Here is a 72,089-nt window from a genome sequence, read left to right on the forward strand (position 1 = left end):
ATTAGGCATAGTTTGTTCTGTATCTATGTTTTGCAAACCTTGTGACAATGGTGTGTCGAGGTGATTATAAAACCTTAGATAAAAGAATCTATGTCTAATTACAATTCAAGAATAAGCTATGGGCATGTATCTAAAATTCTATAAAAATCTTTGGATACAGGACAGCACCCATGAGTGGACGACAGGAGCCGAGGTCCAAGCACAGGCATGATCCAGCACTTGAGAAGTACAAGAAGGCGAGACAGGATATGCATCCTGGATTCAAGCCAACCAGCAGGAGGTCTACCAGGGCTGCCTCTAGTGCAGCAGCTCAGTATGCAGAGGAATCAGGGAGCTCTTTTTCTGACACTAACACTGATGAGTTTAGAGTGGAGTCTAGAGAAGAAAGAAAGAGGAAGAGCACTGATAGAGGATCAGATGGTGATAGCTCAGATGAGGAGCAGGAGATTGAGGAGGAGCCAGTTCCTCCAATTCAGCACCAGCCTGGTCAGGGGATGCATTATGGTCTCCTTGAGACACGTCTGCCCAATGTGTCCTCTGATGTTCCCAGAGTTGACTACAGGGAAAGGGTATGACCAAGAGAGCTAGAGATGAGCGAAGGGTTGATCCGAGGGGCTTACCTAAGATTTAGTACGATCACCGCTTCCAGATAGCTTTTCACCTGGATTTCTACTCCAGTGTGATTCTCACCAGGAACCCAGTGATTGCCAGGTCTCAGTGGATTGACTGGCAATATATTAGAGAGTTGCAGAAGGCCTCAGTTGATCATGCCATTGCCATCTGCCAGAGCACAGGAGTTTATGAGATCATGGAGTTCTAGCATGATTGGAACACAGAGGTAGTAGCTCAGTTCTATGCTACTCTGTTTGTTGAGGAGGATGAGAGGCGGATGCACTAGATGCTTGAGGGCCAGTGGTACAGTGCTGACTATGATGTTTTTGTCACCCACCTTGGCTTCTCAGAGGATGATCTCCAGAGGGACAGGATCCACACCGAACAGGTGTTACCTCCTGAGCAGCTCTCATATATGTATCCTCCTGGTGGTGAGAGAGGAGTAGTGGGGAAGGTTCTAGGTCTTCACCCTACCTACAGATACCTAGACAAGATGTTTAGGAAGACTATTGACCGCAAGGGTGGAGACAAGGGCAACATTGCTGATTACTCTAGGAACCTACTCCACAGGATGGCACCTGATGCTCGACCCTTCAGCGTGTTTGATTTTATTTGGTCCGAGATCAGGAGTGTTGGAGAGAGGCCTCTCAAGGGCTATGGTTTTGCTCCTTATATCATGCATATGATTAAGCAGGTGACAGGGCACACATTCGAGTATGATAAGATTCACAAGGCCCTAAAGATTATTGCAGATCTGCTTGAGACAGGGTTACCTCCAGTAGGACCAAGAGGAGCAGCAGCAGCACCAGAGGCAGATGCACCTAGGAGTGGTGCACCAGTAGGAGCTTCACCTTCACCATGTGCTCCTTCATGTTCTACTTCATGCCGTGGCAGTCCTCCCTCACCTATCCGTAGGCTTTTTAGCTCCATATTTGGGATGTGCCAAGACATCCAGACCAGGCAGCAGAAGGACAGGGAGGCTAGGAGGAAGGATACTCGAACCTTGAAGCAAATTGCTTCTAGGCTTGAGCTTGATCCTCCTAGGTCTCCACTGTCAGATGAGGCAGCTAGTGAGCAGGAGACTGAGGAGCAGCAGCAGGCCAGATATGACAGAGAGTATGCTGAGTTCCTTCAGAGGCAGCAGCAGCAGACACCTAAGCACCCTGACACTCTACCACTTTAGGCTCATGTGCCTACTCACTCTCAGCCATGTCCCAGCACTACAGACGACTATGCTACAGATTGGTGAAGTGACCTGATAGGTGGTGGCGGCTACTATGGCTCTGGTGGCTATGACCCGTCTGGTGTGGGTGGTTCTCGTCCAGCTGGTGTTGTATGCTCAGATGACGAGGATGCTGGTGATGATGATGATGAGTGATCTCAGCCTTCAGTGACAGCTTGTAGCCCCTTTGTCCTTAGTATGTCTTTGTTGGACCTTTGTGGTGATAGATGATAAAGGGGGAGAGAGACTAATTAAAGCTTCAGTATAGATTCATTTGCTTACCTTTGTACCTGAAGATATGTACTGCAGGCTGTAGTTTGTTTTTGAGCTTCATTGATGTATCTTGGATATGAGATAGATTGTATCCTGTGAGAGATGAGACTTATGCTTTATCTATGTATCTCTTGAGACATTATCTTTATCTATATATCGTGGTTTCTAGACTTGAGAAACTTTGTAATAAGTGCTATGTGTGAATTACATATGTCATATTTATTTTCATAAGGACTATGCATGTTAGAATGAAAATATTTGATGTGATGCCTTTCTATTTATTCTTGCGTGATATATCTTGTCATATGCATCATGGTTTCTCTTTGTCACACACACATGCACCCCACGGATGCAATGATTTAGGGGGAGTCTCCTATATGTTTTAGTATATGCAATTGACATTTGAGGTCATTTTGTGAATTCTAATCATAAGCACATATTAAGGGGGAGCCTCTCATAAATCATTGAACCCAAAAGTTTAAATGTTTATATTATTTTGTAAACTTTAATCAAGTTGTCATCAATCACCAAAAATGAGGAGATTGAATGTGCATCTAGCCCTTTAGTGGGTTTTGGATGATTGAATGACAACGTGATTAAAGGACTAACCCATTTGCTAAGTGTGGACAGGTAAAAGGTTATCTCATAGGTACTTAATGAAAGCCAAAATGATGTGTTGTTATATAAACAATCTAGTTCAAGCATAAGACAACAATGCAAATGGAATTCATGCTAAGGCTTAATTATTGTGGGATTTTCATGTACTATGTGAAAGCAAGCTCGTGATTATTAGTTAATGAGACATGAGGGATTGCATATGGATTGGTCTCATATTTGAAGCTTGCTAGATTGAAATTAAAATGATAACAATACATGAATAGATGATTCAACACAAGATGTGACTTGATGGCTTGAGATGGTGAAGATAGCAAGGAAAGGCTTCGAGGTACTAAGCAAGGGTGAAGGGCAAGCGATGGCTTGGTGGCCGAAGAACCTAGCTAGGGTGAAGAAGAAAGTACTTGCATTTAGTTGAGGTACTAATCAAGCTAAGATGGTCATATTGATGTGAAGGATCAAATCTATAATGAAGTATTTGATGGAAGTGACTTGATACATTTGGGGTTATTCAAATTTGATGAATGGAATCAAGTCCCATGCTCAAGATGGCTATGCTCAAGTGAAAAGATCAACATCAACATGTTAGCACCCTTACTTGATAAAGATTGGAAGGGACGGTATCAATTCCAAAGAAATCAACTCAAGTGGTATAAATTCATTTTTTTCCTTTGATCTTGAGTTTAATAGGTATGTCGTACTATTAAGAGGGATGCATCATATTGATAGATAATGTTTCATAAGTGCTCAAGCCAACCCATGTGAGTTTTGAGTATTTGAGCGACAAAAGAGCTAACTGATTTCTTGCTGGTCTGGCACTACCGGACGTGTCCGATATTCATACCGGATGTGTCCGATATTTATCTAGCAGCTGTAAAATTGTTGTTCTCGGATTGGTTCGTCGGGAGTTCCGACGATCGGGAGTCCCGACATGGGTCGGGAGTTCCGACGTCTCGCACTTCAACTGACTTGGAGGGTTCACTGTCCTGGTCATACCAGACATGTCCGGTATTCATACTGGACGTGTCCGGTATGGATGACCAGAAGCCAATGGCTAGTTTTCAAAAGCCTTGAGGGTCGGGAGTTCCGACGGTCGGGAGTTCCGACATGCGTCGGGAGTTCCGACACCTCACTAACTTTAACTCAGTTACATGTTTTTCAAATTTGCTGAGGGTCGGGAGTTCCAACATAAGTCGGGAGTTCCGACTGTCGGAAGTCCCGGCATTCTTCGGGAGTTCCGACGCCTCACAACATCACTATAACTTAGTTACCGTTGGCGCAGTGTGAGTCATACTGGACATGTCCGGTATTGCAACGGCTATAAAACGGCTAGTTTTCCAAGGGGGCTATAAATACCCCCAAGCTCCACCTTTGGAGGCTGCTGATTCTGCTGAGATAGACACACATTTTTAGCCATGCTAACTCTCTGAAACCCTCTCTTAGTGAGTGTGTGATCCAAATTGCAAAATCAATTTGTGGGTTAAGAGAGAATTTGAAAAAGAGAGCAAGCCACCACTTGAGCACTTGTGCATATTGTCAATCTCATGATTCGCATTTGTTACTCTTGGACTCTTCGGTCCTAGACGGCTAGGCGTCGCCGGAGAGCAACCGAGAGATTGTGGTTGCTTCGGAAACTTTGTAATGGTTGATTCCGCCGCCTCAGAATCATTTAGTGGAAGGAGGAAAAGGAGTTGGAAAAGACTCCGGTTAGAGTGACCTTCGTGGTACCATCTAGGGCTGACCTTTGCTAGGTCGCCCGCAGCCCCCTCAACGGAGAGTAGGACTCGAACGAGTCCGAACTTCGGTAAAACAAATATCATGTCTCAATTTACATTTCATTCGATATTTGTGTTGCTCTTGCTCTTGTGCAGGTTCTCTGTGCATATTGATATCTCTAGTAGGTACCTGTAGTCAGGTTTGAAGATAGAAATCGAAAGGAGCAAGTTCGGGGCCGTTCTGCAGAAACCGTGCATATCGGACACGTCCGGTATTCATACCGGACACGTCCGGTATTAGAGCTCTGTGCTGAAAATATTTATTTTCAGTTCTAACTTTGTGTTGCAGGGTTATAGCTTCTAGATACATTATTTATACCTTGTATACTCTGTGGCTAACTTGTGAGGGGGTGGTATTACTCTTCTTTGGAGTTTTCAATTTGTAAACTCCCTTTACTAATTATTTCCGCATTTAAAGGTGTTAATTTTTAGAAACGCCTATTCACCCCCCCTCTAGGCGGCATCCTAGGTCCTTTCAGTCGACGGGATAGGCAACATCTGGCTACGGCTCTTAGGACCGCGACTCCGAACTCGCGTCGGCTAGATAGGCGACATCCGGCTATGGCTCTTAGGACCGCGAGTCCGAACTCGCGTCGACTGGATCGGCGACATCTGGCTACGGCTCTTGGGACCATGACTCCGAACTCGCATAACAGCTTCACTAACTAAAACTAACTCTCTCAGTCCACGGCGAGCACCGACGCCTAGGACTACTCATGACTCCATCTTACCTGATCCCACGGCGCGCACCGACGCCAAAGATCAAACTCTGTTGCATCCAAAACTAAGCTATTTCTGTTCACAGCGCGCACCGACGCTAGGGCTTGTTTCAAAACTAAAAAACTTCCTCGCCCGATCCCTGGCGCGCACCGACGTCGGGATCAATAAGTTCTGTCTCAATCCAATCCCCGCGCTTAAAAACACCTCGGCTGCACAACGACGCCATGGTTAAACAAAATTACGTCTTAAAACTCAAAGCACGCGCACCCACGGACACCACACAAAGAACCCCCCAGTCGGTTCCGCCTGAACCACCCGGGGGCTCGGGGGCTACACCCGCAGGTGCGCTCGCGCGCACCCGCCATCAAAACGAAAAAATCCCCCGGACGATTCGGCTCGAATCGCCTTGAGGCTCGGGGGCTCCTGTCGGGTTCATAAACCCAGGGTCCCTCGAGGACCGGCTTCCACGCGTGGGCTCGGCCTAGGAAAACGACATATAGTTCATGGGCTGGCCCAAAAATCTAAATCACAACGGACCAAAAGGGTAGTCCGATCACCGACCGGAAGGTCTACCCTTAAGAACAAATGCCTGTTCGTCAACTTCTTCAATCCACCTCTCCAACCGGAGCACTCGCTTCAGGCACTAGCCGCCTCCAAGCAGTCTCTCCAATCGGAAGGCCTAGCCCAAAATGCTGCTTCCGACTCCGACCCCGTGACCGGGGCTCGTGGGAACCCTGCTCACCACTCTTCTCCAACCGGCGCACTGAGAGCCGACTGGGGCCATCCGACCAGAGACACCCCACTCGGAAGGAACCAAAAGACGTGCGGAGAAAGGCAAGGCATGGCTCACAAGTCAAAACCACTGTACCAGGGACCATACCCTGCACAAAACAGTGCTCTGCAGCCACCCTGACACAAAGTATTGTAGGGGCCGCTAGAAACTCCCATATGGTAAGCCCCCCGCGTGTCTCTAGACATTGATCGCAGTATGGGCTCTAGGATTTACCATACCGGGTGAACATAGCGCGGCTCCTCACATGCCACTAGGCATCAAGAAGTATTTTGCAGGTACTGGCGTCATCCTTCCTGAAGAAGATAGCTCGACCTTCCATGCACATCTGACATCCTACAGCGACATCAACAGTGTTGGGGGCGTCAACCATTATCCAGTTTCCATTACCGTAGGCAGCAAGGCTTAGAAACATCCGTACTCTCTCCCTCTCACCTATAAAGCCATCCCCTTCATCTATAAAGGGGATGCACTCCCTCCAACGAGAGGGGATCGACTTCTTCAAGCTCAGACTCACTAGATCGACATCAACACTCCTAACTGCAGGACCACCCAGTTCCGACTGCAACCCTTCCGGTCGGAGCCAACCGAACCTCTTGTACACCCCTTCCTTTCTCCTTCTCGTTTGTAACCCCACTACAGACTTCGAGCACCTGGGTTCGGGAATAAAGTCACCGACCGACCCACACTGGACGTAGGGCACGTTGTCTGAACCAGTATAAATCCCGTATCATTGAGTGCTAGGCCACCTCCGATCACAACGTACAGTAAAACTACAAATATTTACTAGTTGGTCACTTTCTGCACCGACACTATGACAGTTTTGTGCGTCACGTGTGAAAATTCCATTTCAACCGGCAACGATTGATAAACTCCATTTCAATCGGCTATGGCCGATAGAGTTTTGATTTGTTGCTTTGTTGTTGTTGTTTTTATTGGTTGTTTTAGTCTATAATAGTTTTTGTTGTGCTACTTCTTGTTAATATATTTGGCAGAATATAATTGACAGCTATTCAATATGATTCGTTTAAAACAATAATAAAAACTCTGGTACGTCACCGTGGTTTGCAAGTGCATCTCGGGCCGCAGGACGCACTGCCCCGCGAGAACGGCGACTTCGGAAGCATGACCTTTGTCGCGCGCACCGCGTCGTCGCCTCCACGCCGATGACTACTCAATGCGCAAGAAGAGTACACGAGAGAAAGAGGGAGCGCCACGTCCGTGTCCGCCAGCAAGGGATTAGGCTAACTCGGTCAACGGCAAAATTAAGGCTGGGGCCGATTTTGTATGCAGAGAAAATGATCATATATACATAGTTAAAAAAAAACCAAAGACATACTAGCTAGCGAGCTAGCGTCGGGATCATGATTGATAAAAGGCACAGTGGTGAGAATCATCATGATTGATAAAAGGCAAAGTGGCGAGAATCCCAGTTGCACATTCATTCTAGTGGAGCCTAACTTTGAATCTTTGATAAGCGGCGTCCGTCGACCGACCACTGTGGAAGTGGAAGATAGGGTAGGGGATGCGCACTCCTGCTGCATGAAGCGTGAGGCCTCAACGACAAAGGTGAGTGAGGTTGTAGACTGTAGCTTCGGCCGCGCATGCAAGAGCGGACCGACCATCCTGTTACTGCGTGGAGTTGATGCTGTCGGCTGTCGCATCATCGGCCGCGATTCCACTGAATGAGTGTGTGGTTCCACACGGACAGCACATGCAAAGCTCGCGGTTCTATGCGGTATTGCGGATCGTCTGTCGCACGTACACTGGGGGCATGTTTAGTTCCCCTCCAAAATGTTAAATTTTTCAAGATTCCTCGTCATATCGAATCTTTAGACGCATGCATGAGGTATTAAATATAAATAAAAAATAAAACTAATTACACAGTTTAGACGAAATCCACGAGACGAATCTTTTAAGCCTAATTAGATTATGATTGGACACTAATTACCAAATAACAACGAAAACGCTACAGTAGCGTTTTGCCAAAAAATTTGGCAACTAAACTGGGCCTGGGTATAGGCAGCCGCTGACCAGCCGACCTACATTTTGCATTTGTATGTACTCGACCTACAGCCGCAGGCATATTTCTTATTGCTGATCGTTATAAAACTCATTGCATTACAGCATGTTTTTCCTATTCCACTGAATCAACGGTTTGGAGAACCAACATACAGGGGGCTAGCACCTAGCAGGAACGTGCTACGGCGCTGATCTATTGCGATGTTCATGTTCGAGAACGACAACATTCTCATAAACGTGTGCCCTGGACTGAAACGGACGACGATGATCGAGGATCATCAGATGGCGTCGTCGTCGGTGGGCATCCAGTACCTGTTAGTCAACCAGACGCCATCGGCGACGACCTTAGCGCCGTCATGGTTCCGGTGCCACGAGTAGTACGCATGCGTCCGGTTCCTGATCTCCAACGTCGCATGCCCGAAACTCGCCTCCCGGAACGCCGAGTACCCCGGCTGCGGGCGCGTGAAGTTATCCGCAACCCCCTCAATATTGCCGCCGTCCCCAATGGTCACGTACACCGGCGCGTCGGCGTTCCTCACCGGCGTGGCCTTGTCGTTGATGATGTCGTAGGCGACGTTGGACACGCGGTGGCTGCGCTCGTACGAGTGGACGTGGCCGGCCAGCACGACGTCGACCCTGGCGTCGACGAGCCACCGCTCGAACTGCACCCGCATCGTCTCCCCCTCCATGTAGTGGTAGTTGTTGCTGTTGTACCACGGCGAGTGCATCAGCACCACCAGCCACGGCGTGGTGGTCCGGTCCACGCGCTGCTGCAGCTCCGCCTGCAGCCACGTCCACTGCGGCGTGTACTTGCCGTAGGCCGAGTAGGAGGCGAGCACGACGACGTGCGCGGAGGCGATCTTCACCGAGTACCAGAACGGCTCCGTGCTGCCCGCGGCGCGGTACGGCGTCGGGTACCGGTGCGTGAACGGCTTGAAGGGGGTCGTCTCGCCCAGCTCCGGCGCGAAGTCCAGCTCGTGGTTCCCCGCCGTCCAGATCCAGGGTTGGTACGCCGCGCTGCGCTCCACGAAGCGTGCCCATGTGTCCCACCGGTTGTTGTCGTGGAGCGGGTGGTTGTCGGCGTAGGAGAGGTCGCCGACGTACAGCACGGCGTCGCCGCCGTTGGCCTCGTAGTGTGAGAGCGTGGTGTTGGAGTCGAACGTCTGCCCGAGGTCGCCTGCGTTGCATTGCATTCTTCATTAGTCAGTCAGTCAGTCAGTCATGGGCCGGGTCAGCAGAGTCAGAGTCGTCGGCGGCAGCATCGTCAGTTGTCAGGCACGAGATCAATGATATGATGGACGTAGAGCATTCAATGAATTTGGTGCTAGTACGGCCATGTTTAGTTTCCCAGATTTCCTAAATTTGGTACTATAAAAAAAGAAGATTCTCCGTCACATTAAACTTGCGGTACATGCATGGAGTACTAAATGTTGACGAAATCAAAAACTAATTGCACAGTTTGGTTGTACTTCGCAAGACGAACGTTTTGAACCTAATTAGTTAATGATTAGACAATTGTTACCAAATAAAAACAAAACGCTACAATATAGCTACAGTACCTGGATATCCGGCGGCGCCGAAGCCGGCTTCAACTAAACATGCGTTTACTAATCCTACATTGGTAGGATTAGAAAAGTGCCCCCCGGTCAACACGGCACTCAGGCTTGATTGCGTGCATTATTGCCGTTGACGTCCAGATGGCAACGGGCGGCAATAATGACACTATGAGTACAGTGGTAGCAAAGATTCCCTTTTTTTTAAAGATATAAAATCATGGCGGGCACTAAGACATTCCGTCTGTTCGCTTTATGGTTTCAGCCAAGCCAACAGTATTTTTCTTTCACAATAAACTAGCACCAGCCGGACTTATCGACCCAGAAACCAACTAGCGAACAGGCTGATTAGTTTAATCTACAGGATTTCAATTCAATGAATTGGTATAGTACTACAGTAGTACATACACGTACTACTAGTTTGGTAGAATTAAAAAAAAAAGAGCCAAATCTGAACACACATTTTTTTTACAAGGTTTGTGAATCCCTGCTCGAGTGCTCTACACGGCATGGAAGCTTGATTCCACATTGCGATTAACGTCCAGATGGCAACAGCCGGCAATGGCACTACCATGCATTACAGTGGTAGCAAGATTCTTGTTTTTTTTTCCCAGATAAAATCATGGTTGGGATTGGGACACTGGTATATATAATATACTAATCTGGAGTGGTAAATAAATTAGTGGTATTTTATGGGACACTGACCATTGGATGCTTGGGGAACTCGTTTATGGGAGGGATCTCATCGAATGCAGATTCCAGCTAGTACGTAGGACTATTCAAACAACCTCGTTTATGTCGACCTAAGCTGTAATTTCTACTACTCCCTAGGTTGAAAAAAAATGTCATTCTCATCCTTTTAGAAATCAACCAATCTCAAATTTTATTAGATATATATAAGAAGTAAACAAATAATATTTATTATAATTGATAAGTATAGTTGTATAAATAATGAAGGAAATGTATTTTCACAGCAAACGTATTTAGAGATACTAGGTATTGATGCTATTTTCATATAAGCCTAGAAAAAATTTAACGTAGTCTAAGATGATATTTTTTTTGTGGGGGAAGAAAAGAGTTGGAACGAAACAATGATGGGAGTTTGTTACCGATGAGGCCGAACTTGAAGGGCGCATCAGGGCCCGGCTTGGGCGGCGTGGTGAAGGAGAAGGTCCTCACCGTGTGGCCAAACCCCATGGCGTAGTGGTACTTGGTGCTGTGCTGCAAGCATGGTCATCCATGGCGGGGCGGCCATTAGTAATTACTAGCTAATTAGCAGTTAGCTAATATAGCAATTCATTCATGGCCTAGCTACCTAGTGAGGTCATCAGGTTGCATATTTCTTTATTGATTCTGGAAAAAGCTACTAAATGCATAACATATGGAGAGGCCTCCTGGGCTGTGGAGGATCGTCGCATGGATCCGAGTATCGATCTTAGCAACTAACTGACCAACCAACCAACCAACTAACCTTGAGGTTTTTGAGGGTGCAGTGGTGGATGAAGCCGGAGGTGTAGTTGAAGTAGTCGTAGCGCGTGTGTGTGCCCTCGGCGCGGTGCTCCATCTTCTCCGGGTCCGGGTGCTCGCCGAACGCGACGGTGGTGTTGCCCAGCTCGCTGGGCGTCACCCACGACACGATCATGGCCGTGCCCTCCTGGTCGCCCAGCGTGATGTGCACCTGCGTTCATGCCCACCCATCGATTGTTGAGTTAGTGCTCACTGGTGGCTGATGGGATGGGATGGGATGGAAAAAGAAAAAGAAGGTATGCGAGCGGCCAGGACGGGAGGGAATCTGATCCGGCACCGCCGCACCACACCGGCACGCTACGGCGGACCTACCGTACCTGCTGCGGGGCATTGTACCCCGGCGGGACGCGGAAGACGTCGGCGTCCAGCGGCATCTCCACCGTGGCCTCCAGCTTCCGCCGGTACGAGCTCGTCACGCCGGCGTCCGCGCCGCCGTCGCCCAGGAGCACGAGGACCGCCAACAGGAGGCCCACGCGCACGCGGCGGCGGATATCCCCCATCATTGATGCGCTCTGCTCGCCTTCGCTTGCGCTGCTACTCTGCTCTTCCTGCCCTGCTTTTTTCTTTGGCCTTCTCTCCCACAACACAACTGATTGGAGTTGGAGATACGATATATAGAGAGAGATGCAACAACTAGACGAGTCCATGGGCTGGGCTGGGCTTCGAGATTACCTAGCAACTGTTTCGAGTGGAGTAGGGCCTTGATTAGTTAGCGAAATTTTTTAGGAAATGGTACTGTAGCATTTTCGTTGTTATTTGGCAATTAGTGTCCAATCATAGTCTAATTAGGTTTAAAAGATTCGTCTCGTGAATTTCGTCTAAACTGTGTAATTAGTTTTATTTTTTATTTATATTTAATGCTTCATGCATACGTCCAAAGATTCGATGTGACGAAGAATCTTGAAAAATTTTGCAAAATGAAGTGGAACTAAACGGTACCTAGGTATTGCGTAGAATGCAAAATTTGCGGGGAATATCCCACGAATTGTGCTTTCGCATAGGGCAAGTCTATATATATAGAGAGAGAATAATTTATTCTATAGCTACCTTGATTTACGATAATGTTTGTACCGATAACATGAATATGCATTTACGATACTCGTGTTACGACAACTCATCGTGATATTTACCATAATGTTATAGTAAATCACTTAGTAAGGAGTTACTGTAGTCTCATAAATTAGCATAGTAATTATCGTAACTCAAAATGACCACAGAATAAGTTATTCTATGACCAGCCGCTGAACAGTAGTTCTCTCTATATATATATATATTCTCGTACGTCATAGTTGACATGGATGGATTATATAAAGAAGAAGGGGGCATATTATATGATAATGATTAGCAGTTTAGCACGCCTCACGCGTTTGAATGTGGACGGGGGAGTAGCAAACAGTTGACTTTGAAGCGCAGTTTTGGACCATTAATGATCGCAAAATGAAGGCGAGTCGAATGTTGCGTCTCTCCTTGTTCTCACAACAAGGACCGGACAAATGTATGTATATATCCCCGTGGGCCAGCCGTGTGAAAGCCCGCGCAGACATATACCCTCTATCTTCCCTCCGCGGTCCGGGTCGGATGGCGATGGCGATGGCGATGGCGATGCTGATGCTGATGCCCATTGCACGCCCATGCATGACTTAAAAGAGCATTTTTTTAGATAATGACTTAAGGAGCATATATATCGTTATCAGTACACTGCGCTTTATTTGGGACGACAATCTTGAGGCCAAGACTCCAATTATTTCGGCTCCGTTCGCTTCGCTTCAAAAACAAGCCGAAACATTGTTCCGGCTGATTCATTGTGAGAGAAAAACACTGTTACAACTGAAAAAACAAGCTGAAAAAGACAGATTATAAGAGAAGCGAACATGTTCTTCTTTTGTTAGAGCCCCAAAATTTGTTCCCCATCCATTTTTTTTGCCCACTCCCAAAGTAGCATGTGGAGGAAAAGAAGAGACCATCTCTAAAAATACCTCAGATTTAACTTCTAAAATATCAAAATTATAGACCCACAATGATTTTTTTTGGCGGTTTCCTTTTTCGAGCGATCTCTTTCGTGGCACCGTGAAACCCTTCGCGCCGCCGCCGATTTGCACGTCGTGTCCTAGGCGGCAGCCAGGGACCCGACCCCTTCAGCCTGCAGGTCCCTCTCCTAACCGGTAGTGCCAGCCTTTGGCAGCCAGGCACCCGCCCCATCCAGCCTTCAACTCCCCCTCATAGCCTTTGGCAGCCAGGTATATATGTGAACGTATACTACTAGTATTCGCACGCAGGGACTGATTGATACGCATGTACTCGTCCTACCTGATCCCTGCCCATCCATCCATCTGCGTTGGCAGCCAGGGGTCCTAGCCACGGCCAACGTAGCTAGGGGCGCCTAGCCACGGCCTCTGCTAGGCCAAACGCGGCTGCGGACGGGCCTTCCCCTGCAGGAGGCGGCTGCGGGCGGCTGTGCCAGCTACTGCCGTTGCCAGCGACAGCCATGGACTCTAGGCGGCGGCTACGGAAGGCCGGAAACCCTAGCAACCGGTAAAACAAAAGTAGAGGTGGAGAGGACAAGTAGATCCATGGCATACCTGAACCTTAGGTCGGCGGCGTCGAAGAACCTTTGCCCTGGAAGGCTCCTGAGCGATGGCGCGAAGGAAAGGAGGTGCGGGAAAGAGTCGCGGTGTCGCGTGGGAACGAGGAGACAACGCGGGGAAGAGCGATGCGTGAGAGAAAGGCTGCGCGCATTTTTACGCACCATGCCGGCCTATTTGCCAATTGCCAAAAGATGGGGAAGGGATATGGGGTACTCTTAGAGATGGGTTTTCTCTTTTTTCCAAAAAAAAATATGGATGTGGAAGGGATATGGGGTACTCTTGGAGATGCTCTTATTGCTATCAAACATGTGTTACAAACATGAACTATATACAGTTTGTAATATAGGGCCCATGCAAATGATAACAAGACCAACTCCATCAGATCTCTTTCTCTTTTACCTTAAAACTTAATATAGGCGACTGAATAAAAAAACCTTCAATTTCAGACTATGGGGGAGAGCTTTGCAAAAAATTGAGAAACCTCATTCCTTTTTTCTTACGTGGGACCCATAGCTCAGTAGCATCTCTCTCCTTTCTTCTCCCTATCCTCTCTCCTCTCCCTCCATCGTGGCAAGAAGGCGACCGCGTGGCCATCTCGGTGTGGCGGCAGCGACGACGACGTGGCTAGAGCACCACGATGGGACCTCCATCCTGTGGATCCACATGTTGAGGAGGGAGAAAGGAGTTGAGAAAAATCCACATGTTGAGGAGGGAGAAAGGAGTTGAGAAAAAAAATATGTGCCACTTCCCCTTGCTTTGAGGGATTGTGGGGAGTTTTCGAGGGATTTGAGAAAAAAAAAAGAAAAGAGAAAGGGGATTGAGAAAGGAGAGCTGGTGGAGTTGCTCTTACACCTCCCATCTAGTTTATAAGACATTTCGCGTACGTCAAGAGTCAAACATTATAATCTTTGGCCAACAATTTTTAACTATTGCGATACAAATTTGATACTATTAAATTTATAATAAAATGCACTATCGAATATCATAAGATTATGATCATAAATAACATAATATAAAATAATTAATGCTCAAAGTGTAAATTAGGAGCATGCCATGTTAGACCATGTCTTATAAATTGAATGAACCTGAGGGTGATGGAGTAGCTATCTTTAGTTGAATTTAATTAGCTTTGTCCTAACCCTAAATTAAATAAATTTTAAGATCCATAATAAAGACTAGTGCAATAAAGGATTAACACTGGATGATTTTTTTTTAGGAAATTGACTAAACTTAATTGAATATGTGGTCATTGTAGCGAGGTACACACCCGCACGTGTCACAACACCCGATGTATTTTGTTACTTATGGTTTTAACTATATTTCCAAAATACATAAAACAATTTTTATATGTTTTCTATTTTTAATTTATGAAGCTTTATTGAAGTAGTTATTTGCAACATTGTGAAAATGATGTATATTATGAAGCTACATAAAAGGTATGTCAGAAGAAGTGTAGTTGAAACCATAAGTAACAAATTATATAGGTTCACAAAAAAGTGACAAAATATAAATTTTTTTTTGTATGCTTTCTATTTTTTTAACTCACAGTCTAGAGTTAATTAAAAAGAAAAGTTGTGTAAAACATCAAATTATTTACTTTTAGTTGTATCACATCGATAGGGTAAATTGATCAATATTCTCATTAGATCATTTAGGAAATCAATTATAATCATGTTGTCCCCAAACTATATTTTTAGATATATATCACATGTTTATGTGTTGTTTCACCTTTGCAGCAGGTTAAATAAAAATTGGTGGTGTTTACAAGTTGTGCAACTGAAATATAAACTGATTACAATGGACAACTAACATTCATAAATTTTCAATGAATGCTTGTAACCCAAAGATACATAGCCTTTTTTTATTCAAGATGTAATGGCTATGGCTGTCGTAATGTACTAATGTTAAATCGATTCATGGGACAACATCACCATGGTTGCATGCAGCGGCATTCCGTCGGAGATATATAGGCTATAACATAGTATTTCAGTTCACAGTTCATTGCGGCATTTCGAGTTACTGTGGTGCCATAGAAGGGAAACAAATCTTTGTTAGAGATTAATCAGAAACGCATAATTGCGCCTGTATGGATTGGCGTCATTAGCATATGCGGCAACAGAGCCATATATATTAGTCTAGGGTACTTAAATTGTGGAGGAAATAATAATATAATAATCTACTAGTTTAGCTCACTTTCACTTTCATGCTTCAAGTTGGTCGCGATGACGGCGAAGGGCGAACAATGGCCTGACAATGGGCTTGGACTGAGATATCATCGTCGATGCACAAAAATGGCAACGTTTTCTTCGTGAGCGATGAGGAAGACAGCTCACAGCTGGATCGTTGATAGAGTTCCGCTTCAGCGATGAAATGAAAGTATCAATGCCTCCAGGTCTAGCTTGTCGGTGATCATTCCGGGCCTGAAGTTGTTCTTCTCCTTCGCGATCTTGAGGATCTTCTTGTCGCCTTGTCGGTATCTTGCTCTTCCCGGTGCCATACGAGTCGACGAACACAGATGATAGGGGACACCTGCACGAGCACGAGGCAGCGGCGGGTCTTCCAGCCTCCGTAGGTGCCGTTGATGATGCCGTTGTCACCTTTGTCGTCCTCACCAGATTCGCCTTCCTGATATTCCCTTTGAAAACCAGCAGTGAGCCGATGAGCATGTTAGATGGTCGAACAAAGCCTCCGTCTTGCACCATCTTCTATTTGTAGACAAATTAGTACCATCACGATATGCAACAAGATAGCAAAATCCCAGACATTGGCCAGCAAAAAATAACACCACCAAATAAGTCAATGATGAATTGTTCAGAAACTCATCCGAAAACTACATGTACAAAACACTCCAGATACGGCGCTACCTTCTTTTACATCCACCCAAGGGAATCTAAAACCCTCCTCGGTTTCCCTACCCTAACACAGATCGAATCTAATGGAAAGCCAATGGGCTTCCGACAGCATCAACACCAAAACAAAGTCTGTTACACGCTAGGCTAGCGAAATATGGCGCAACAGATGATGTTGCGCTCAGTGTCTCGTCCAGTCAGCAAAAGCCCGAGAGGCAGGGCGTTCCCCGCATGAACAGCAGGTGTCACTGCTGTGCTTCGGCAGATGTCAAACCTCAAGGGGAGGGAGGACTCTACCTGCCATAATCATGGCGATGAGTAGAGTGAGAACAGGTCCTAGGCTGCATATGGGAAAGGTTTCATCGCTTCCCGCCCTTTGATCTTGAAGCAATCAGGCGGATGGCCTGCTTCCCCAGCTCCACGTTCTCAGACCTGCCATTATCTAACTGAATACACAGTGTGCCACCGATGACATTCGACACCATCCCTCGATGCCTGCCAAGATGAATACTAGTATGAGTACATATGTTTTTTCTAAAGTAATCAGAAAAGATACGCAATCAGATACACTGAGCAGTAGCATTAAGCAATGTCAGTTCCATTGTCAAACGGTATGCAAAAAGTAACTGTGTTACAGGAGACATAAGGCATCAGGAAAAGTAAATTTAAAATGCAAGACTCCATAAAGCGTTGCAAGTGGCTAACACATGTAATTTCCCTCAAGCTGCTACTGAACCAAATGGAGGTAGACTTCACCAGCATAATATATAGAACAAAACTGTAACGAAAAAATGTTGAAGGGAGAACTAACCATTTGCCATCAGAAGTTAGATGGACCTCAATCCTCTTTCCGATCGCATCCTTGCCCAACTTGCGTAGAATCCAGTTTGCGTCCATCACTTCATCATCTGTGCTCTGCTGATGCCTCTTGGCTGGAGTCGTACCATCCAAACCATCTGCCTTCTCCATCGAAGGCCTCTTCCTCTTTGATCTCTGGCCTTTAGCAACATTTAACTGCTCCTCTTGCTGAGAAACCCAGGAGGTCGGCTCCTCTGGTTGAGAGGCCTGGGTGTTTAGCTGCTCAAAATGTGGACGCTTAAATTTGAGTTTGAGCAATGATGGCTTCAAGTTATCAGGAGAGTCAGCAGTTCCCTGGTTCTCGTCCACCTGACTAGAATGAGATTGTTTCTGTGTAAATGATCTGTTTCTACTACCAGTTTCATTTGCATTTTCCATTCCAGAAATTAGAGCATTGCTCCTTTTCCCAGTTGCATGCTTTTTTGAGGTACCAAGATCACCCAAGAGGCTATTTCTTTGCTGTGCCCCAGTCTCTCGAACTAACTTCATTACACTTCTCTCTTTTACCTCGCTTCTTGAACTTTTCAGCTGGCTTGTGACATCTATTTTCCCTCCTGAAAGAGGCAGTGAGTGTGCAAACTTGTTTAGTCCTCAACATAGCATCACCGGGATGCAAGAACCAGACATACCATAAAACAAAGGTTTCAGGAACTTATTTCAAAATGCAGTCAATATCCAACAAAGAATTAATAAATAACTTCATGGGTACAAGCAGAAGGTAATATCAGGTGCAATTAACTTGAAATTTAGGAATGGGAACAACAGTGTTACAGGAAGACAGCAATGCTTCCTAAAATTAAGCCCTCAATGGGAACATTTGGGCTTTTGGCAAAAAATCTAGGATTTAAAATTTCAATCAGAAAAACAGAAGAAAACATTCCAAAGAATGCCTTTGGACTACCACCAAAATATGAAACTGTTATACTTCTTACACATGTAGAAAGAAAAAAAGGCATGAAGTCATTCTAATTGTTTGCATGCCCATAGGATACCTAGTAAGCAACCAAAAACTATTAGCCCCTGAAGCGTGCATGCTAACACATGTATTATGTATAGCAGGGAAATAGAACTGGTAAAATGGTGAACTTCCACAAAATGGGCACATACCATGTATTGAACCCAGATCTTGCTCTCTTTGAGAATTGGACAGTTCTGACTTAGGAGAGCCACTCCTAGTTTTATGCCGCGAACCAAGATGGATAACCAACTTGGTAGCTTTTCCAGTGTCATTCTTGGGAGTATTTTCTTCACCATCTTTGTAATGCAAACTCGAAACCTTACTGCCCTTAATCTTGACTTTGGGTATCATATCAGCATTGTTTGGTACAGCTTTCTTGGATGGAGATTTCAAATTCTTTTCTGAACTTCGAGTTGAAGATGAAATATAGGCATTATCATCATTCTTAAAAGGGCTCCTATAATGATTGCCATCTATACTTTGATCTCCCAAACGGCTATTTGATAATTTAACATCATGCCTTCTCTCCAGAAATATTTCATCATGGCCATCGTCTGTTTTATTACCCTGGCCACCTTTCTTTTTGGAAGACTTCTTATTTGATCCAGGGCTCTTAAAAACAATCTTCTCTTGCTCAGGTGTATCTGATGGAGGCTTACTACTGTTGCTTTTTAATGAAAATTTCAGAGTATTTCTACTCTCGTTTTTCAATACATATGCACCGAGTTTCTCATCATCTGAGTTTGGATAAGGTGGTGACACATCTTCAGGAGAAGGTAGTGCAGCAGCCGCCCGCAAAGTAACCATAAGTCCATGATCGACAACATCTCTCCTCTTCCAAAGCTCCCGGATTGCATCCTCAGTGTCCCTGATCTGATGTTAGCAAAATGGGTGTTAGATGACACAACATAACAGCGAGGCATGATGACAGAAGTAGTTATCACCTGGGAGCATTCACCACGGCATGCTGCACATGTGTACTGAAGGTTTTGGTCAGCTTGGAATTGTTGGTACTTTTCCTCACTGCATAACATATGGAACAACAGTAAAGCATACACCCAATGAGAAGAAAAGGAACAGGAAAAGTAGGGCAATGTATATAGTTGAAACAAATATGGGTATTATTCAAACAAACACATAAGGTTCACTCATACAGACCTGATGCCATCACACTCAATATGCACCCACTTTTCACAAACATCGCAGCAAACCATAGGTATCACTTCAGAGTCTCTATAAACCTGAAAAGAGAGGGAACCCAAAGCAGGAGATATCATATAAGCATAAGTCAACAAAATGAAAAACATAGTATTTATGAACCAAGACTACTCATACTTCAACTTAAAAATTGAAATGAAGTCTCAATCAAAGAGGCTTCAAACTAAAATATAAACAAATAACTTCCATCACTAAAATATCTCACGCAGGCAACCACTATCTTGTAAGGTGATGGAGCAGAAACAAGGAAACATAGGAACTCCAAAATTGAACAGAGCATGATAAATTTCAAGAAGCTAAAATAAATCATTTTTGTACTGAGAACATAGCACTTGTACCTTCAAGCAAATTGGACAGTAGTTTCCTTTCACAAACAATCGTCCACACGCATCACAACATGTGTACCCCAAAAACCACCTATATATATCCAAGTTCATAGTGTTACACACAAACAAAAAGTACAGCATAAGACATCTGGTAGTCAATACCAGTTAGAGAGATAAACATTTGAATCAGTACCTTGTGCTATGGCCACTACCAGGCACACCAGATCCACAGCTGTGGCACCTTGTATGTTTTGGACATAAATATGGTCCATGGGTAACATTCTGCAATGTTACACTCAGTGTTTAGTGATGACAAACAGATGTAAATGCAATCTATACAAAAAAAAAAGGGGTGGTTGTGGAGAGAGGGGGGGGGGGGGGGGGGGGGGGGGTATACAATATATTCACCTTGTGTAATGGTTGCTGACAGTAACAATGATGAGCACCATCACACCTTTTACAGAACATCAACTTATTGGGATCACCAGGACGTCGGCACACCTATATAGATGGCAAGTACTGATATAACACCAAATCAAATGCAGAAGCTAGCGATACTTACAATGGAACAGAAGCGATGCATGCTTTCAAGATGCAAATTCAAACATAGCACAAGAACAAGAATGAACAGGGTAAAATCGTTCTTGACTGAGGACTTGTACAAGTTCAGGATAATAGATGGAAATAGAAAGACAACCGACCTCACAACTGCGGCAAGAGGGACAGACCCATGAGCTCCAGTGGAAAAGGTCTAAAAGGAACATTAACTTATCAGAGCATATACATGAATGAATAGGTGATGAAGAGACAATAAGAATTTGCATTACCTCTATGTTCCCCCCAGCTTTTCAAACAGTTTCTATGATACCGTTTGCTGCAGAGTTTACATGGAAGCATTTTGGCAGCTTTCGTGCTGCCCTCATTTTCTCCAGAAAAGCATAAACGGCACATAACCTTGACAGCAGCATTTCCTTGATCCTCTCGATCCCATTCGTCTTCATCTTCTTCTGCCTCCTGAAAAAAGGGCAAGGACCTTCTTGTATTAGGAGAATGAAAAGTATAGTAATATGGAAGTATAGCATTCGATATTGTTGGCATCATCTAAAGGTGCAACTAGTAGAAAACCTAAATATCTTATTGGCTAGTAAAATTGTGCACCATTGGAACTTGCCAAGATGATGAGAAGCTTATATCCAAGGATTAAGGGCCCGTTTGTTTCCATTTCTCCTAGCCACGCTTGGATTATAATCTAAGCGAAGATTTTCTCGCTTTTCGCTTCTCGTAGTTCAAATCTCTGAAGCGGCTTACCACATAAGCGAGAATCGGTGGAAATAAGCAAAGCGTTTGGCGGGATTCTCGCTTATTTCCGCCGACAAGCCGCTTATAAGCGGAAACAAACGGGGCCTAAGCATTACTGCATTATGTGGTGAGTCAAAAACAAAAAAAATGAGACACCAGTAGTCTATTGTAGAAAAGTAATAAGATACTGTTTAGAAGAAATTAAAGTTACCTTTGACACCTAGCTAAATAGCAGAGCTAGATAATAACAAACAAATTATTAACTCATGTATCTAACAGGGGAAGCATCCTGTGTTTCTGCATGGTAAGTCATACAGGCATACAGCACAATCAACATTAGTGTACATGCAAAACTCCATGAGACACAGGTCTGTTTCTAAAGCTTCGGTTCATTTATAGTAACATACAACGTTACCGCATAAAACCTACATGGGCATAAGTTATATAGCTCTAGGGCTCTCCTAAAGAACTTCTTTGGCCCTGTTCGCTTCTCTTATAATCCGTCTTTTTCAGCTTGTTTTTTTCAGCCAGAACGGTGTTTTTCTCTGGCAACAAATCAGCCGGAACAGTGTTTCAGCTTGTTTTTCCAGCGAAGCGAACGGGCCCGTTTCTCACCAGTGAAGGCCTACGTAACGTCTAAGAGCACACCGTGCACAACACGACAACCCCGTGTATACACACGAGCTCAAAATTCAAGCACAACTGTTTTTTCATGCCACGCGTCACCATACATGTAGCCGTTTCGAAAGATTCACAATATCGTTCTCCATCCAACACTTTAGGAAGACTAAAATCATCTAGAAAACCCGAAAGTTCAGGCAGTCGGGCACCAAAAAAAAAAGATCACAGTATCGTCGTACAGCCATACCTCACTAAACATCAATGCCTTACCAATTCAGCCACTAAACCCAAAACCCTAAAATACTACTCCCTCCGTCAGTCCATCCAAAATTATAGACCGTTTTGGCTATGTTCTAGATACATAGTTAGACATAGCCTATATTTAAGTGCATAGCAAATGCTGTCACTCCCAAAATAGCAGTATCAATGTCATGGCGGTGTGTACCCACCGATGCTCAGTGACGTGGATGTGTGCGCCAATACCCCATGACGGTGCTAATTTCCCACGAAAACAGAATCCCAGTGCTAGGCTGCCCCAGAATTCCCGAAAGGAACAGTCTTTCATCGACTGCACTCCTATAAACCTCAACACAAAAGGATGCAAACTTCTACAGCGCGCATAAATCAGGTTCCTTTGTCCCAGCCCAGAATTCCAAGTAATTCATTCATAGCAAAAACACCACGAGCAGCCCACAGCCACACAATCCAGCACGAAGATAAGGCACGCTACAAGGCACAGAAATTCTCCCACGAGCACATGGCAGCAAGCACACTAGCCAGGCAGGACACACGGCAAACACAGCCACGGAAGAGAGGGAGAGAGAGATCCGCTGACCGGCGATCCGTAGGCGCCGCTCTCGAAGCGCCTGGCGAGGTCCTCTGCCGCGACGGCGCCGCGCTGCGCCGCGGCCCGGCGGGCCTCGTCCTCCCCATCCTCAGGGTCCGGCTCCAGGGGCGGCACCTCCACCTGCACCGTCGCCGCATCCGCGTCCACGGCCCCGGCCGGCCGCAGCAGCCATGGATCCGCGAGGAACCCCTCGAGCGCGGCCGCCCATACCGCCGCCGCCGCACCCCCTCCTCCCTGTCCCTTCCTCGCCGCCGCCGCGGCGCCGAACCCTAGCTCGCAGTCGCACACCCTCCTGCTGCAGAGGAACAGAGAGAGGCAGAGAGGCGGCGTCCGTCAGAGCGCGCGAGCGTTAGAGTCAGGGTGACGAGACAGAGAGTGAGGGGGAGCTTACCAAGTGATGGGGCACGCGACGTGAAACGCCATGGGAGGGAGGCGGGCGAGGCGGGGCGGCCACAGCCCAGATGGGTGGTGGCGTCGCCTCGGTCTGATTCGAAACGAATTCGGGGGCAGGGGTGCTGGGAAGGGGGTTTGGACGCGTTTTGGGGAAATTCGGGCAGGATTCGGGTGGGATTTGCGTTTGGAATCGGATTTGGAGGCGCGGCCGACGCGGGCGGCGGGGAGGAGCACGGCGACGAGGAGGGTAAGCCAGCGGGGTGGTTTTGCGGATGGGTCCCTGCATGAGTAGGATTTTATCTTTCTGGACAAGGTCTCTCTGTGGCCCTGTGGGCAAGCGCTTGGTTCTGGGAGATTTTGCGTGGAGGTCCCGTAAATATGCGGAATTTTGGCTAACGGCTCCGGCAGGCAACCGGGAAGTGTGGGCCCCCGGACCGAACTGGGCTTGTGCGGGTTTTGGATAAAAAGGGCCGTCTGTTTTGGGCTTTCGTGGGCATTGGCCCATTCTCGGTACTCGGAGCAAATGAGCCCGCCCCACCGTCCTATGAACTCCGGGCCTTAGGCCGGCGAGGAAGCCTTGCCTGCCGACCAAGCCATGCTCGCGGCGCGCCAGCTCGCCGCCGCCGGTGGTAGGCTGTTCTCCGCGGCGGCGTCCTCCGCTTCCGCCAGAGGGGGTCACGCGGGCGGCGCGGCGGGGAGTGGGGACACGCTGGGGAAGCGCCTGCTGAAGCTCATCTACCCGAAGCGGAGCGCGGTGGTGGTGCTGCGGCAATGGGCGGAGGAGGGCCGCACCGTGCAGAAGTACCAGCTCAACCGCGTCGTCAGGGAGCTTCGGAAGTACGGCCGCTTCAAGCAAGCCCTGGAGGTACACCGCCCGACCCCCTTGCCACATGCCACGTGTCCACCGCCAACGCCATAGCTATACGCCGCGGTGGCTACAGGCTCCTGCTCGACGTATTGCCAGCCTGATTCCTGACGTGACCCGACTCGAAAATGCAGATTTGCGAGTGGATCCGGACCCAGCCGGAGATGCGGCTGCTGCCGGGGGACCACGCAGTGCACCTCGACCTCGTCGCCAAGGTCCGGGGACTCGCCAGCGCCGTCAAGTTCTTCGAGGACATGCCAGGAGCGCGCCAAGGGCCCGTCCACCTGCAATGCGCTGCTGCACGCGTACGTGCAGCATGGCGCTAGAGAGAAGCCCGAGGCCATGATGGCGGAGATGGCCCGTGTGGGGTACCTCACCTGCGCGCTGCCCTTCAACCACATGATGTCGCTGTACATGGCGAGCGGCGAGCTCGAGCGGGTGCCGGAAATGATCAAGGAGCTAAGGAGGTACACGGTCCCTGACCTCGTCACCTACAACATATGGCTGACGTACTGCTCCAAGAAGAACAGCGTGAAGAGCGCCGAGAAGGTGTTTGGTCTGATGAAGGATGACAGGGTGGTTCCTGATTGGATGACCTTCAGTTTGCTCGGTAGCATTTATATCAATGCTGGACTCCATGTCGAGGGCCGGAACGCGTTGGTGGAGATGGAGAAGAGGGCCTCCAGGAAGGAGCGAGCCGCGTACTCATCGCTCCTCACCCTGTATGCAAGCTTGTCAGATAGAGGGAACTTGGACAGGGTATGGAATAAGATGAGGGAAACCTTCAGGAAGTTCGGCGACACAGAGTACAAGAGCATGCTCACTTCCCTCACGAGATTTGACGACATAGCAGCAGCAGAAAGCATCTACAGGGAATGGGAATCAGCGTCGGGAACACGTGATTCAAGGATCCCAAACACGATCCTTTCATATTACATCAAGAATGGCATGATCGAGAAGGCGGAGAGCTTTCTTGGCGACATTGTGGAGAAAGGAGTCAAGCCCAGCTATAGCACATGGGAGTTATCGACAACAATACGGACAAAGTCCTTGAGTGCCTGAAGAAGGGCCCTGTCAAGCTTGGAGAAATGGGAGCCGAACCATGAGCTCGCCACTGCGATCTTTTCTCAGATCGAGAAGACAGGTGGCATTGAAGCTGCAGTGAAGCTCCTAGTCATGTTCCGGGATGCAGGGTATGTTACCACTGAGATGTACAACTCGGTCTTGCGCACTCATGCAGAGGCCAGGCTCATGCCTCTGATAGTCGACGAACGAATGGAACAGGATAAGGTGGCCATGGATGTGGAAACCAGGAGATTGTTGAGGTTGACCAGCAAATATCCAATCGATGAGGTTTCAACATTGATGTCTATTACGAACTCCGTGGATCTCAATATTCAGTATCGGTACAAGGTGTTTGGGGCGGTAGCAGGATAAGAGCAGAGGACGGCAGCAGAGCAGGAGGACGGGGTCAGAGGAAGTTGTAGACGGAAGCAATAGCTTGTACAATAATCTTTGATACCCTCCTTCTCCTAACTCTCGGTATGTATAACGCTTTGCTTCATGCCTTGGCCCATTCGGCGCCCGAGACGCGCCGGTTAGCAACTCTGGGCCGGATGGACCGTCGTAGCTGCGGCCCATTCATCTCCTGCGTCTTCAGCCCGCCCTCAGCGAGCAGCTCACGCCCATCTTCAGCATCCGTTGCCGGACTCGTCACCGAAGCCGGTCCAGTCGTAACACCCCCCCTTCCTTGCGCGCCGAGCCGGTCCCAGACGGCGGCGCGGGGAAACTGCTGACGAAGGAACTCCAAATCCTCCCAAGTAGCTAAAGACCTGGGCAAATTAGACCACAAAACGAAACCTTGTGTGATGGAACACGTACCCTTGTTGATGGATCGAGTTCGCAGAATGCGCTCTGGAACGCTCCAGAGAATCACTTCCGAAGGCGGGTGACTGGTGACGGAATGAGAATTCCCCACTAACTTCTTGAGCTGCGAAACGTGGAATACCGGATGCACCGACGACGAAGCTGGAAGCTCAAGTCTGTAAGCCACTTTGCCCACACGAGCCAGAATACGGTACAGCCCGAAGAATTTGAAGGCTAGTTTCTGATTGCTACGATGTGCTAAAGAAGATTGCACATATGGTTGGAGTTTGACGAACACCAGATCACCCAGCTGAAACTGCCGTTCAGACCGATGCTCATCAGCTTGTTTCTTCATCCGTTGCTTAGCACGGTTCAGATGCTGACGAATCACCTCAGACATTAGAGCTCGGTCCGACAACCAAGTAGCCAAATCTGTAATGGGCATGTCTGGATGAGCGGAGACCCCAAAATGGCGCGGTGCATAACCATACAAGACCTCAAAAGGGGATCGCCCCAAAGCTGAGTGCCAATTGGTGTTATACCAGAACTCGGCCTGATCCAACTGTAACACCTCTGGTGTTTTGACCTAGCACTAAAAATTGACATGTCATCATGTGCATTGCAAAATATTCATATAGTATAAAGTTTTGAATGCATTCACTAAATAAGGTTTATTTCATAATGTTGTTATTTCATGTGATGTGTTTCAAAAACCCTAAATAAAGATCATGACCACAAGGGTCAAATTTCATGTGATCATGTGAGGCCATGTGTCATTTGACTCAAATAACCCTAATGGGCCATGTTACTGGTCAAAAATCAAAATTTAAGTAAAAGGAAGACAAATCAAATTTGAATTCAAATTCAATTTATAAAAGTCCTTTTTGCCCCTTTTGACTAATTCAAAATCCATGTGGAATTTGGGGTTGAGGCAAAAAAGAAAAGTTAGAGATTATTTTATGTAGATCAACTTTGGTATTCAAAGTTTTTCAAGTTTACATATAAAATTTGGAGTAATATTTAAATGATTCAAATGCTCAAATGCACCCTAAATTCAAATTTCAAAATGGAGGCAGAATTTGAAAATATTTCTAGAAGCAAAGTTGTAGAGTTTGAAAATTTGAACAACTTTCATTTTTGGAGATTTTCAACTTCTTTAGAAAATTTATGAGTAATTTGAAAAATGGACGCAGTGGCAGTTCTGTAATTATTTCAAAAATCAACCTCCACCTCTCTGCTTGCCTGCCGGCGCCACGCGGAGGTCACCGCCGATCAGGATTTTCGCCACTTCTTCGCACGTTGACACGCAGCCGGTGCCGTGGCGAGCGCGGGCGTGCGCTGTCGACGTCGGACAACACCTTCCCGGCTATAAATAGCAGCCGCCGCCGTCGTCATTCCCGTTTTTCCCCTTCTGCTCTGCTCCACCGCCATCTTGCTCCGCCGCTCGCCGTAGCCTCCGTCGAGCAGCATCCACCGTGCCCAGCTACGCCTACGCAATCGCCTCGGTCTTGCGCTTCTCTGCGGCTTGCCTACGCCACTTGGGTTGGCCGGAGTTGCCCGGCGCAACTGCTTCTTCCCCGAGCCCGGCCGGAGCTCCGCCACCATCGCCTCGACGTGGCTAGGCCATTCCAGACCATCTCCGTCTTCACCAAGCCCACCGACGTGACCGTGGTGAGCCACTGAACGTGAAGTTCACTTCGCTTTTGACTCTACCGTAGTTTTGTCGGGGTTACGCCGTGAGCCTGACATGCTCAAGCCGCCATGGCCGGCGCTGGGGTCTTCTCCGGTGTACCTTCTGCCATTCCAAGGACTGGGGATGGGTTCGTAGTAGGGTGTAGATCATTTTGGTGAGATCGGCCTCGTCGGAGCGTCACCGTCGGCGCATTTTGAGGTCGATCGATGAGGGCAGCACCGCCGTGACTTCTTTGAGTCACTGACAGTGGGGCCTGGCTGTCAGTGCGAGTGAGGAAGAAGAACAGTGAAAATTTTTATTTTCTGAATTTGTGAATAGTGCTAAAACTTTGGGAATTTGTAGGAAATTCATGATAGCTCCAAAAATTCTGAAATTTTGTGTGTAGCTTCTGTACATGTTCTAGTATGATTTAAAAATTTGAAACTTGAAATTTGAATAAATTTTTAATGTTCAAATATTCAGTCCATTAATTTATAAATGCAATTTCCATGATTTTTGTAGGTCACTGTATAATTCCAAAATTTATGAAATTTGTTTTGGTACACTAATTTTTCATAAGGAAGCTTACATAAAATTTTCAGGTCATTTGGAATAAGTTCATTTTTGGGCTTAATTCCAAATTAATTCAAATATAAATAAAAGCAAACCCTAAGTGTTTGATTAGTGTTGGATCTTGTTTTGGTCATGTTTTATGACTAGTAGGGTTTCAAGATCCATTTGGTCAAGTCACATGTGTGGTTCTTAATGGTAGGATTGCAAGTTGGTTTTGTTGGCTTGCAACTGTACCGTGAAATAAAATCATTTGCGGGTGTTTTTACATTTCATGTACCGTGAAAGCATCATATTTACATTATCATCATGTTAAAGCATATGTTATCATTTCATGTAGAACCCGAGAACGAAATGATTCTAGTTAAGCAAGTTCTGGAAGAATTCCCGGTTGTCACGGGATTCGATAATTGTGGTACTGATCCGGAACCTGAGATCGTCAACGAAGGCAAGCCCCGGTTTATGCATTAAGCCCTTACCTTGTTTACTTTGAAAAGTTTATCACCTATGTTACTTATTACATTAAGTTGTTTAATTCAAATGTTACCTACTTGATCCATTACCTACCTTGTTACTTGTTTGCCATCCTTGAAGATGTTTTTATTTACAAAGGCGTAGAATGCTTAGTATGCTTTATGATAGGCTTTCAAAGTAAAAGTTTTGATACACTCGAAGATGGCATACTGGCCAAAGAAAGAAAGAAGGTAGAATAAACCAGAGACTAGTCGGGTGACTTATCTTGAATGTTGGGTAATGTTGCCGACTATGTCGCTTAAAGGCCACTCATTGTGGATCTTCTAAACGAGACACTTTGTAGTACTGGTCACATACTCCGGTAAGCCTACTTCGGCTAATCCGATACTAAGACGAATGCCCACGCACTGGGAGTGGAGAGATGGCGGGAGTAGCATGTACCCTCGTGGCTGGAATGTGGCCGGATTTGAGGTGTGTTGTGCTCTCGGGTGGCATGGAGACGGCTTAGTATAGGAGGACCTGGTAGCGAGGTTGATATATGCAAGATTAAGTTCTACATATGTCGTGTGATAAGGAATCCCCAGCTGGGACTTGAATCAATTCGAATTGTCGGTGCTCCACGGATATGGAGACTCGATTCATTACAGAAGCAATGCAGGACTGGTGAATTACTAAAATATGAGAAAAAGAATGGAATGAGAAGGAATGGAATATGGGAAATATATATTTAGTTGAGATAATGAACAAAAAGGACTTAGTGGTAAAACTTGAAAATAGGATAAGAATAGTAAGGTTTTGGCAAAGAACTTTTGAATCTTGCTACATCCTTACCTTGCCTCAAACCCCTACATCTCTAAAGTCTTACATCCTGTTATGTCGGGTTAGTCTTGTTGAGTACCTTTGTACTCAGGGTTTGTTAACCCTTGTTGCAGGTGAGTCGCATGCGTAGGCTTGTTTTGGTCCCTGCTGCATGTCTGTATTTGAAGTCAATGACAATGAGGAGTGATGAATGTCCTTTGGACAAGGCACTAGTTTGTATGATAAATAAAGTTAATATAATATTATCCCGCTACTATGGTTCTATGACACTTGTGGTATTGTAAGTTTGAAAACAACTGGTTTGTAACTATGTTATCTTAAGACTTCTGCTATCTTTTACTCTGGTGTATATTTGAATAAATTATTGTAATCTGCAATGTCTGTGATTGGGATCCTGTTTGAAAAGAGAATCATGGATGATTTGGGTTTCCCGAGGACACCCAACAGACCTTTTAAGTTGTTGGGAACTCGTGTACGCTATCATAGGTCTGTTGAGACAACGATAGATATACGTGGGCCCGATTTCTTAGGAGGTTCTGCCACAGCTGGTATCAGAGCAGTTCCCATCTAAGATCATTGTAGGTTACTTTGGAAAACCTTCAAAATGATTTGGATCCAAGAAAGTAAACTTGATATTTTAAAGTTTAAATTTCTTTCTTCTTACCTTTGATCTAGACTCAATCCTGACTTATTTGAAAAGTTTGTGGTGGATAATATGATTAGGTTTGTCCTATGTATTAAAAATCTAGTACTTATGATTATATTAATCTTTTGTACTTAGATTCGTAAGATCGATTCATGCATCATGCTTGAGCACCTTGCATTATAATTCCCCTTAATAGTGGTTGGGTATGTAATGTCAATCCCATTCTTGCTAATCCTCCGTTATCCTCAAGCTATTCTTATAGTCCTACCTTAAATCCTATAGGCTATGGCAAAGACCAAGAAAACCTGCACTGCAAGTCCACCGGACCTCATGGAGTCCCTCGTCACCAATTGGCACCAAGAAACCATGAGCTTGGTGAAGGAAGTTCTAAGAACCTAGGAGAGGAAGGATCTTCAAGCAACCCCACCAACGTCGAGAACCTTAACAAGGAGCTTAACACTCTTCGTCGAGCTCATGCCAAAGACCAAGAAGAGATGGCAGAAATGCAAAGGGGCATCACCATGACCATGTAGCTGCGGAATGAAGCCTGGACATGAGAGGATGCGGCCAATGAACGCGTCAATGAGTTGGAGTTCTACGTAGAGGACCTAGAGATGGACAATGCCATTCTGCATGAGAATGTCCACATGTTGTATGCTCAACTTCATCCTCCTCATGGGGATGGTGAAGTTACAGTTGAAGAAATGATTGTAGATCCAGGAGAAGTCGAGAATGAAGAAGAGGAGGAGGATCCTAAGGAGTTAGTGTACTTCTCAGATGAAGATGAGGTTTTGTCCGATATGGGCACGGATGCCGAAGACTGAGAGCTTGGAGTAGTAGTAGTTCCTTTACTGCTTTCCTAGAAAACCATGGTTGTCTTATGGGATACAAGACATGTAATATAAATAAGAACCCTTTGTAGCATGAAACCCTTTAAATGCTTTCAATAAAAAGTAATGTAAGTAAATGTGTTTCTCTAACAGATGCCTTGTCCTATCACCCGAACTGGTGCTAGTGGCTCACATGACGATGATGAGTGCCCAAATCCTCCACCAATGCCTTCGACTATGGCAGATGTCATAGCTAGCACTCGTCAACTGCAACTGACAGAGAATGCTAGGCTGTTAAGGGAGTTGGCACAGGAACTAGCAGGCACCATACCCTAATCGTGGCTGTCGTAATAATGGAAACAACAAGTCAATCTATGTGGATTTTACTGACACACGTCCACCGGTGTTCTCTAAGGCAGACGAACCTTTAGAAGCAGACGATTGGCTTAGGATAATAGAGCAAAAGTTCGAGCTGATTCACTGTACCGAGGTTCAGAAACCTAGGTTTGCGGCACAGCAACTCCGAGGAGCTGCTGGTGCCTGGTGGGCAAATTTGGTAGCAGTACAGCCCGCTGGTCACCAAATCAACTAGAGGGAGTTCAAGGATGCCTTCAGGGCACACTATATTCCGGACGGTGTGATGACCATGAAGTTAGAAGAGTTCTTGGCTCTTAAGCAAGGGGAGCACCCGGTGATGCATTATGTTGGGCGTTTCAACCACCTGTCGCAGTATGCTATTGAGTATGTGAATACTGATAGGAAGAAAAAGAATCATTTTCTTAGAGGCCTAAACACTAAACTTCAGACCATGATGGCAACTTGTGGTAATGTAACTTACCATGAGACAATCAACATTGCTATCGCTTCGGCAGAGAATTACCGTCGACATAAGGAGGCGAAGAAGAAGAAAATATTTGCTTCCGGATCATCAAGTGGCAAGCGTCAGAAGATAGTATACCATCCTCAGAATCATGGCCGTACGCCATTCCGCCCATAATAAGGCCAAAGCAGGCAATAGATCTTCATTCGCCCAGCAACTAATACGCCTTATACTCATCAAGCACCGCAGCAGCAGAACAATACAAATAATGCAAACCACAATGCTACTCCCCAGAATCACAATTTTCCATGCTATAATTGTGGTAAACCCGAACATTTTTCTCGAGAATGTCCGTATCCTAGGAAGAACAATCCTGATGCACCCAAAGCCCCTGTTAATCAAGCTCAGAATTAGTACAAGGGCAATGCTCAGAACGATCAGAAGGGTCAGGCTGAGAAGAAAACTGGAAGGGTATTCTATACTCAAGTGGAATCTATTCTAGAAGGAGAACCAGTTATGATGGGTATGTTTCCCATTGCTAAGCATCCTGCAATTACCTTATTTGATTCTGGTGCATTCCATACATTCATCAATCGTACATTTGTTGTGAAGCATGGGATAGCTATTGGGGAAACAAAAGAACCCTATTATATACAGTCGCCTAGGGGACGAATCTGTATAAGGGAGGTAGTTCAGCATGTACCTATTGATTTGGGAGGATATGAGTTCCCTACCAATATGCTGATATTAAAGGATCAAGATATAGATGTGATCCTTGGTATGAACTGGTTAACTCAATACGGGGCTATCATAGATGTCCTGCGTAGAACTATAAGGGTAAATGCACCTGACAGCAAAACCCAACTTCTCATCCAACTTCCCTTTCCTAAGAGTACAGTGGAAACAGTCTGTGCAACTATTGTTGAAGGAGCCGAGAAAATTTCAGTGGTATGTGAGTTTATGGATGTCTTTCTCGATGATCTGCCTGGTCTGCCACCAGACCGAGACGTAGAGTTCAGAATTGATCTGAAACTAGGGACAGCACCAGTGTCCAGAAGAGCATATAGGATGCCACCGAAAGAACTAGCAGAATTAAAAATGCAACTACAAGAGTTGTTAGACAAGGGTTTCATTCAACCCAGTTCATCACCTTAGGGATGCCCTGCAATCTTCGTGAAGAAGAAGGACCAAACCTTAAGGTTATGTGTTGACTATCAGCCGTTAAATGAAGTCACCATAAAGAACAAATACCCCTTACCCCGAATTGATTTGCTTTTTGATCAACTTGCAGGAGCTAAGGTATTCTCAAAGATAGACTTAAGATCAGACGTGAAGATGTGCCGAAGACAGCATTTACTACCCGATATGGACTATATGAGTATCTAGTCATGTCTTTTGGGCTGACCAATGCCCTGGCTCATTTCATGTACCTGATGAACTCAGTTTTCATGCCTGAGTTGGATAAGTTTGTCATGGTGTTCATTGATGATATTCTTATCTATTCTAAGAGCAAAGAGAAACATGCGGAACATCTCCGTATTGTTCTACAAAGGTTAAGAGATCACCAACTATATGCCAAATTCAGCAAATGTGCATTTTGGTTAGAGGAAGTACAATTTCTAGGTCATGTGCTATCTACTGAAGGTATAGCTATTGATCCGAGCAAGGTAGAAGAAGTCCTTAACTGGAAAGCACCTACCACCGTTCATTAAGTTCATAGTTTTCTAGGGTTGGTAGGGTATTATCGTTGGTTCATCCCTGACTTCTCTAGAATTTCAAAGCCAATTACTGGACTATTGAAAAATCAAACTAAGTTTATATGGTCAGCAGAATGTGAGGAGGCCTTTCAGACATTGAAGAAGTTGCTGACAACTGCACCAGTATTAGCACAACCTGATATCGAGAGGCCATTTAATATCTATTGTGATGCATCTGGAATTGGTATTGGCTGTGTTCTTATGCAAGAAGGCAGAGTCATAGCATACGCTTCCAGACAACTCAAGAAGCATGAGGAACATTATCCCACCCATGATCCTGAATTAGCTGTTGTTGTCCATTCACTCAAGATTTGGTGACATTATTTATTGGGCAATATCTGTTATATCTATACGGATCACAAAAGTTTGAAATACATCTTCACTTAGTCAGAGTTGAATATGAGGCAAAGAAGATGGTTAGAACTTATCAAAGATTATGATTTAGAAGTGCATTATCATCCAGGGCAAGGCTAATGTGGTTGCCGATACCCTGAGTTCGCAAGCGTCATTGTCATTGCCTTGATTGTAGAACCGAATGCAGCGAACTATTGTGTCAAGAGATAGAGCATCTGCATTTATAAATCATGGAACAAGGTTTCCTATCCAATATTGTAGTTGAGTCCACTATCAAAGATCAGATCATTGCTGCTTAACAGAAAAGTAAGGGCATAGCCCATATTAAGGATAAAGTCAGATCTGGGAGACCAACATGTTTCAAGATTGATGAATCAGATGTCGTATGGTTCAAGGATAGATTAGTAGTACCCAAAAATCCAGAGCTACGAAAGCAGATTCTTGATGAAGCTCATTCTACAAGATACTCCATTCATTCGGGAAGCAACAAAATATATCATGATCTGAGAAAGAGATATTGGTGGACCAAAATGAAAATAGAAATAGCTCAATATGTAGCCAAGTGTGATATTTGTCAGAGAGTCAAAGCAGTTCATATGAAGACTGCAGGTCCATTACATTCGTTGCCAGTTCCATCTTGGAAGTGGGAAGATATTTGTATGGACTTCATCGTGGGATTGCCTAGGACATCTGCAAGCTACAATTCAATATGGGTTATTGTTGATCGTCTAACTAAGATAGCTCATTTCCTGCCAGTTAGAGATAAATATCAAGCGAAGCAGTATGAAAAGATTTATCTTGATAGAATCTTTAGTCTGCATGGGGCACCCAAGACCATTATCTCTGATAGAGGGTCATTGTTCATATCCAAGTTTTGGAAAAGTCTACATGAGTCTTTAGGAACTAAACTTATCCGTAGTTCTGCTTATCAACCGCAAATAGACGGACAGACTGAAAGGGTAAATCAAATTCTTGAAGATATGTTAAGGGCATGTGTCCTTTCCTTTGGTGCTAAATGAGATGAATGCCTTCCCTTAGCTGAATTCTCGTATAACAATAGCCATCAAGAGAGCATTAAAATGGCACCATTCGAAGCACTATATGGCCGTAGGTGCCAAACACCTTTAAATTGGTCAGAAGCTAGAGAACGTTGGTTCTTTGGACTGGATGTAGGTCAAGGCAAGCTGAAGAGAAAGTTAAACTCATACAAGCTAATATGAAGATAGCTCAATCCCTGACAGAAAAGCTATGCTGATAAGAGGAGACGACCGCTAGAATTCAAAGTGGGAGATTATGTCTACCTCAAGGTATCACCGATGAAAGGAGTTCATCGTTTTGGGATTCAGGGGAAAGTTAGTGCCCCGTTATGTTCGGTCCTTTTCAGATCCAACAACTGATGTGGACCAGTCGCCTATCGCGTCAAGCTACCAGATCACATGTCAGTGGTGCATGATATCTTTCATGTATCTCAGTTAAAGAAGTGTCTTCAAGTACCCGACCAAGAGATCGACTTTGGTGATGTAGAACTAGAACCTGATTTGACTTATGCCGAGTACCCCATTAGAGTCTTAGATCAGAAAGATCGAGTCACTCGCAGACATGTACAATCAAGTTTTACTAAAGTACAATGGAATCAACACACGGAAGCTGAAGCTACTTGGGAGTCCAAGGATTACTTAGAAGAGAACTTTCTTGACTTCTTCGCTTCTATCTAGTTGCAATACCTTGTCTATATTGTAACTTGTCTTGTTGTTAAGCGAATGGAAAACCCCCTCACTAGCATTTTGAATAAAGTTATGATGTGTTAGTTTGACACATTTCCTTTTCCATTACCTAGCCTTAAGTTTTAAATCTCGGGACGAGATTTCTTTAAGGGGGAAGAGTTGTAACACCTCTGGTGTTTTGACCCAGCACTAAAAATTAACATGTCATCATGTGCATTGCAAAGCATTCATATAGTATAAAGTTTTGAATGCATTCACTAAATAAGGTTTATTTCATAATGTTGTTATTTCATGTGATGTGTTTCAAAAACCCTAAATAAAGATCATGACCACAAGGGTCAAATTTCATGTGATCATGTGAGGCCATGTGTCATTTGACTCAAATAACTCTAATGGACCATGTTACTGGTCAAAAATCAAAATTTAAGTAAAAGGAAGACAAATCAAATTTGAATTCAAATTCAATTTATAAAAGTCCTTTTTGCCCCTTTTGACTAATTCAAAATCCATGTGGAATTTGGGGTTGAAGCAAAAAGAAAAGTTGGAGATTATTTTATGTAGATCAACTTTGGTATTCAAAGTTTTTCAAGTTTACATATAAAATTTGGAGTAATTTTGAAATGATTCAAATGCTCAAATGCACCCCAAATTCAAATTTCAAAATGGAGGCAGAATGTGAAAATATTTCTAGAAGTAAAGTTGTAGAGTTTGAAAAATTGAACAACTTTCATTTTTGGAGATTTTCAACTTCTTTAGAAAATTTGTGAGTAATTTGAAAAATGAACGCAGTGGCAGTTCTGTAATTATTTCAAAAATCAACCTCCACCTCTCTGCTTGCCACCGACGCCACGTGGAGGTCACCGCCGATCGGATTTTGCCGCTTCTTCACACATTGACATGCAGCCGGTGTCGTGGCGAGCGCGGGCGTGCGCTGTCGACGCCGGGCAACACCTTCCTGGCAATAAATAGCAGCCGCCGCCGTCGTCATTCCCGTTTTCCCCCTTCTGCTCTGCTCCACCACCAGCTTGCTCCGCCGCTCGCCGTAGCCTCCGTCGAGCAGCATCCGTCGTGCCCAGCTACGCCTACGTAATCGCCTCGGTCTTGCGCTTCTCTGTGGCTTGCCTACGCCACTTGGGTTGGCCGAAGTTGCCCGGCGCAACTGCTTCTTCCCCGAGCCCGGCCGAAGCTCCGCCACCATCGCCTCGACATGGCTAGGACATTCCAGACCATCTCCGCCTTCACCAAGCCCACCGACGTGATCATGGTGAGCCACTGAACGTGAAGTTCACTTCGCTTTTGACTCTACCGTAGTTTTGCCAGGGTTACGCCGTGAGCCGACGTGCTCAAGCCGCCATGGCCGGCGTGGGGTCTTCTCCGGTGTACCTTCTGCCATTCCAAGAATGGGGATGGGTTCGTAGTAGGGTGTAGATCATTTTGGTGAGGTCGGCCTCGCTGAAGCGTCACCGTCGGCGCATTTTGAGGTCGGTCAGTGAGGGCAGCGCCGCCATGACTTCTTTGAGTCACTGACAGTGGGGCCTGGCTGTCAGTGCGAGTGAGGAAGAAGAACAGTGAAAATTTTTATTTTCTGAATTTGTGAATAGTGCTAAAACTTTGGGAATTTGTAGGAAATTCATGATAGCTCCAAAAATTCTAAAATTTTGTGTGTAGCTTCTGTACATGTTCTAGTATGATTTAAAAATTTGAAACTTGAAATTTGAATAAATTTTTAATGTTCAAATATTTAGTCCATTAATTGATAAATGCAATTTCCATGATTTTTGTAGGTCACTGTATAATTCCAAAATTTATGAAATTTGTTTTGGTACACTAATTTGTCATACGGAAGCTTACATAAAATTTTTAGGTCATTTGGAACAAGTTCATTTTGGGCTTAATTCCAAATTAATTCAAATATAAATAAAAGCAAACCCTAAGTGTTTGATTAGTGTTGGATCTTGTTTTGGTCATGTTTTGTGACTAGTAGGGTTTCAAGATCCATTTGGTCAAGTCACATGTGTGGTTCTTAATGGTAGGATTGCAAGTTGATTTTGTTGGCTTGCAACTGTACCATGAAATAAAATCATTTGCAGGTGTTTTTATATTTCATGTACCGTGAAAGCATCATATTTACATTATCATCATGTTAAAGCATATGTTATCATTTATGTAGAACTCGAGAACTGAAACGATTCTAGTTGAGCAAGTTCTAGAAGAATCCCCGGTTGTCACGGGATTCGATAATTGTGGTACTGATCCGGAACCTGAGATCGTCAACGAAGGCAAGCCCCGGTTTATGCATTAAGCCCTTACCTTGTTTACTTTGAAAAGTTTATCACCTATGTTACTTATTGCATTAAGTTGTTTAATTCAAATATTACCTACTTGATGCATTACCTACCTTGTTACTTGTTTACCATCCTTGAAGATGTTTTTATTTACAAAGGCGTAGAATGCTTAGTATGCTTTATGATAGGCTTTCAAAGTAAAATTTTTGATACACTCAAAGATGGCATACTGGCCAAAGAAAGAAAGAAGGTAGAATGAACCAGAGACTAGTCAGGTGACTTATCTTGAATGTTGGATAATGTTGCCGACTATGTCGTTTAAAGGCCACTCATTGTGGATCTTCTGAACGAGACACTTTGTAGTACTGGTCACATACTCCGGTAAGCCTACTTCGGCTAATCTGATACTAAGACGAATGCCCACGCACTGGGAGTGGAGAGATGGTGGGAGTAGCGTGTACCCTCGTGGCTGGAATGTGGCCGGATTTGAGGTATGTTGTGCTCTCGGGTGGCATGGAGACGGCTTAGTATAGGAGGACCCAGTGGCAAGGTTGATATATGCAAGATTAAGTTCTACATATGTCATGTGATAAGGAATCCCTAGCTGGGACTTAAATCAATTTGAATTGCCGGTGCTCCGCGGATATGGAGACTCGATTCATTATAGAAGCAATGCAGGACTGGTGAATTACTAAAATATGAGAAAAAGAATGGAATGAGAAGGAATGGAATATGAGAAATGTATATTTAGTTGAGATAATGAACAAAAAGGACTTAGTGGTAAAACTTAAAAATAGAATGAAGAATAGTAAGCTTTTGGCAAAGAACTTTTGAATCTTGCTACATCCTTACCTTGCCCCAAACCCCTGCATCTCTAAAGTCTTACATCCCGTTATGTCGGGTTAGTCTTGTTGAGTACCTTTGTACTCAGGGTTTGTTAACCCTTGTTGCAGGTGAGTTGCATGCGTAGGCTTGTTTTGGTCCCTGCTGCATGTCTGTATTTGAAGTCAATGACGATGAGGAGTGATGAATGGCCTTTGGACAAGGCACTAGTTTGTATGATAAATAAAGTTAATGTAATATTATCCCTGCTACTATGGTCGTATGACACTTGTGGTATTGTAAGTTTGAAAATAACTGGTTTGTAACTATGTTATCTTAAGACTTCCGCTATCTTTTACTCTGATGTATATTTGAATAAACTATTGTAATCTGCAATGTCTGTGATTGGGATCCTATTTGAAAAAAGAATCGTGGATGATTCGAGTTTATCGAGGACACCCGACAGACCTTTTAAGTTGTTGGGAACTCGTGTACGCTATCATAGGTCTGTTGAGACAACGATAGATATACGTGGGCCTTGATTTCTCAGGAGGTTCTGCCACACCAACCACTGTCACCACTGATGCGGACAAGCATGGACGAAGCAACGCAAGGAATGTCTCAAGGCATTGATTGACCCGTTCCGTTTGCCCATCCGTCTGTGGATGATAAGCAGTGCTCATTCTCAGTTCAATGCCAGCCAACTAAAATAGCTCGCGCCAGAAATGACTTGGTAAATATTTTGTCGTGATCCGAGACAATGGCTTGCGACATACCATGTAACTTATAGACTTGCGACAGAAAAGACTGAGCCACTAATCGAGCAGTAAAAGGATGCTTGAGAGGTAGAAAATGACCATACTTGGAAAAGAGGTCCACCACCACTAGTATGTAGTTATAACTGTGCGAAGATGGCAAGCCTTCAATAAAATCCATTGATATGACCGATCAGGCACTGTCAGGCACCGGCAACGGTTGCAGCAAACCAGGCAGTCTAGAACGATCTAGGTTTAGCTTGCTGACAGACAACACAAGCAGCGATGAAAGACTGAACTGCTGACTTCATGCCGTGCCAGGCAAAGAGTTGCTTCAGTCGGTGATAGGTGACTGACATGCCTGAGTGTCCTCCCACAGCTGTAGAGTGCACTGCTGTAATCAATCGAGTATGCAACTCCGAATTAGCACCCACCCAAATTCTAGACTTGTAGCGCAGCAAACCATCTTGAAGAGTAAATCCGATCATAGAATCTGGAGTCACAGCCAACTGTGCAATCAAGTGCTGGGCATGATCGTTGTGAGAGTACGACTCAACTACTGCCTCCAGCCACTGAGGCTGACAAGCTGACAGGGCAGCCAGCTGCGTAGAAGGATAACGGGAGAGAGCATCAGCTGCGCCATTGTTCGCGCCCTTGCGATAGACAATCCGATACTGCAGGGCAATGAGTTTGGTGAAGACCTTTTGCTGCCATGGTGTGTGAAGCCGTTGATCCATCAGTTGCACGAGGCTGCGGTGATCGGTGATGATCTGAAACTCGCCATGCTGCAAGTAGCTGCGCCATTGCTCCAGGGCCAACAAAATAGCCATATATTCCTTCTCATATGTAGTCAATCCTTGCAAACGAGGTCCCAAAGCTTTACTGAGGAATGCCAAGGGATGACCCCCTTGCATAAGTATGGCACCAATCCTCGTGCCACTGGCATCAGTCTCTACCGCAAAGGGTCGACTGAAATCGGGCAAGACCAACACCGGAGCAGTTGTCAAGGCATGCTTCAAAGCTGAGAAGGCCTGATCCTGGCTGGATGTCCAAACATAAACAACACCTTTGCGAAGAAGATCCAGTCAAGGGTTTGGAGATGATGTCGAAGTGCTTAACAAATCACCTGTAGTATCCTGCTAGGCCCAAGAAGCTACGCAGTTACTTAACAGACCATGGAACTGGCCATTTTAGAATCGCCTGAACTTTTTCAGGATCAGTGGCCACGCCCTTCTCTAAGATGACGTGCCCCTAAATAACTGAAGCTACCAGTTGTGCAAAGTGACATTTGGACATCTTCACCTGCCACTGATCTTGCTGCAGCAACTGGAAGACCAACCGCAAATGCTCAACATGCTCTTCATAGGAGCGACTGAAAATGAGAATGTCGTCGAAGAAAATGAGTACACATTTACGCAACAGGGGGTGGAGAGTAGTGTTCATAGCCTTGAGAAAGGTGACTGGCGCTCCTATGAGCCCAAACACCATGACACGAAACTCATAATGACCGGAGTGAGTTTGAAAGGTAGTCTTGAATTCCTCTCCATGCTGCAAACGAATCTGGTGGTAACCCGCTGTCAGATCGAGGCAAGAAAACCAAGATGCATGTGTGAGTTCATCGAGTAGCTCTTCAATGACTGGGACCGGATACTTAGCCTTGACTATGATGGCATTGAGTTGTCGGAAGTCCACACAAAAGCGATATGTACCATCTTTCTTCTTGACCAACAAAACTGATGAAGAGAATGGGCTAGAACTGGGTTGGATCAGTCCTGCTTGCAGCATTTCAGCCACCTGACGCTCAATTTCATCCTTAAGCAAAGGGGAATAGCGATAGGGCCTTATTGAGAATGGACCGGCACTAGGATGTAACGGAATGGCATGGTCGCAATGGCGTGCCGGCGGATAGCCAGTCGAAGGAGCAAAGACAGACTAAAACTCTGTTAAGAGTGCTGCAATCTCTGGTGGAATAGGCTCCTGACAAGCTACAACATCCTCCAACAAAATAGTGGTAACCTGAATGACCGAGCCAGTGGGTAGGCTCATCAGCTCACCTTGCAAACAACTGTGGCCTTGGCCATAGGGAATGAGCATCCACTTGTTGTGCCAATCTACCTGCATCGGGCTATGAGAAGCCAACCAGTCCATGCCTACAATCAACTCATAAGATGACAGAGGCAACAGCTTGGCTGCGGAGACAAAATCACAATGCTGCACAGACCAAGACAACTGAGCAATCTGAGAGCAACAAGCCACTTGAGAACCATCAGCTATGGTGACTTGGAGAGCAGGGCTGAAAGTAGTGACCCCAGACAGCTGAGAGGCCAGAGCCTGACTGACAAAGGTGTGAGTGCTACCGTAGTCCACCAAAATCCGAGCCGGATGACCCTGGATAGTGCCCACAAAATGAATAGCGCGCGTGAGCCGATTTCCGCCTGATGCTGCCATGGAGATAGCTGCACAATGGGGCTCTTCCTCATCCTGAACCGGTGTAGAATCCGAGTAGCCCTCCGAATGGCAGATATCCCAGAACTCTTGCAGAACATGAAGTTGGATAGACTCTGAACACTTGTGGCCGCGCACCCATTTGTCACCACAATGGATGCAGAGACCTCTAGCTCGGCGGTAGTCGCGTAGGGTGTTCAGCTTGGATTCAATGCCTCGTCCATGCTTGTCCTGCGGCTCAGCTCCTGGCATGGCTGGCTTGTCCTAGGCGCTCAGTCCGAAAGAGGTGGCGGGGGCAGAGGCAAGGGTCCCCGTGGCGCTGCCTTAGCAAAAGTGAACGGCTCCGGCCACCGCACATCCCGCCGTCGTCCCGGCTCCACCAACTCTTCCTACAACAAGGTGAGCATGCAGGAAGTATCCAGAGTAGAAGGACGTTGCAAATGCACAGCAGAGCGAATATCAGCGCGAAGGCCATCGACAAAGCGCATGGCATAGTACAGAGGATCAGAACTGCGACCATAGGCTATCAATTGCTCAACCAGCCCGGTGTACTTATCAATATATTCCTGCATGGACCCAACCTGGTATATGTGGAAGAGCTGGCGGATCAGAAAAGCATGCTGATCCTTACCAAATCGCTCCATGACATCCTGACAATGATTCCTAGGTTCCCTGACGAACTTGATCTTCCACCGACTGAAACCTAGCGAGCCGCGGCTGCAGTCATGTGCATGGTGGCTACCTTAACCCAGCGATGGTGTGGTACCGTGTACATGTTGAAATAATCCAAACAGCATCCTAGCCACAATTTTGGGTTCTCTCTATCAAATGGGGGAAAATTCATTTTGGGTATGTGTTCGTGAGATCCCTCCCTAAACCAATTGCCCCCAGGAGCCCCTTCCCCATGCCAAGGACGACGCGAGAGGCCATCTCCCCCACCCGATCCACTGGGCACACCGGCTATGAGCGCTGACCTAGAGTAAGAACGAAGGAGCTTGGGTTTGGGATCAGGATTGGCAGGAGTGAGTGTACCCTTGACCAGGGATTGAGTTGGATACTCGAATCCCCGGTGGCTTGATTCCTCGTGGTGCCCTAACGGGCTGAATTTGGTCCAGCCAGCGGGAATCATCGCCGCGGACACCTTTGGAGGCGACGACAGCACCCCGGTTGGCACGGCCGACTGCAGCGTCGAGGACGGAGCGGCTCACAAGTCTTGCGTAGCGCGGTCATCTCTTCCCGCAACGTCTCCACCTTCTCCTCCGTCTTCCGAATCTCGCCCACCTCCGCACGCAACTCGTCCACCGTCGCATCCACCTTCGGCCGCCAAGTGTCGAAAGCCTTAGCGGCATCCTCCAGGGAGCCGACACGCTTGCCGACGGAGCTCTCCATCAAATCCATGCGGGCAGTGAGATTCGCCTGCACGGATCTGAGTTCGTCGAGGATGAGCTTGGTGTTGGAGTCCATATCGCCCAGTTGCTTGCGGAACCGGGTGAAGTGGTCGTGGATGATTTCGTGGGGCTCCAGCGGAACACCGGCGACGATCTCCGCACAGGACAGCGAGCAGGCGATGAGATTTTGGATTCGAGGCTCTAAGTACCAATTTGTTACGAACTCCGTGGATCTCAATATTCAGTATCGGTACAAAGGTGTTTGGGGCGGTAGCAGGATAAGAGCAGAGGACGGCAGCAGAGCAGGAGGACGGGGTCAGAGGGAGTTGTAGACGGAAGCAATAGCTTGTACAATAATCTTTGATACCCTCCTCCTAACTCTCGGTATGTATAACGCTTTGCTTCATGCCTTGGCCCATTCGGCGCCCGAGACACGCCGGTTAGCAACTCTGGGCCGGCTGGACCGTCGTAGCTGCGGCCCATTCATCTCCTGCGTCTTCAGCCCATCCTCAGCGAGCAGCTCACGCCCATCTTCAGCATCCGTTGCCGGACTCGTCACCGGTCCAGTCGTAACAATGTATTGAGGTGTACCAATAATAGAAGGGGTGTTTCAAGGATGCAATGTGTACTTGCCCATATGTTTTCGCGCACTTCAGTTTTGAAGTACAATGCAAATAACAAACATTTAGTTTTGAAGTGCAATACAGATGGGTGTGATTTTTGCATAACTCATATTTATTGATTTGCCGAGATAACGAAACCAGATAAACTGTTTACAGTTGTTCATCACTTTGACTTTAGAGTTTAGATGATCCAAACCCAACTTTATAAAAAAACTGATCCAAACCTAAAGTTACCACAATAAAATGTTGTAAACCTTTAACTGCTTGCTCCAACTTAACCGTATATGTATTTGGTAATGATTTTTCTTAATAGACTGCGAATGCAGAGAAACAGTGAAAATGAGATCCCCCAATTATTGCCACAATATACTATTTTCTCCGCCACTAGTTAAGGCTCGCTAAGTGCTAACAGAAGGTTCTGATTGACATGTTACACTCCAATCGGGGAGGCAAATCCAAGCCTAAATTCACCTCAACAAACGGTAATTCTTCGATCTAGTGTCCGACTCTTAGTCGAAGTATCAGACGTATCAGACGGAAGCGGGCGTGGAGCCATGTGACGAACCTTTGTTTAATATAATATCCGGTCTATTTATCCATCGCCCGTGCAATATCATCCATCTCCCACACCGTTGCTCGCCTCGCTCTTCCTGCCGCACCTCCTAGCGCTGCTCCCGCGCGCTCGTATCCAGCCGCTGATCTGCGCGCCCGTTTTGTGTGCTCGCCCTGCTGCTCCTCCTCGACTGTCCGCTCCGCCCGACGACGCCGCCAGCGCAAGGAGAAGTGCCGGGTCTTGATGTGGAAGCCCTCCGGCCTTCCTCCTGCTACGGCTGCAGCGTCCGATGCAGACAGCGGAGGAGCCCGCACGAGATACGATGCAGGTTGCAAGTGTACATTTGAAATATTTTAGATGATTTAGAGGTATGTTTTAAGTGTTTTAACGTAGATGTTGTAAAAGTAGATTAGAATGTTACATATGTTGCAATGGTTATACACGTATGTTGCAAGTGTTTGTCCCTAATGTTTCATTTGTTTTTTTAGACTTATGATGCAAACATGTTTATCTGGATGTTGCATATGTTTCACATATATGTTGCAAGTGTTTTATCTAGATGTTGCGTATATTTGCAATGATTTTCAACTGTTTTTGCAAGTTTTGCAGATACATGTTTCGAATGTTTCATTGTCTTTTTTTTATATTGTAATTGTTACATCTAGATGTTTTAAAAGTAAATCGGGTGTTGCACATAGATACATATGGGAAGCGGGAGGGCGTGCAAACAGTCCACGTGCGAGCGACGTTTAGGCAGCATGGGCCCCACATAGGCAAGGGTGATGTAGGCTTGATCGAGCGAAGTTTGGGCAGTGTAGGCCCATGCGTGGACACACGATACGGAGGGGAAACCGACTGCAGCCGCAGGCGTCCGTCCGGACGTCTAGACGCTAGCAGTGCCCCAATTTATATGAATCCAATGAACAACTCTGCAAATTTCATAGAGCATTAAAAGAGATCCTCCTATTACCAAAAGTCACATGCCATCCATTGTAGCAGATATTTCACACATGACACACCGGACCAAAATAACTAAGCCCTTGTTTAGTTGCTACCCAATTTCCAAAAAGTTGCTACAGTATCTGTCACATCAAATGTTTACGGCCCATGCATGGAGCATTAAATGTAGACGAAAAGAAAAACTAATTGCACAGTTTGGTGGGAAATTACGAGACGAACGTTTTAAGCCTAATTAGTTAATGTTTGGACACTATTTGCCAAATAAAAACGAAGATGCTACAGTAGACCCAAAATCCAAATTTCGTGAACTAAACCAGGGCTAAACATTACACCTATAGTGGGAAGCGACTACAAACTAGACCCCGTCTCCAAAAATTAACCTAAACTGCAGCACAAAAGTAGCATATCTATATTCGCATGGGAGAAATGGAACTTCATGGACTGGTTTCTCGTTTTCCAGTAGGAAGGATTCACTCGATCTTCAGTTCCACGTAAGGTGCCTTTCTGCATTGTTCATTTTGCCCAGATTTTCGATATAGCAACAACAAATGCCCTAAGAACAAGCCAGAATAGGTTGTCATCTTTCTTATGTAGAGCTTTCAACGTTCTCCTGCAGACCATATAGAGGAACAGAATATTCAGAACATTAGATAACTATCACAAGCTCAATTGAACAGGTTTTTGGTTTTGCAAATGCGATTTCATTCAGCCACCTAAGCACGGATATGAAGTGCGAGCTTGGTCATAAAGACAAGAACAGAATACCTCCTGTGTGCATGGACTAAAGAGCTGGTCTGACTGAAAATAAAAAACTATCTAAGCTCGATCAGTTAATAGTAGAGTACTAACTAGCATGTTGATGTTATTTAGTATAAGTTACTTATGGACCAAAACCACGACTTGGCTTTTATGATCCTAGGGAGTCCATCTATCTAAATTACGGGTTACACAATGGGCTGCACTATGAAGTTGCCACTTGCCCAGGCACACTCATGACGACCACGGAACTAGCAACTACAAATTTGTTATGATCACTGCAACAGTTAGAACAATATCTCTACAGAGTGTAACTCATAGCTATCCACCTACTATTTATGAGCGCTAGGAAGAGCCATGGGGAAACACTGACTTACCTAATATACTGCTGCCTTTTGTGACGTGTGAAGGAAATTATAAACAGTAAGCATGCAACGCAAAGTTAGGAGGCAAAGTGCATGCCTGCTGATCGCTGTTCTGGTGCTAATTCCTTGTTCATGCCTGAAATCGGCTGCCTGGACCTCTTCCTTTGTGATCCCTGGATGTTGAGTTCTTGAATTCACTTTCATCTACCTGTACCACACTGTGCTGATCTTCTGTGTGCAACAGCCCCTGCAAAGCAGTAGAATAGAATGAATCAGATACATATCTACAGGCAATGTTATTTTGCCCACAAATGAACACCATACCATAATTGAAAAGTTCAATTCACTAGCTCCTTGTCATATAAAAAGTATAGCAATAAGAGGTAGAAAAGGTTGTATTCTGACAGTGCCCAGTTTGCTAACAATTGTCCCCAACCAAAACAATCTCATAAAACAAAACAGGAATAACCTAGCTATCTAATACATACTCCAGTTGTCACTGAGGAGCTCGGGTTGGGAGAGTGGGGGATTGGGACATGAAACTAAACACCCCAAGCACTAAAACATAGTAACTGTATGATGCATTTCCTTTGATTCTGGCAAACTCTAGAATCTAAAGGTAGCTTTTAATGTTCTCTATTGATCTAAAACTAGTTTCCAAAAGATTTGGCGTAAGAAAAAAATCCAGTTCTCAACAAACTGTGATGCATGCCTGCATATGACAAATAGCTCAACCTAAATCAAAGACCCTAAGAGCATAATATAGATGCCGTGTAGTATTAGACTGCATCTATCCCCACACTATAGATGCCACATAGTGTGGATTGCATTCCACATAACAGTTACAATTACAACCAAATCAGTTGTTTGTAATATGACAGACCAACAAGCATATTATTTAATCCCCTTTTGTTGTTTGGTGTTAAGCATACTACAACAAATATAAGAGGCACAAAAAGGTAGCATGTCATTTAGAAGAGAAGATGATTTATATTGCACAACTTTTCACAGAAACACAACTTGGCTAACCTTTGTATCTAATGCTGGATGAGAAACAGAGCTGTCAGAGTTTTCTTGCCCATCACAGCTAGTATCAACCAATGTTTGCTCAAGCTCATCTTGCAGCATGTATACTTTAGATGCTTCAATTGTCTTGGTTGCAACTTCATCCTCCAATTTGAAACCATTTATAGGATCAGTAGATACTGTAGTGCTAAACTGACCATCTAAGCTCTGAGCATTGTTAATCGATACACTTCCAGTTGATGCATCATGCTCATGTAAAGAAGCTTGCTTTGCTTGAACACCATTGGTCACCGCAAGGAGGTTTGCATCATCCACGGCACTATCAGTTGGCCCATCATGATTATCATTAGGCAATGTCTCATGATCTCTTAAAAGTGCAGCATTGTTTTCATAAACAGCAGAAGATTCTAAGGGAAGAATAACTCTATCAGTAGCACTACTGGCCGTCCCATCCTGTGCATGCGCCTGACTGTTTAGTGCAATGTCTTCATCTGAATCAGAAACCTGAGCCAATAAACGAGCTTGCTCTTCAGAACTATTCAAGTCAAACTCAATGGATCCCCCAGATGGAATTTCATCTTGTTTCTCAAGGTTTGTTTCCATGAATATTGCATCTGCCGCATTCCCATTTTGGACGACACTATTCAGAACACCAGCCTCTAAGATATTAGATGAACCCAGGAGTGTCTGAGTGCTGATGGCATTGTCTTGCAATGGAAACGACTCATCATTGCTGGATATTTCAGGCACATAACCCTTACTGACTTCACTACCAGACATATCTAAGATCTCTATACTGTCTTGACCCAATTCATGCTTTATGGATGACTCTGAAGAATCAGCACAATCTTCAAAACTCAGTGCCATAGCATCCAAGCCACCAGGACCAAGGACTCTATTCTCTTGGATGATATCCCTCACGATCTCACGAACTATATAATATGACCCTCCAACTTCCTTATGTGTAAGGTTAACTGATGGGAATTTTCCTTCGTTTGCAACTCGGTAGCTGAAACAGAGCAAAGACATTGTGAACTGGATTAGCAATTTTCAGTCACTTTTTTGGCATGCAGGATATTCATCCAGCGGGCAACCAAAAATCATGAACCACCACATGTCGAGCCAACTTTTAGATAAATGACAGAAATTATAAGCACAAGTAACTACACACAGAATTTCAAATTAGATTGTTTTTAACACAAATGGGTGAGTCACAGATAGATAGAATAAAACCAAATCAACACTTTAGATTTTATTAGGGGACAAACAGCTTGAGGCAGTACGGAAACCAAGTCTGGCTTGGGATCGTGTCTTTTGCCAACTACCACTAATGATTCCAAACGCAAGATGTGCATCCACGAGGGAGCGGAGAGATGGGCACAGAACGCACCTGTTGATGAAGGACTCCACCATCTCCCGCCTCTCCTCCTTGGATTTCCGCACCCGCGGCGGGCGCTTCTCCTGCGCGCGCGCGCAGCACGGCGGCACGGCGACGCCCCGGCCCCGGACCCTGCACCCCCCTCCTCCGACGCCGCAAGCACTCCCCTTGAGCGAAGCGGACGGCGCGCCGCCGCCGCCGCCGCACCGGCCGAGGACGGACGGCTGCGCGGCGACCCAAGAGACGCTCCCAGCCGCGGCCTGCATCCTCCCCCTCCCTTCCAGGCCACAGGAAGAGAGGAGCCGCGAGCCCCAGCACCCGACAGCCGGGACAGCGAGGGAGATGCGGCGGAAATGAAGGGCTTTGCCGGGGGTTTTGAAGGCGATTGGGATGGCGGAGACGGTGGATGGTTTTGTGGGAGACGGGGTGGCGACGGCGCGCAGAAAGCGACAAGATTGGGGGGCTTTGGAGTGGGGGCCGCCGGGGACGGCACACCGCACACGGGCGAGCCGCTTTCAAGTGCTCGCGGTCGGCAATGGCTTTGGGCTTTGGCTGGGCTCCCTCCAACTCCTAGGTTTCCTCCGGCGCATATTTTCTACTATTTTTTTCAGTTTTTCTCACCTTTTTTTATTTCGATTCGATGATTTCCAGTAACATGGCCTCTTTATTTTCTTTCTTCAATAATTTTAATGTCCCAGTTATCCAAAGATTAGGGATCCAGACTCCATGAGTTCGGTATAACTTATTTACTAAACTAATAGATCCGGTAAGTTAACGTAAGAAATAACAACTTTAAATTTTGTCCTCCTCTAAGTCTCATATCTATATTTAAGAGCTAAAATTTCTGTTTCTTTTTTGTCTGGCCCATAATTCGGTCCACTCCACCTATCCACTCACTTTTCAGCTCAGTCCACTCCACCCATCCGTTTACTTTTCAACCCAAATTGTTACCTAGCTCACACTTAAGGCAGGCGAGTGACTCCGTACCTGCTCGTCCTGTCCGCAGGCGACCGGAAAAACAATCCAAAAATTTTAACAACGTGAGTCAAACCGTGGCCTCCACCGTCCAAGTGGCACTTCACGTATCTTTTTCTTTTTAGCGTGGCTAACACCTGCAAACTGTTTTCCATGTTTATGAACTGTGAAAACACCTTATGGTGCTTGGCACTACCGAAAAAATATGAGAGCATGGCATTGCATATATTAGAATAAATCTGCATATATTCTATGCATAATGTTAAAATATGGATCCAAAAATGAATTGGAACCGATGATGTAGACGCGATATAGACTCCGATTCTAAAACAAAACATGGCCGTACAAGTTAGATCAGCATGTGACCACACATGGTATTAAGTTCTATTCTAGAAATGAATTGGAATGGAAGAATAAAATGCAATATTGTAAGTCGTTTAGGTAACCGTGTAACAAGTTATATGTCCCGTTGCATCGTATGTGCATGTTTGCTATAATATTACAGAGCAAAGGGATTCGTCCGTCATCTTTTTGTTTTATGCCCCATAATGCCCTCTATGATACCTATTGTGTTTGTATCTCAAACTCATGACCTATATATGTTCATCTGAGTTAGAACTTAGAATCATGTGTGTTTGTGAGTCCGACGAGGATACAAAGTCCAACTCAAGTAAACAAATAACGTAAACATTACATATATCTTCGGGCCGCAATGATAAAGAATCTAATTTTAATATGTATTGAAACAGATGATGTGATCATTTTAAAAATCTTGGAGCCCTAAGTTGTTCATGTGATTGCATAACAAAGTGTATGTTCTGTTGCAACGTACGGACACGTTTGCTAGTGATAGCTTAATAAATAATTTTGCATTGGGAATCCTAAACTATTTCTAACTAACCAAACCTTTTTTAATAGTTTATTACCACTTCTCATCTGGAATCATTTATTTTCTTTATTTACGCATGCGTCGAATTTACTTTGATCTTCCGAGAAAACATTGGGCGGGGAGCGGATACAGAGTTCCTCTAAACTGTAGAAACTTACGAGTTGGAGAGGATATTTTGCAACTTTGTACTTTTAAGGAGCTCTTTTACCAAACTGTTGGCGGATACTTTTTCCTTTGTGCTAAAATATCAAAATAGGGCATTGTTTTACAAAACTCCTAGAGACACGCTCTATGACGAATAGCTTTCATCTCTGAAGGAGCCAAATTCGTCGTAATTTTAGTTTTATGACGGGTTTATGATAGAAAACTGTTCGTCATAGAAGTCGCATCATTCCTTAACTTCTATGATGATTCTAAAAATTCGTCATAGATGTGGATAGATTTATGACGAAAACTGACCGTCATAGAATTGCTTTGGCATGCTTTCTACGTGTACCTGCTATAGCCGGTTCCATTGGAGATGGTTCGGGTACGTGTCACCTTATTATTGGACAACGTGATCATCCCTGGTTCTTGCACATTTCAAGTTCTTAATGAACCATGTGTCAGACCCTGTTGTTCCACATGTCAGTTTTCTATTGTCACACGTATCATGTTGCGTTTGGGTCACATGTCATTTCTTCATTGTACCATGTGTCGTATTTTTATTGGTCCACGTGGCCGTTTCTTATTCGACCACGTGTCACGGTACTATCCGTCCACGTTTTGTTTTTTTATTCGGACACGTGGCTTGATGACTTCCTTCCATGTGTCAGATTTTTATTAGCCCACGTGTCGTGCCATGGCTATTTCACGTGTCATGCACTGGTTTGTCCAAGTGTCATATTTTTATTTAATCACATGGCCTGCCTAGGTTCTACCACGTGCCCAACAATCAATTCATCATAAAAGTAATTCAAGATCGTCACTGCTACACAGATTGACTATATAATTATTCAATGATGTCTACATAATTATTCAGCATAACAATCAAATACAACAAATTACTATTTACACATGAGCAACAACCCGCTGACAGTTTCACTTTCACCACATCAAACCAGCACACGAGTACACATATCAAACCATAAATGTTCACTGCATCAAGCCAACATAGCTGACGACTAAGAGTTACCAGAAGAAGAGCTGAAGCGCATGATATCCTCACATAGCTTATTGTACTCCTCCTGTTGCTGTATCTTGAACTCCTCAAACTCCCTTTCAGTCTTTTCTGTCTTTCTCTTCAGTTCATCCACTTGTTCGACGAGGTTAGCGGAACTTTCATGTTCAGCAACAAGCTGTTCTCGAAGTATTCTCTTCGTTGATGTCTCTGTTCTGGCGGAGCTTATCGGGATATCAGCATTCTTCAAAAAAAGGGTGTTGCCGCTAACCTGGGAGTGAACCTGGCCATGGGAGAGGCAAAAGACCGTGGGAACAACATCAACACTTGTCATTGATTCGTGCCCATCAGCAATATGTTCTACTCGCATAGTTTCCATAGCTTTCTGTAAAATTCAAGCAGTAAACATTAGGTTAAAGATAATGGAAGATGACTTTAATTGAAAACCCAAGAGATTAGTTCATAACAAGTAACGCAGGTTTCATATTGATATGGATTACACAAGCACAACGCATAGGTACTGATATGGATTATATACTACGAAATTCAAGCAGTAAACAATAGGTTATAGATATGGATTATATAAGCACAATGCACAGGTATTGCAACTTCAAAATTAAATGATAATACCAAATTTAGGGCCCCTTTGGTTCATAGGATTTTCAAAGAAAAAAAATGTAAGAATCAATAATCCTATGGAATCAGCACCATAAAGGCCTTGGGTTCATAGGAAGAAATAGGGGAAGAAAAACCATAGGAAAGTCTCCTATCCTTCAACTTTCATAGGAAAAACAAAGAAAAAAAACATCCAGTGAAACCTCATTGTATTGGTTTCCTATGTTTTTCCTGTACAAAGCCAAACACCCCTTCTAACAAAATTCCTCTATTTTTCATTCCTCTGTTTTTCACATGCATTCCAATCATATTCCTGTATTTTTTCTGTTCCTACGTTTTTTCGATCCTGCGTTCCAAAGGGGGCCTTAGGCTCCTGCCACTATTGCTTCTATTAACAGTGCACATGAGTCTCTGTTTATACAAAGGCTAGAGTAATAATAAAACACAACCATCACTTACAAATAATTATAGTTGTACAGCATAGAAGCGAGATCCTGTAGCCTGGTGGCACTTCACTTTTGCACGGTTTTGCTTGTTCTTCTCAGATCCATGAGTCAACTCTCCAAGTCGTGTTGACTTCACTCTCTTGGACTACCTTCCTATAGGACTGATATCAGCGCTGCCTTTTGTCCTGCTAGCGGAGCCTCCTCTGCGGCTTCTTTGAACCGGACGCTAAAATTGGAGAAACAAATTTAAGCAGAAAGCATGTACAAATTGCATTGCTATCCAGACAACAAAGCATTGCATTACTATCTGCAACCCCCCCGCCCCTCCCACCCAAACTCAATACAAGGTAGAAAAGCACCTCAACTGCAAGGGCCACTGACTCATCTTGTAAATCTAAATATGTTTCATCCGTATCACCAAATCCCTCAATAACCACCCCTAGTTCTTCCATCTTCCTATGATTCTTTATGACTTGTGCCTCCCACTCTCGTTCAAAAGTAGTTAGTAGCTGTTCATCTAGATTACAAAGGTATTTATTAACTAAAACTTCTAGCAAATGTCAACATAACAGAGAGCAAGAGTATGCAAATAAGCACCTAACTAGTAACTACAGCTTATATGGAAATCATTAATCTAATAAAGCACATGTCAACTACACTCAACTATAGGAAATATGCAACCCCATCGCTATCTACATATCCCAGGTTGAACCGCTACAATACATCACAAATCATAAAAGGAATTTGGGTACCTCTTCCTCCGCGTACCCTGGCTACGCTTTCGTCGTCGGCATAGCCGTCTTGTCATCGTGGTCGTAGAACTAGTGCGGCCGGCGTTGATGAAGGGGTACCAGATCTGGCTTCGGCTAGGGTTTGGATCTGGCTGGTCATGACAAATGCTGAAGTAGGGGATCTAGGATCTGGCCTATACCGTCGTCGAGGTGGTCCTTCCGCCGTCAGCTGACCTACTACCGATGAATCAAAGGGGATCTGGCTTCGGCTAGGGTTTGGAAAGCTATGAGAGAGGGTGTGGCTGGAGAGTGGAGATTGATGAGTCGAGCTGCTATGCCGATGGAGCCTAGGGTCTGGAGAGAGGTGGTAGAGGGGGTGGCTAGAGAGTGGAGAGGAAGGCTATGGGGCTAGGATTTGGAGCGGGAGGAGAGACGGTGGTGGCTGAAGGATGAAGATGGAGGCAGTGACGGTGACTCCTTGTGCTTTTATGTGGCCATCATAGTACCACAAATACCCTTGTCTGAAATAGATGGCATAGTAAACCTAACTTCCGAGCGGAGGGCAAAAGAGAGGCATCTAATTTTCAATGCGTGTTGGCGACACTACTCGGCGCGGTGCAAAATTTTTGCCAAAATCAAATTTTCACGTGGGTAGATATCCCTGTCTGTTTGGGGCCCACCAACACTGTAAAATGGAATCTCGAGAAATGGACAAAAGAAACTCAAATACTAGCTCCTTTGGAATGGAGGAGAAATAGGAATTTTGAAGGATCCAAATCCTATAGGAAAAAATCATATGAAGCCCTTTGTACCAGTAGCTCTGGTGGGAACCCCGGCTCCACCGCATGCAAGTCCGCGTCTGAACAGAGGTGGGCAATAGCCAGGGCTGACGCAACCCCATGGCGAACATCATGCGTCACTACCTCCTGGATCCACGCTGGCAGAGCACGAATGTGCTCAAGGAAGTTTGGCCCTACCGGTAGCACAGACGCGGCGTTCAGCTGCTCCATGATGGCTGAAAGAACAAGAACAAAGAAAACCCTACCAATTAATAAGATGCACTGCCACACAAAATAAGAAGATATGGTAATGACAATGCCTTACCAGTGAGCTACGCCTGTGCTTAACCCGCTGCTACTTCAGCCGCGGTCGTCTCCCTATCGGCTGCGACGAGTGTCGTCTCCACAGCGGAGAGGCACGACCACAGCTGCTCTGCCTCCTGGTTCTCCACATGGAGAGCCTACCTAGTCATGTCTAGGTTCCACACCATCGTCTCCTCTCTTTGGATGATTCTCTACCACCATGGTTCAAGCTTAAAGAACAAGGTCCTAGGGAGGAGGCGGCGAGTAGGAAAGGTGAGTTCGCCAGGTTACAAGGCAACTGTTGAAAGCTCTAGTTTGGTTTTGGATAATTGATGAAACCTAGCACTAACCTTTGTCATGAGCGATGATATGAGCTAGGTTGGTGCAATCCAAGCAATTGATCAAGATGAGGTCCATGGAGTTAAAGATGGACATGAGATGATGATGATCAAGCTCAACTTAGAAAAGAAGAAAGAGAAAAACAAAAACCAAGAAGATCAAGGCAAAGGTATAAGATAGGTTTTTGTTTTGTACTCAAAACACCATAGAGGGTGTGAGTGACTTAGGATCGATAGCTGTACTATAAAGAGGGGAAATCTTTTGTTGAACGGTTTATCGAGTGCCACTAGGTGACATGACTCTTGCATATGCATTTAGGAACCTAGTGTGCTAACTTTGACCCTTGTAAAATGCTTTGAAAAATGCTAACACACGTGCATACAAGTTCTACACTTTGTGGTTAGCAATATAGAAGCAAGGGTGAAGTGGTTGTGGACTTAGAAAAAGAAAAGGAGGAGACAACAGTGACCGGACGCTGGCGTCGATCTGACCGGACACTGGCCCTGAGTCCGATCATTTTTAGCACTGGTGTGGTGGCTGGTTGAGAGTGAAGAGAAGCGATCAGACGCTGGGGCTGGCTCGACCAGCGCGTCTGATCACATGTTGAGAGGCGATGACTTCGTGCGATCGGACACGCAGGGGCCACGTCAGGTCACCAGTGACGTACGGTGATGCTAGCTCAGCTGGTGGGCAAGTAGCAGCTAAGAGCTGACCGAACGCTGGGGCGCATTAGGTCACATGTCTAGTCACTTATTTCTGGCACCTGGATCGTCTCTAGAAACGATCAGACATCGAAGTCTTCTGCATCAGGTGGCGCGAGTGGTGCGTTCGGTCAGTCATTAATAGCGCGAGTGATCGAGAAATGACCATTGAGATCAGGTGGCTCTGGTTCAAAGCGTTGACATGTGGCAGCGATCTAGTGATCGGACGCCGAGGTGGCTGTGTTCAGTCAAACCGACCAGCGCGTCCAGTTGCCCTGTGAAAAGCAGCAGTTAGAGCCTAACAGCTCTATTGGTTTGGGGACGTCTATAAATAGTTGGGGGTTGGCTCCAAGGTGACTCTCTTGGCTATTTGACATCTTTAACATCCTTGTGAGTTGAGCATACTCCCTCCCACTCATCTCTCTTGCTTGATTGCTAATTAAAAGTGAGATTAAGTGATTCCAAGTGCATTTGCTTGAGTGATTGCATCTAGTGGCACTTGGGGATCGTTGTGGCTGCATATTTCTTGTTACTCTTGGTGGTTGCCGCCACCTAGATGGCCTAGAGCAGCGGAGGAGCTTTGGCACGTGTTGGTGATTGTTCGTAGCCGGCTTCGGTGATTGTGAGGGGTCATGCACCTTCCTCGGTGAAGTGCCACAAGGTAGCTCTAGTAAATTGCTCGTGTCATTGAGTTACCTCACTTGTGGGTAGATCCTTGCGGCGTCCAATTGTGTGGATGAGGTTTGTGCAACACCTCTTAGCCGCTGAACCACCAAGGGTTGGTCGACACAACAGGGACTAGCGTGCCGGTAAGCACGTGAACCTTAGGAGAAAAATTTGGTTGTCTCTTGCCCTTTGGTATTCTCCTGGTGATTGAATTGGTATTCATCTTATGATTGGTTCACTCCTCTATGCGGCGGTATAATCACCCTACTTACTCATTTAAATTCTCACAAACTAGTTGTAGCAAGCTCTTTAGTGTAGCTAGAATTGAGAGCTTGCTTTGTAGCTTAAGTTCATCTAGTGGAGCTCATTAGTGTAGCAAGTTTGAGAGCTCTTATTGAGTAGCAACATAGCCTCTTGTATGCCTAGTGATCATAGTAACTAGAATTGTTGGATAGGTGACTTGCAACCCTTGTAGAGCTAGAGCAAGTTTGTATTTTGCTATTTGCCATACTAATCAATTGCTCTAGTGATCTTGTAGATTTTTTAAATAGGCTATTCACCCCCCTCTAGCCATATTAGGACCTTTCAAGTGGTATCAGAGCCATGGTCACCGTTTGATTGAAGGCTTAACACCCTCGGTGTCAAAAGATGGCTCAAGTTGTGTTCAACCATGTGGGGGGGGCAAACCACCATTCTTTGATGGCGCATGCTATGATTATTGGAAGAGAAAGATGAAGATGTATCTTAGTTCAATCAATGATCAAGTGTGGGATGTGGCCGAGAGTGACTATGTTATCATTGATCCCGACAATCTCACCAACCAAGACAAGGCCAATAAGCAATGCAATACAATGGCTCTCAACACCATCTACAATGCCATTGATTCCAAAGTGTTTGAGCAAATCAAGGATTGTGATAGAGCTAATGAGGTGTGGAAGAGATTGGAGGAAACATATGAGGGCACACCGGTGGTGAAGAGTGCCAAGTGGTATATTCTCAAGGAGAAGTTGACAAGCTTCAAGATGATGGAAGATGAGAGCATTCCAGAGATGTTCCATCGATTGCAAGTGATTGTCAATGATTTGAAGGCATTAGATGAGAAGATCAATGATGATGATGTGTCTCATCGGTTCTTGATGTGTCTACCTCTAAGATTTGAGATCTTGAGATTGCTCATCATAAGCGCGTCGCGTAGCCATTTAATAGACAAGAACAAGGCGAGGGGGATGACAACTCCACATGCGGCGCAATGCAAGGCTAGCAGCGGCTTGGCACGATGTGCCATGTGCAGGAGCTCCGTGCCATGATGGGGCATGGCTGACCCCAAGCGGGGATAGGCACGCGTGTGAGCAGCAGCAGCCATGATCCCGTACTGACACAACGCCATAGAGCAGAGAGAGACAGGCACCGTCATGGCACCCATGTGCGAAGCGGTGTGCGCGCAATGGCGTAACAAAGACGGTGGCTGGCGGAGTAGAGCCGAGCGAACGCGGGCGGCCCCATGGCACCAGCAGCGATGCCAACGCAGCGCGCATCACGCATCGCGGTAGTGAGGAGGAGGAGCAACATGCCCGGCTACCGGCCATAGTGACCAGCCGAGCACGGCCAGTCACGCACGCGCGCATGGCCAGCGCGCCGACGGCGGCATAGGAGCATGGTGACCGCATCAACGCAAGGGACCTGACCCAGCACGTGCCATGCATGCTTTTTAAAGTGTCCTAAAAATCCAAATCGTTGATTCAATCGCCAAACCACCTATGCTAAACTTAAGAGGGCATGTTAGGCTACTAAAACATGCCCTAATACCACACCACTCCTTAACCCAATTACTCTACAAAATTTGCCAAACATAGCTTTGTCAAACCATTTTTTAGCCTTAGAAATTTGACTAAGTCTTGATCAGATTCGCGTCAAATTCAATTTCCAATCTATTAGACCAATTAGCTAGTGAATTCATTATTCGACCGCAGGTATTTCATCGTCATCTACAAAATTTATACTTCTAACTTTATTAAAGTTCTGTATATATATTCTATAGTGCTTTCGTTCAATAAAAATTCGTGAACATCCTTACTTGATAATTTCATAAGTCACGAACAACCTTTCGTTATGCATTCCCAATTGTCGTTCTAAGTTACGAAAATTGATCTACACTCTATATTACATGCATTTACAAATAAACACGATGCTCATGCAGTGTTTTAGTAAATGATTTACAGTGTAACACCGAGGGTGTTACAATAGGTCGGATGGAGATGGACAACGGTCCCACAGGTACACATGACACGTAAGCCGTCGGGTCCCATAGGTCGGATACTGAAGGGTCCCTGCAGGTACAAGTCGGATGGAGAAAGGACCGAGCAGAGACTTTTATGATGAATTGCAAGCGTCATGGATGAGTAACTATAGGTCCCACATGTACACGTCGGATGGAGAAGGGTCCCACAAGTACACGTCGTATGGAGAAAGGATCGAGCGAAGACTTTTATGACGAATTGCAAGCGTCATGGATGAGTAACTGTAGGTCCCATAGGTACACGTCGGATAGAGAAAGTATCGTATAGAGATCTATGATGAAGCGCCGTTCATTACAGATCGAATATTGTTCGTCATAGATGTGTGTTCAATGATGAAGCCATGTTCGTCACAGTATTAAAGGAGATCGTCACAAATGAGTCACGCGAGTGATATGTGATGAAACCATGTGCTCTTCTATGATATTTTTTATGACGATGCCTGATTTCGTCATAGATAGGGAGGGTTGGAGGATCGTCACCACTGATCTATGACAAAACCAAAATTTTCGTCATAAAAAGCAATCTTCTATGACGGTTTGGGATTCGTCATTAAGATTTTCATCATAGAAGTGGATATTTCTAGTAGTGTTACTTTGTGTCATTGGATCTATCCAAAAACATGCTCAAATGAACTACAATGGTATTTCATGGAATTTAATTTGAGAGAAGAAATGAACTATAATGACATTGCATTGAAATTAATTAGCTGACCAAGGAAAGCACCATTTGGTATCCACATGCATTACGATCCAGTGATACAGTGTCTATCCCTGAAACTGTGCTGTGTATCGTACTCTCTCCATAAAAAAAGTGCAATTCTAGATTTGGGATGAGCCAAATTTTCTATAGTTTGACTAAGTTTATAGAAAATAGTATCAACATTTATGTCTCCAAATAAGTTCACTATAAAAATATATCTCATAACCAATCTAATGTTATTTATTTGGTATCAACTATGGGCAACCTAATTGCACTTGCAGACAACACCACTTTCCATATTAGCACAAGTAGTTTGAGTTTGATTATGAAGCAAGAGAGTTTTGTAGAATCGATCCAACATTATAATAGGCATTATAAGAAGTTCTATTTGAATGTGATTTTATGCAACAATTTAATTTCTGGCCCTATCCCACACACTATAGGCCAAATAGAGCATTTGAAAAAAATGTGAAAGAGGCAAACACTAAGGTTCACGCATCCCACACTGATCCATATTAACATAAAATGCAAAATGTACCCCTATGAATGATTCTAAAATGTTGACCAAACAAATATTTAGATTTAGGAAGGCATCATAATTGCCTCGCTTTCTACAAACACACTTCCTATGATTGAAAATTAAGTAGCCCAAAAAGCAAACGCTTGTGTTTTCTCAAAGACTTCAACCTGGGTCGGCAAGTTCTGCTAATAGTGTATGTTCCTAACCAACCGAGGTATGCTCTGTTTACAAAATGGATACTCATATGCATGTGTCTAGGCCAAGGAGCATCAAATTTCACACACAAACACACACCACACACACACATTCTGTGGGTGCTCTGAACATGAGAGTTTAGTTGCGAGCTACCTTTCAATCACAGGCTCACAACGCAAGGTTACGGTGGGGGCGAGGTGGGTGAGGCGAAGACCTATGGTGGATCGACAATTTGATTGGCATCGATGCATGGACGCCCCATGGATAGAGGATTTAATCCCCTCCCAAGTTCGAATCTCCCATTGTCGAAGGTGATAGATTGGTGGTGAATCGACACAATTCGATTGGTTATAATCAAATATAGGCAACCCAATTGCACTTGCAGACAACAACACCTCCATATTAGCATATGTAGTTTGAGTTTGAGTATGAGTAGAAACATAGTTTTGTAGAATCAATCCAACATAATAAGAGGACATGATGAGAAGTTTTGTTAGAATGTTGCATGTATGTATGCAACAATTCAATTTCTGGCCATATCCCTGACACCATAGGCCACATAAATAATTTGAAACACATTGCCTACTACCATTGAAAATTAAGTAGCCTAAAGTGCAAACACCCATGTTGTCTCAAAGACTTCAACCCAAGTGGACAAGTTCTGCCATAGTGTATGTACCTAATGAATCGATCTCTGCTCAGTTTACAAAACGTATACACATATGCATGTGTGTAGGCCATTGAGCATCAACTCACACACATATGCACGCGTGTGTGGGTGTGCGCGCGTTAGTGCACACACACAACAAATGCACAACTACAAATCATATATGGTAGCTTGATCAATTCCTTTGACAGCGAGGCCTAAAAATGTGGGAATTTTATGGAGTTTTGAGAGGGCCATTCTGTGCCTGTGGTATATGATGTAGGAACTGTGAACTCGTGAGTTCAGTTGCTAGCAGCCTTTTAGTCACTGGCTCACAGTGCAAGGCTTAGGGTGGGGAAGGGCTGGTGAGGTGGAGACCGTTGGTGGACCAGAAATTATTTTGGCATCAATGCAAGGATGCCCCATGGATAAGGGATTTAATCCCCTCCCAAGTCCCAGTCTCCCCTTGGCGAAGGTGATAGACCCATGGTGAATTGGCAATTCGATTGGCTAGATTAGACTGTGGGCAACCTAACTACACTTGCAGATGACAACACCTCCCATATTAGCACAAGTAGTTTGAGTTTGATTATGAAGCATGGTAGTTTTGTAGAATTGATCCAACATAAAATAAGAGGACATGATAAGATGTTCCATTTGAATGTTTCCAGGTTTTTATGCAACAATTCAATTTCTGGCCCTATCCCTGACACTATAGGCCAAACAGAGCATTTGGAAAAATGTGAAAGAGGCAAACACTTAGGTTCACACATCCCACACTAATCCATATTAACACAAAACATGCATGGTACCCTATGAATGATTGCAAAATTTTGACCTGACAAATCTTGAGATTTTGGAAGGCATCATTAGAGCCTCGCTTTCTATAGACACACTTCCTGCGATTGATAATTAAGTAGCCCAAAAAGCAAACGCCCATGTTTTCTCAAAGACTTCAACCCGGTTAGGCAAGTTCTAGCCTTGGTGTATCCGTGTATGTACCTAAGGAACTGAGGTATGCTCGGTTTACAAATGGATACTCATGCACGTGTCTAGGCCATGGAACATCAACTTTCACACACACATGCGTGCGCTCAGGCAGACACACGCGCAAGCACGGACGCACCCACCACACACACACACTAAAATCCTGCCTTTTAATTACTTTTTTGGGCCTAACCTACACCTATGTTGAAAAAGAAGTATCCTACCCAACCCATTGCTAAGGATCAACTAGCTAGGGTTCTTTCCCACACAAAAAGAAGAAGAGAATCAACAAGGCTCCTTTATTTAGTGTTTAACATGCACATGCGAAACAAAAGATACTAATCAGTGAACAGTGGAATTCATATAGTGACAAAAAAGGAGAAGAAATTACTGGATATAATTATGCAGCACACGGAATGATCTTTAAAAAAACAAAAAAATAATACGCTTCGATTTTTTTAAAGATATTGGGCAAAAAATATTTATAAGGCTATGGTTGCAAATAAAGTTCCTGGCCTTAAGAAGAGTGTAGCAACGACCACCGGATCATCAACTAACGATTGATTAGGAACTAGTTCGTGGCACACGCCTTCGCGTGCGTCGTGCATTGACACAGCTAAAGCTTACTTTATAAAACCAAATCTGAAGTTTTTGTACGACTAAGAGCAGTGGAAGCATATATATGGCGCCGAAGCACGTAATGTCATATAGGAATATTGTTCCTAATAATCAATATACATGAATGTTTTCAGCTGAGACACGCATAAGTCCAAGAAAGGATTTCTTGTTATACCTCAACATAAGTAGGTAAGCTACTGCCACTTTTGGATAAAACATTGCCAAAGAACTGTTCTAAGATTGATACTGAATCATCCTTCCTAACTGGATCAATATTTCTTGATTTGCCATCTTTTCCAATAGAATACTTACTCATTACGTTAGCTTCCCAATCCTCGCTCCCTTTCAGAATGGTATAAGGCAATTCAGCTGAAGAGGTAACACCACCAGATGGAAGCATGTGCTTTGGACCCATAATAATAGCAACGTTATCGGAAATTCCCTTCTCTTTACTTTCACATGTGAAATCTGTTGGTGCCTGGTCACCCTCTAGCTGACCACCGAGGCATGCAATAGTAAACATGTTAGCCTTAGTAGTAGCACTATGACAGTACAAAGTAGAAACATATTACGCAACACTACAACATTGGTGGAGCTATCCCTCTTTTGCTAAGGAAATGACTCTATCAGAGATAGAAACCGAAGGTTCTATCTTCAATAAACACAGGGTCTTCAGAAAAAGGTATCAAGGACTCCAAGGTAGGAGATTTGTCGGCTCATGTGAGATGTTAGATGACTGTGGCTGAAGTTTCTTGTCCAAGTGCATTTGCAAAACTCAGGCAGGACAAGCGGCATGGCTGCAAGAGCTAGTAGAACTGAAGATGGTTTAGTGATATCTTGCTGATATGAGCATACTAAGTGTTGAGCTATGATCCAAATTCAAGCTTGGGCTGAAGCGAAGCGGCCCATTAGCGTTAAGAGGGACTACACCATCTATTAGTTCCGTATTGCTAATAGATGAGGGTGTGGGGTTTTTCCTCCCTATATATACTTCATGTAAGCCGTCGTCTTGGGATAAGAAAAGTTGTAAATCCCCGATGTTTGTAACCTCACCCGATATAGTGAAGATTTGCTGGTTGGTGCCCGTGGTTTTTTCCCTTCCACCTTGGGAGGGTTTTCCATGTTAAAATCTCGTGTCCTATGTGCTTGATCTACTGTTCTTCGTCGTTTATATTGCCTATCGTTTCTAACAAGTGGTATCAAAGCTTGGTTTGACCTTAGGGTTTCGCGATGGCATCGATAAAGTTTGATCTACCGCTGCTGGATTACAAGACGAGATTTGCACTATAGCAAGTCAAGATGCGAGCGATTCTGGCACAATCTTCGGATCTTGATGAGGCGCTAGACGGTTTTGGAGGAAAAGGGCAGAAGTCATGGACCACTGAAGAGAAGCGGAAGGATCGTAAGGCTCTGTCTCTGATTCAACTTCATCTACATAATGATATTTTGCAAGAAGTGCTGCAGGAGAAAACTGCCGTAGAACTTTGGCTCAAGCTGGAATCGATCTGCATGTCCAAGGATCTAACCAGTAAGATGCACGTGAAGATAAAGTTGTTCACGCATAAGCTATAAGAAGGTGGTTTGGTGATGAACCACTTATCGATCTTTAAGGAGATCATTGCCGACCTAGTGTCGATGGAGATAAAATATGATGATGAAGATTTAGCTCTTCTACTGTTATGCTCACTGCCTACTTCGTTTGCAAATTTCTGAGATACCATACTATTAAGCCATGATGAACTAACCCTTGCAGAAGTATATGAGGCCCTCCAGACGAGGGAGAAGATGAAAGGTATGGTTCAGTCTGATGTGTCGTCCTCTAAGGGTGAAGTGTTGTAGGTTAGAGGCAGGCCCGAGCAGAAAACCTACAACAACAACAATAATCGAGACAAGAGCAAGAACGGTAAAGGCCGTTCGAAGTCTAGAGGCAGGGATAAGTTATGTAGGTATTGTAAGAAAGATACTCATGTCATTGAGGATTGTTGGAAGCTGTAGAATAAGGAGAAAAGAAACGGTACGTATAAACCAAAAAATAAATCCAATGGTGATGGTAAGGCCTCTGTTGTCTTCGCTGTTGATAATTCTAATTTAGGAGATGTTCTGGTTGTTTTTGCTGGTTGTGTTGCTGGTCATGATGAATGGATACTTGATTCTGCATGCTCGTTTCATATATGCTCTAACAGAGATTGGTTCACTTCTTACAAGTCTGTGCAGAGTGGAGATGTCATGCGTATGGGAGATAACAACCCACGTGAGATCGTGGGCATTGGCTCCGTGTAGATCAAGATGCATGAGACATGATACGCACACTTAAAGATGTGAGACACATACCAGGGATGGACAGAAATCTCATCTCCCTCAACACACTTGATGCCTAGGGGTATAGACACTCCGGTTCAGGTGGAGTGTGTAAGGTATCAAAAGGCTCTCTCATTCATATGATAGGTGATATGAATTCTGCAAAGTTATATGTTCTTAGAGGAAGTACTTTACATGGTTCTATCACTACTGCTACTATTTCTAATGATGAACCAAGTAAAACTAATCTCTGGCATATGCGTCTTGGGCATACGAGTGAACTTGGTATGGCAGAATTGATCAAGAGAGACCTGCTGGATGGCTGCACTGTGGGTAAGATGAAATTCTATGAGCACTGTGTTTTTTGTAAGCACAAGAGAGTAAAATTCAATGCATCTATTCATACCACCAAAGGTACACTTGATTATGTACATGCTAATTTGTGGGGGCCATCTCGTAAGCCTTCTTATGGTGGTGCTCGTTACATGCTTACCATTATTGATGATTACTCTAGAAAAGTGTGGCCTTATTTTCTGAAAAATAAAAATGATACTTTTGCTGCTTTTAAAGAGTGGAAAGTTATGATAGAAAGGCAAACTGAAAAGAAGGTAAAATTGCTTCGTAATAACAATGGCGGTGAATTCTGTTGGAATGCTTTTAATGATTACTGCAGGGAAGAAGGCATTGTCAGGCACTACACCATCCCGTACACTCCTCAGCAGAATGGTGTGGCTGAGCGCATGAACCGAACCATCATCTCGAGGGCTCGTTGCATGCTATCCAATGCTCGTATGAACAGGCATTTTTGGGCTGAGGCTGCTAACATCGCCTGTTACTTGATCAACCGGTCACCTTCTATCCCACTTAATAAGAAAACTCCCATTAAGGTATGGTCTGGTATGCCTGCTGATTATTTATAGTTGAGCATTTTTTGTTGCACTGCTTATGCTTATGTTGATAATGGAAAGCTAGAACCTAGAGCCATTAAGTGTCTATTTCTTGGTTATGGTTCTAGAGTTAAAGGATATAAGTTATGGAATCCTGAAACTAAAAAGACTTTCATGAGCAAGAACATTGTTTTCAATGAATCTGTTATGTTTAATGACAGCTTGTCCATAGATGTTTCACCAGTTGGTTCTGATGAGAAGCAGGAACATGTTAGCGTGCAGGTGGAGCACGTAGATGATTAGGAAACTAAAATTGTTGATAACAATGTTCATGATATTGTTCAGCACTCACCTCTTGTTTTACAGCCTCAAAATCAGTCTATTGCAGATCACAGAACAAAGAGGAGTTGTGGACCTCGTCCATGTTTAATTGAGGAATGTGATATTGTTCATTATGTCTTTAGTTGTACTGAACAGGTTGAGAACATTCACGAGCCAGCTACGTACACTGAAGCTGTTGTTTCTGGTGACCACGAGAAGTGGATTTTTGCTATGCAAGAAGAGATGCGGTCACTTGAGAAAAATGGCACATGGGATGTTGTGCGCTTGCCTAAACACAAGAAGGCCGTTCGTTGCAAATGGATCTTCAAAAGAAAGGAGGGTTTGTCTCCTAGTGAGCCTCCAAGATTTAAGGCAAGGTTAGTAGCAAAAGGTTTCAGTCAGATTCCTGGCGTTGATTATAATGATGTGTTTTCTCCAGTTGTAAAGCATAGTTCAATTCGTACATTTTTTGGTATTATTGCTATGCGAGATCTTTGAGCTTGAGCAATTAGATGTATAGACTGTGTTTCTACATGGAGAGCTCGAGAAGGAGATATACATGGACCAACCAGAAGGGTTCTTAGTACCTAGTAAGGAGGATCATGTTTGCAAATTAAAGAGGTCCTTATATGGTTTGAAACAGTCTCCTCGTCAATGGTATAAAAGGTTTGATTCTTTTATGATGTCACATGGTTTTAAAAGGTCTGAATTTGATAGTTGTGTGTACATTATATTTGTTGATGGATCACCTATATATTTGTTGTTATATGTTAATGATATGTTGATTGCTGCCAAGAGTAAGAAAGAAATCACTACGTTGAAGAAACTGTTGAGTAGTGAGTTTGAGATGAAGAATCTTGGTGCTACTAAGAAGATTCTAGGTATGAAAATTATAAGAGACAGAAATTCTAGCTTGTTATTTCTTAGTCAGTAAAGTTACATTAAGAAAGTTCTTCATCATTTCAACATGCATGATGCAAAGTCTGTTAGTACTCCTATTGCTCATCATTTCAAATTATTAGCTTTACAATGTGCTAGTACGGATGAGGATTTTGAGTACATGTCAAGAGTTCCATATTCTAGTGCTGTTGGTTCTTTGATGTATGCCATGGTTTGCTCTTGTCCTGATTTATCATATGCTATGAGTTTGGTTAGTAGATACATGGCTAATCCTAGTAAAGAACATTAGAAGGCTGTTCAGTGGATTTTTAGGTACCTTCGTGGCACAACAAATGCCTGTTTGAAGTTTGGCAGGACTGATAAGGGACTCACTGGCTATGTGGATTCAGATTTTGCTGCTGATTTGGATAAGAGAAGATCTCTCACAGGTTATGTGTTCACTATTGGTGGTTGTGCTATGAGTTGGAGAGCAACATTGTAGCCCGTTGTTGCCCTGTCTACCACTGAAGCAGAATGCATAGCTATTGCTGAAGCATGTAAAGAATCAGTTTGGTTGAAAGGTTTGTTTGTTGAGCTTTGTTGAGATGATTCTTGCATTAATTTATTTTGTGACAGTCAAAGTGCTATATGTCTCACTAAAGATCAAATGTTCCATGAGAGAACGAAGCATATTGATGTCAAATACCATTATGTTCGCGATGTGGTCGCGCAAGGTAAGCTGAAGATATGCAAGATAAGCACACATGATAATCCTGCTGATATGTTGACAAAGCCAGTTCCTGTTGCCAAGTTTGAGCTTTACTCAAGCTTAGTTGGTATAACTGTTTAGCTCAAGAGGCTATTTTGGCACCGAAAGTATTTCTTTGTTGTTTTAGGGTGAAGGTTCATTTTATGCTACAAGAAAGAATTTGTCCCAAGGTGGAGTTTGTTGAGCTATGATCCAAATTCAAGCTTGGGCCAAAGCGAAGCGGCCCATTAGCGTTAAGAGAAACTACACCATCTATTAGTTCCGTATTGCTAATAGACGAGGGTGTGGGGGTTTTCCTCCCTATATATACTTCATGTAAGGCGTCATCTTGGGATAAGAAAAGTTGTAAATCCCTGACGTTTGTAACCTCACCCGATATAGTGAAGATTTGTTGGCTGGTGCTCGTGGTTTTTTCCCTTCCACCTTGGGAGGGTTTTCCACGTTAAAATCTCGTGTCCTCTGTGCTTGATCTACTGTTCTTTGTTGTTTATATTGCCTATCGTTTCTAACACTAAGGAACCATTTAACTCCTCATTTTTAGTTTTGGCATTTGCCTTTGCAGCAGATGTCTATAACTGTGAAATGATATCATCACTAGCATTCTTCTTTAGCATATCAGGACCATCCTTCTTTCCATACATTGCCTTGTGTTGCTCTTTTCTAATCAACTCCAAAGATGCTGCATACAAGGCAATGTGAGACAAAATCGATGATTGCAGCGGGGAAAGAAAAGGATGTTTTATGTTGTAGTAAGAAAATCTGACCCTCCGCTTCCTTTCTTCTTCTGTTGTATCCTCATTTGATAATTTAGAAGACCAAAATGTCCCATCATTCATTGAGTCAATATCTTTCCACGAGAAATGAGCAGCCTGTCATTAATGTGAGAGGTACTTATAAAAATTCAAAAGATTGCCTTCTAAGATGATGAAAGGAAGATAGGGTACAGGCAGGCAGGCACCAACCTTGTAAGGACGTGGTGCCTAGGAGCGTTCTGAGGTCCTATTTTGCTGAGGCACAGTGCCATGATCCTTTGATGGCAACTGCCTAGCATATCCTAATGGACTAGGGAAACCACCACTTCCCAGTAGGCCATCGTGCTCTGTCTTCGACCAATTGGATATGTACTGGTTTCCAGAACGGCCTGTGCATGGCATCATTAGTAACCCCATAGCTTAAAGTAAGCATCCACTTTCCTAATCTACCCATAAATAGTATGGACAGGATGAAGTAAATGTGCATGATTTATTAACAATATGACCATGCAGATGATTGTTGTCCAACTCCCTCGGTTTACTATTGGTGAATTCAATGCAGTCATGTACCTGAGTAGACCACAAAGCTTTTGAAAGCCAAAGTCCACAATACAATGAGTACTATATTATAGGCAAAAATGGTCGGAGAGAACCAATTAAACTAATAAATCGTTGACTGCCAACTTTGAGAACGTAATGACTAATGGAAAACATTACACAAATAGAAGAGCAATTTTACCCTGTGTCTGAGACCCGCGATCGGGTAACTCCCCATCCTGACCGCTTGATCCAGATGAGCGAGTGTCCCACCTCCCTCCAGTGTTCCCACCAGGAGAAGAGTAGGTATAGCCCCCGAGGCCCCAAGCCATATGGTCGTCCTAGGATGTGTTGTAGTAGCTCTTGATTCTCTCAAGCACAGCCACTGATAGTTCCTGTAGTTCACTATTGGAGAAGCAATGGCAAAGATCGTCAAACATAAATCCCACCAGCCACTGGGAAAAAGGCCTAAGGAATAGAAAACAAGGCAAAATGACCTAAGAAGCGGTGTATCAAAGTCAGGGGGCAGCTTCTTGCAATGTTCCAACTCGCCAAACGATAGGAGAAACTCCCTGGAGTACACTATCCTCGTCGTCATCCTATCATGGATACAAGGGCAGACCCAGTAAAGGATATAGGTGTACACATGTACACCCGATAAGTTCCGTAGAGGAAAATTGAAACAAGTAACATATCAAAAAAAGAGCGTACATATATGGTGGTGAAACAGGATGTAAAACAGGATTTTGGAAACATACCGAGCCCTCAAAAAAACTAAATCGCCATAAGGGATCCTGAGACTTTGACAGGAACGACATCTCATTTCTGTGCCATGTCATGTATAATAAAACAAATAGTTAATATTGTGGTGCTTGGATCTCCAACTTCTTGTCATTTGTCCTTTATGACATTGACCTACAGTAAACTTGACCTCATGTACTAATCAGTTGTTTAAATAGAACATCAGTAAACACCTTGACCAAATTATATGAGTATAGGAATGAAAATTAATGGAACCTAGCAGTGCAGATTGTTTCTCTGCCAAAATAAAGTGCATAGTAACACAATATGACAAAAGATATCCCCTTAAAAGTCATTTAGGCATTCCCTTGAAAAAAACAAAACTATAAGGCAACAAAGAACTATTAGATTATTTCTTATTGTCTACTAAAATAAATGGAGGGAGTGTGTAGATTCATGCTGATCATTGTGAATTCAAAAGAAAACAACATACCTGACTAAAACTACAAGCGATGCAACATTCTCGATTGCCTATCAAAAAATTTATCACCTAAAATCCCCCTACTGCAGTTATCCTAACTTTTTCCCCCTCTTAATTTGAGATGACCCAATGGCATGTTACACATTAACATGCATAATTAATAGCTCGGCAACTATTATGAATATGTATGTTGCTATATATAATAAATCAACGACTGAACTATGCGAATCAAGATTATTTTCCATCATGCCTCCAAGTTAAGCTAAAGAATTAACTGAAGCAATTCAGTGGAGGAGAAAAATAAGTAGTGTAATAGTGTTTTTGATCATAGGTCGATGAGAAAGGATACTAAGGTGCAGAAATTGTCAGGAAAGGAGCACCAATTGATTTAGATTTAGGGAATGACAAACTCCTTGGATCTTCTTCCTCAAGTCAGGACGTGTGCTGCTCCTGCTCTCCCCACGTCATAGGTGGCTGAAGATGCCCACGTGTGCCCCTACAAGAAGCAGTAGGAAGGACCACCCAGACCCAGAAAAGGTAGCGTGCAACTGACTTGCCCGACGCACCTTCTCCATGGTGGTAGCCGGCTGCACAGCTAAATAATGTGATGCCTGTGACTTCAAATAGGTAGATTACAATTCAGTTCTACAGTCTAATACTGTCAATCTTCTATTTTGAAGTTGTAACTCTACTATAGTCTTCTAATACTTCCATTTTTCAAACAAGATCCAACTAAAATTTCTTTGAACAAGAGGGAAGGCAGGAGGTCATACCATAATTAGTTTCCCTTCACACCTTCTGTTGATCAGCTGTCAGTCAGCCAAAAAAAGCTTGAGGCCCTCAGAGTATCTCCATTGTTGCCACTTGAGGAAGAGCTCCTGCTCCTCCTCACTGAATGCCTTCTCTTATCCTTGTTCTAGAACTCAGCCATACACGTTGTAGCACACGTGTTGGCCCAAGCAGTCAGCATTGTGGTAGAAGACCATGTTCTCCAGCTTCAACAGGTTGAGGTCGACGTCGAGGAGTGAGTCGTCCCCCACCAGCTGCATGCCCTAGATCAGCCTGGGATAAGGGTTTGTTCAAATTAATAGCGAGATCGCAATGGGAACCAAGCATCCTCCCAATCTAAAGCTACTCCGGATCTAAAGAACACATCAAGGAAGCAATGAAACCTAAATAAAGCTACTACACATGTTGCTCAAAATCAGGTCCATGAAATGCAAATCATATAGTACGCATCCAACTCATACAATCAATTCACAAATCACAAGGCAGTGTCACAACGTAAAGAGAAACCAGCTGATAACATTCCGCAAACATTGCTTCAGAGTAAGGCTGACCAACCATGGTTTATGAGGCGTCGCGTAGACGTCGCCTAGGCGACAAGGCGTGGTAGAGGTGCTGGGCATCGGGGTCGCCATGACCTCCGTGGGTATGGCATCCGCCTCATAGGATTAGGCGTCGCCTAGGCACGAATGGCGTCGGGCGGACATCTACAGCGTCGTAGGGGACGCTGGATGTGATTTTGCAGGGAATGGATGGGAAGTGAGCGCATATATGCTCTTGCGCGGGAAATTTCCCGCTCGGTGGCATTTACTGCGGGTGTGGGCAGCTTCACGGGGATAGAGGGAGAGGAAAAGAGAAGGCCGAGGGCGGGAACTCTTGGCGGCGGCAGCAGCCCTACATCTCCGCATGCTGCTCGTCTGCTCAAGTCCAGCGGCTGCTTGCATCTCCCATGAGGCCGCCCCTGCATCTCCACCTAGGTTGCGCAAGTCCATTAGCGGTCCATACCTGCTCGCCCGTCTCCGTCGACCGGTTGGACCTACACTCGTCGGCCGTCTACAGCTGCTCGCCCACCTCCATCGACCGTCTACCGTCAGCCTAGGCCTGGATGCTCCCTGCCTCCTCTCTGCTTTGAGTCGCCATCGCCATCCGTAGGTCCATCCACACCTCACCTATCCATCCGCTTTGAGTCGCCGTCCGTAGGTCCATCCGCACCGCACTTGTGCGTCTGCCTCGTGTCTGCGCCTCCACTTGGTATGT

General features: G+C 44.7%; 2 protein-coding genes and 2 pseudogenes across 3 annotated transcripts; 1 reads left to right on the top strand and 3 right to left on the bottom strand.

Moving 5' to 3' along the window:
- Positions 1-8,061: 8,061 nt before the first annotated feature.
- On the bottom strand, positions 8,062-11,704 carry LOC136508476 (purple acid phosphatase 2-like). Its single transcript, XM_066503157.1, has 4 exons — positions 11,427-11,704; positions 11,054-11,260; positions 10,692-10,803; positions 8,062-9,206 (listed from the first exon to the last, which is right to left on the bottom strand). Exons 1-4 carry the CDS (start codon positions 11,610-11,612, stop codon positions 8,308-8,310), a joined length of 1,404 nt encoding a protein of 467 aa, XP_066359254.1. The 5' UTR covers positions 11,613-11,704; the 3' UTR covers positions 8,062-8,307.
- Positions 11,705-15,727: 4,023 nt separating this feature from the next.
- Positions 15,728-23,321, bottom strand: LOC136506814 (uncharacterized). 2 transcript variants are annotated; one of them, XM_066501718.1, is made up of 12 exons: positions 23,062-23,321; positions 22,659-22,962; positions 20,731-20,917; positions 20,605-20,654; positions 20,312-20,404; positions 20,097-20,185; positions 19,916-19,994; positions 19,518-19,600; positions 19,304-19,382; positions 18,509-19,232; positions 17,355-17,955; positions 15,728-17,038 (listed from the first exon to the last, which is right to left on the bottom strand). In XM_066501718.1, the coding sequence occupies exons 1-12, from the start codon at positions 23,091-23,093 to the stop codon at positions 16,903-16,905; spliced, it is 2,457 nt and encodes an 818-aa protein (XP_066357815.1). In that variant the 5' UTR covers positions 23,094-23,321; the 3' UTR covers positions 15,728-16,902. The 2 variants fall into 2 exon arrangements, with proteins under 2 accessions (XP_066357815.1, XP_066357817.1); XM_066501720.1 differs by having other exon boundaries at positions 15,731-17,038; positions 22,659-22,965; positions 23,062-23,320.
- Positions 23,322-23,413: 92 nt separating this feature from the next.
- Positions 23,414-25,365, top strand: LOC136507520 (pentatricopeptide repeat-containing protein At4g02820, mitochondrial-like; annotated as a pseudogene).
- A 19,914-nt stretch (positions 25,366-45,279) lies between these two features.
- On the bottom strand, positions 45,280-49,287 carry LOC136508420 (uncharacterized; annotated as a pseudogene).
- Between the last annotated feature and the right edge of the window lie 22,802 nt (positions 49,288-72,089).

This window comes from Miscanthus floridulus, chromosome 15, assembly GCF_019320115.1.
Source record: "Miscanthus floridulus cultivar M001 chromosome 15, ASM1932011v1, whole genome shotgun sequence".
NCBI lineage: Eukaryota > Viridiplantae > Streptophyta > Magnoliopsida > Poales > Poaceae > Miscanthus > Miscanthus floridulus.

Bases quoted from the DNA above. Each gene is read 5' to 3' on its own strand.
- LOC136508476 (XM_066503157.1), bottom strand. From the start codon at position 11,612: ATGATGGGGGATATCCGCCGCCGCGTGCGCGTGGGCCTCCTGTTGGCG. The intron at 11,261-11,426 runs GTACGGTAGGTC...GCATGAACGCAG, and splicing joins GGTACAATGCCCCGCAGCAG to GTGCACATCACGCTGGGCGA. The intron at 9,207-10,691 runs GTAACAAACTCC...AATGCAACGCAG, and splicing joins CTTCAAGTTCGGCCTCATCG to GCGACCTCGGGCAGACGTTC.
- LOC136506814 (XM_066501720.1), bottom strand. From the start codon at position 23,093: ATGGCGTTTCACGTCGCGTGCCCCATCACTTG. The intron at 20,918-22,658 runs GTCAGCGGATCT...CCCTTTTTTCAG, and splicing joins GCGGCGCCTACGGATCGCCG to GAGGCAGAAGAAGATGAAGA. The intron at 19,383-19,517 runs GTCTGTATGAGT...TATGTTATGCAG, and splicing joins ATTGAGTGTGATGGCATCAG to TGAGGAAAAGTACCAACAAT.